Here is a 72089-nt window from a genome sequence, read left to right as displayed (position 1 = left end):
TTTACTGCCTTACATCGCTGGCCATACTACTAGGCAGAATGGAGCAACCGCTTCTGACGATGGAGGTAACAGCAACCCTTAGTTATTCCCCCTGAATTTCCTAAGCTAGTCTACTGCCATCAGGTAGATTGGGGGAATCTTGTCTCTTTGCCAGTGCTGAAGTAATCAAGGGCCAGTCCAGCTCCGGAGCCTGTACATGGATGGGAGAGGAAATCATCTTGTCTTTTCCCTCAGGCAGCAAAATGTCTTAGCCCAGTCCTGACTCCTTAGTGCAGGACTGGGCAAACGTTTTCAGCCCAAGGGCCATATTTCTTTCTGGAAAACCTTCCACAGAATACATGCCAGTGGCAGGCAGGGACAGAGGCAAAAGTGGGCAGAGCAACAAGTGTAAATTTTTCCTTTGAAGAGTAGGCTCACACTCACGTACCCAGTTAGAGTGTGGGACTGGGACCTGGGAGACCAGGATTCAAAGCCCCACTTGGCCATGAAGCTCACTGGGCGACGTTGGGCCAACCACTGTCTCTCAGCCTAACCTACCTCACAGGGTTGTTGTGGGAGGGGAAGGACTATATTTGTATGCCACCTTGAACCCTATGGGAAAACAACATTTCCCAAGTCTACTTGCATAGCAGTGCAGTAGGTCTCAGAGGGAGGGAATGGAGAAAGAATTCCTGCTGCTGTCTCCAGAGCCATATTCTCTCCAAGCACTACTGTCTCCATGTGAAGGTGGGGGGTGCATTTGTCTGCAGGAAATTCAACAGTGCCCACATGCATAAACCAGCCTGAAATCTCATTCAGTGTGGCCTCAGCATGCAACGCATGTAGTTCAGGAGTTATACAGCACTGATTTCAATAGGATAGAGCAGGGGTGGTGGAGGCATTTATCCTGTTATATTGTTGTAAGTGGTCTGCTCATCTGAATTTCTCACCAGCCTATAATCCCCTGACGAAGGCCTGAAAATCAACAGGCTGAAACGTGTTGGGTTTTTTACAAATAATAAATTCCTACTTTTCTAGCATCTTGGTTTCTGCCCTTTTTTCCTAGAGCAGGGGTGGGTCAGATCCTGGCAGTACTCTTCCAATTGCCAGTTGCTAGAAACCGCAGGAGGGAGGAGTGCTCTTGTAGTCAGGTAATTCTTACGGGCTTTCCACGGGCATCTGGTTGGGCACTGTGAGAACAGGATGCTGGACTAGATGGGCCACTGGTCTGATGCTAGGGTTGCCAGATTCAGGGCCTGAGACTGATCCTGTATCTTTAGGAGAAGAGAAAGTCAGCCAAGTGCAGGTGTTCTTGCAACACTGTAATGAGAAAAGCCACAAGTGGAATTCTCCATTCCCTCTGCACAACTTTTAAAGATACAGAAGACAGAGGCTGGGCCTGGCAACCAAGAGGTCTTCTGTATCTTTAAAAGTTTTGCAGAGGGAATGGAGAATTCCACCTTGTGGTTTTTCCCATCACAGTGTTGCAAGAACACCTGCACTTGGCTGACTTTCTCTTCTCCTAAAGTTACAGGATCAGGATCAGGCCCTGAACCTGGCAACCCTGTCTGATGCAGCAGAGCTCTTCTTATGATCTTATGGTGGCCCCATCACTTTCTGTGCAGCGCTCTCTATTCATGTATGTTCTTTGGATCCCACCCACTATCTTTCAAATAGTTGCTATCTGCCATAGCACTTTTTGAACAGAAAGACTCTCTCTCTCTCTCTCTCTCTCTCTCTCTCTCTCTCTCTCTCTCTCTCTCTCTCTCTCTCTCTCTCTCAGGGCTTAAAGCATAGAGCAGGCAGAGCAAACAAGTTCTAAACTGCAAGACCGTAGGCTTGCCTGATCAAGCTAGGTGTGTGACCCAGCTCCATGCCTAAAGTCCACGTGCTTGGATGCGCTCAAATTTGAAACTTTTCATTAGGAATTCTGATCACCATCAGTGAAGGGGAATTTTCAGCCTTCAGTCAATGATTACCCTGTGGAAGACTCTTCTCCTTCATGCTATTAGTTTCCTCCAGGTGGAATTATTTATATTTCGTTGACTGATCCGTTCTCTAGAGCTAAAAATTGCCTTCCATTTTGCTAAATTGAAATAAAAAAACAGTCTTCTCATAGCCCTTCCAGAAACTTTCCATGAACTTGAGGAGGTGAAGTGCACCAAGCTAAACGGACTTGTTGAGTGTACATATTTGAATGGCGGCATGTCCCAGGACTGGGTGTCTCTTGCAAACCGTTGCTGGTGACCAAGCTCAGCTGTGGCTCAAGAATGGGGCCTTTTGGGTCAATGGAATAATTGTATTATTTATCTATTAACTTTATACCCTGCATTTTCCTCCAAAGGAGCCCAGGGAGGCAAACATATCAGTACTAAAACAATACAAAACTTTTAAAAACAGACTTCTAAAAACAGTTAAAAAGTCCTAAAAGCAATCATCTACTCGCAAACTAATAATTTCAGGGTTGCCAGGAACAGGGCTTTCAGCCATCAGATGCCTAGATAAAAAGGAATGATTCAAAATTTCTCCTAAAAACTTAATAATAAAGGAGACTGATGCACCTCACTAGGTAGGGCATTCTACAAACAGGGGGCCACCACCAGGAAGAGCCTGTCATGGGTCACTGCCAACCAGGCAACCCTCAGTTGGTATACAGGATGGGAGCATAGTGCAAGAGCTTTGCAATATCCATGGAACATATCCAAGTCTAGATGGTGAATTTTAAGGTAGCTCTCTTAAGTACTGACATGCCAAATCCAGCATTTTCACTTCTGTCTTCTCCCTTCCCTCCTTCCTCACATTTTTAAAGCATATTTAAATTATATAGCATTGATAATAAGAATGTGAAGAAAAGTTAATCAGTAGGTTAGAAATGTCAAACTCTTCAATGAGAGAGAGGGGGGAGAGAGAGACAGAGACAGAGAGAGAGAGAGAGAGAGAGGTGAATTTGCTTGAACTGTTTCTTCAATCAAATTCTTTTTAGGATTAGATCAGAGTTGATTACATTCTGGAACAGCCTGTCATTCTGTTTAAATATGCTTTAATTATGGAAGCTTTTATGTAGTTATTTTACTATGCATTTTAATTAATTACAGATAGTTGTATTTTTGATAATTGGTTTCATTCTTGTTATTTTACTCTTGGCTTTTATGTGTTTGTGAACTGCCTTGGTATTTCTTCTTGAAATGAAAGGCGGTATATAAATTATTTTTAAAACTTTTTAAAAAGGGAAATATCCCTCCTTGTCTGAGCTGAGGGATGAATAAAGGAGACCACAGGCAGTCAAGACAGAGTTTGATGGACAGTTGATTGTCAGAACCACGATCCAGATGGAGAGGCAATGATCTCCAAGAAGGATGGAATCCTTTTTGCAACTGCTACAAACTAAGTCCAACATCTTTAATGCTATGGATGCACTTATGGTATCTTTGCAAAAAGAAATATATCACTAGAGAAGACTGCAATCTGGGGTACAACTGATGTCATTACTGGAGTGAATTTTGAAGTGTAGTTGGTGAGGGGGAGGTTTGAGGAAAGCTAAATGAGTTATTGAAACAGGAATTTCTTTGAGAGTGGGTCACTGTATTTCACTTAAAATGGCAAATTATAGATTCTTCATCAGAGAAAACATCAGATGAATATGGAAGGGGTCCATTTTTTAAAAAACCAGCAAAATTTCCTATAGGTTCTATACATCCTTAGCTTTTCCCATCAGCACAACCAGCTTGGCAAAGAGGAACCACCCCATCACAAAAAGGAACACCAGAAGACTGACAGCCCATGCTGAGAAATTTCGGTGACCTCTGTTTGCATGCACTGATCTCTAACTGGGCTTATTTTCATAATGCCATCACAGCACCTCTGAACACCACTTACCATGAAAACCCTATTCAGAGGGTCGCCATAAGTTGGAATTGACTTGAAGGCAGTCCATTTACATTTTATGGACCACACTGTGGGAATACCTGGTTTATGTGCTTCAGCCCTAAGAGCACATTGAGAGGTCCATATCAGCTAAGAATAAATTTCAATGCATTTTCAATAGGGCTGGGTGAAAGTGGTCTCCCAAAATTCTCCATCCTACTTGTGGGTGGCAAAATGTGTGCGTGTGTGCGTGTGTAATTTTGCCAAATGTTCTGGGGGTGGGGAGATTCCCTAACAGTTTAGGGGGGCATATAAAACTCTCAGAGAATCCTCTTCTGGAAAATTTCAGCTCAGTTAATGTTGAGAGAAATTGCATTGTTATGTCATACTGGTGGATGAAGGAATCAATGGGCCAAGAGAGAAGGACTGGAAAGACAAGGGACAAAAAGGCCATTAATTTTTTCAACAAACAAAAACCATGTTGAGTTGGATCCCCAGTAGCATCCAAAAGTAGTAGTGTAGTGCCAAATTCAGAGGTGCAGGGTCCCTTCATGATAGTCACAGCCATCCTCCCCTTTTTTTACTGCAAGGTTGAGAATGGGATCCTTGTTAATACCTTCTCCCATAACAACAGATGTCCCTAGGAGCCAATAAGTATGAAAGGGTAGAGTGTTAGCTCCTTTCCCTCTGATTGGCTCCAATAAGCCAGAAAGGACAAGGAAGCATGTTGGAAGACACTTCCCAGTGGCTAACACGGTCCCCTTTTATGCTAATTGGCCCTTCAGATGTTGAAGACATAGGGACCCTGCTCCCAAAAAAGTAAGGGGTCTAATTATTATTATTATTAATTATTAAATTTTATTTTTGAGTCGCCTATCTGTCCGAGCTAATGGACACTCTAGGCGACGTACAACAATATAAAATACATATACAAGTTAAAAACCACAATCATCCATTCATCTAAAACATCCTTCAATTAATAGATCATAAAAACTAATCCAACCCAGAAATCCTATAGGCCTGCCTGAATAGCCAGGTCTTTAAGGCTTGGTGAAAACCCATCAGGGAGGAGGCATGTCGAAGATCAAAAGGGAGCAAGTTCCAGAGGGTGGGGGCCACAATCGAAAATGCCCTCTCTCTGGTCCGCACCAGCCTAGCTGTTTTGACTGGTGGGACCGAGAGAAGGTCTTGTGAGGCTGATCTTGTCACGTGGCATAATTGGTGATACTGTAGGCGTTCCTTCAGATAAACTGGGCCGAAACCGTATAGGGTTTTAAAGGTCAACACCAACACCTTGAATTGGGCCCGGTAAACAACTGGTAACCAGTGTAGGTCTACCAACACTGGAGTAATATGATCCCGGCGGCGGCTATGCTTAATCAAGCGTGCCGCCGCATTCTGTACCAGCTGCAATTTCCGGACCGTTTTCAAGGGTAACCCCACGTAGAGCGCATTACAGTAGTCTAAGCGAGAGGAGACCAGGGGATGTATCACTCGTGGGAGCAGATGCACAGGAAGGTAGGGTCACAACCTCTGTATCAGATGTAATTGATACCAAGCTGCCCAGCTCACTGCCGAGACCTGAGCCTCCATGGACAGCTGGGAGTCAAGAATGACCCCTAGGCTACGGATCTGGTCCTTCAGGGGTAATCTCACCCCATTAAGCACCAAGTCTATATCTCCCAATCTTCTCTTGTCACCCACAAGCAACACCTCGGTCTTGTCGGGGTTTAGTCTCAGCCTGTTCTCTCCCATCCATCCACTTACGGACTCCAGGCACTTGGACAAGGTATTCACAGCCAACTCTGGTGAGGACTTAAATGAGAGATAGAGCTGAGTGTCATCCGCATATTGGTGACACTGCAGCCCAAAACTCCTGATGATGGCTCCCAGCGGTTTCACATAGATGTTGAATAGCATGGGGGAGAGGATAGAACCCTGTGGCACTCCGCAATTGAGAGGCCAAGGGTCTGAAACCTCATCCCCCAATGCCACCCGTTGATGCCTGTCTGAAAGATAGGAATGGAACCACCGTAAAACAGTGCCCCCTATTCCTAATCCCTCCAGGCGATTTAAGAGGATACCGTGGTCAACGGTATCGAAAGCCGCTGAGAGGTCCAGGAGGATGAGGAAGGTATATTCTCCCCTATCCAACACCCTCCTCATATCATCCACCAGAGCGACCAAGGCTGTTTCAGTTCCATGTCCAGTCCTGAAGCCCGATTGGAATGGATCTAAATAATCTGCTTCATCCAAGTGTGTCTGTAGCTGTTTGGCCACCACTCACTCCATCACCTTGCCCAAGAATGATAGATTAGAGACTGGGCGAAAGTTATTCAACTCTTGGGGATCCAAGGAGGACTTTTTCAAGATGGGCTTTATCACTGCCTCCTTGAGGGCTGATGGCATTGCACCCTTTTCCAAGGATGCATTTACCACTGCCTTGATCCCTTCGCCCAGCCTCTCTTTGCAGCTCATAATGAGCCACAACGGGCAAGGATCAAGCAGACAGGTGGTTGGCTTCACAGTAGAGAGCACCTTGTCCACTTCCTCAGAGGCAAGAGGCTAAAAACGATCCCACCGGACCGGAATGCAACTGGCCGACTCTGGCCCTAAGATCCCCCTAGGCCCCAGATGACTACACCACTGCCCAAAAGTCTCTAGTTTATCCACTAGCAGAGAAAGGAGGGGGCATTTCACTTTTTATTCTCAAGGGGTGACGTTCTCCAACAAAATTTTGCTTCTAAGAAGTTTCAGCCCATCTCTTTTACTGTATTTTGTGGCAGAGGTTTATGTCACACACACACACACACACAATATCTGGACAGCATCATTTAAGACTTACTTCAGTTTGTGCTGTTTCTATGAGAAGAGTCAATCAGAGTACAGGTTACTCCAAGCCAGGCAGTGTAGAAGTCCTTCCCCTGAGGTCAGCAGTAAGAGCTCTCGATGGAGACTGTGCTTATTCTAGTAGTGAAGCTGCTTGTGCTGAGCACATAATTTAGCCCCAGAGGGCTGAGGCTTGAGATCCAAGCAATCTGGGCAAGAGTCAGAAATAAATATCAGTGAGGAAATTAATTATTTTTGGCAGCAATCTTACCTGTATCCAGATTTTAAAACAAATCCCAGGAGGGAGCCACACATTTGGAGAGATGATTTGCTTGTTCCACATTTCACTTGCCTCTCCAGAGACAGAACTTTGCTCTCTTACAGATGTGATTCCCAGTCCGAAAGCTACTGAGATCCTCCCTCTCCAGTCCCTTCAAGGCATGACAAAAACAACCTCCAAAACAAAATGGACCAGACAGGTGATGTCTTCTCTAGTACTAATCTCTGGGGTGTAATCTTTCTGTGGCTTAATTAGCAGGTACAACAACTACCAGGCAAGCATGAAAAGTACAATTCATGTTATCCTCATCTTAATTGATACCTACAATAAATTATGAGTTTGCCTAATTGCAGCTGCATTCTACCAGGGAAAGCAGGTAAAATGACAACATGTTTCCAAAAATAGGCAAGTGCATGGATAAGAGGAGTGTTTGAAAGCTATTTATATACCTTGTCAATACCCTGAGATGGTGCAGAAGAGACCATGTGGCAGGAGAAGAACAGGATCAATGGGCACACATCTAAGAATTCCATACAGAACCAGTCTCAGATTTTGTGGTGCTATATTTTCTTTCAGGGCTGGAAAAAGCTTTCAGAAATCCCTCACCAACATGGCCTCTAGTGATCTTCCTTTATGTCAGTGAGGCCTTGCTGGGAGACAGGTGTCTCCGATGTCAGTGGGACAGTGAATCCACTGTGGATTTTAGTCTCAACTTTCAAGGAGCTGTCCAAGGTGTTTTCAGCTGTCCAAGGAGCTTTTAGTCTGAATTGTTCATAAGAACATAAGAAGGGCCTGCTGGATCAGGCCAGTGGCCCATCTAGTCCAGCATCCTGTTCTCACAGTGGCCAACCAGGTGCCTGGGGGAAGCCCACAAGCAGGACCCGAGTGCAAGAACACTCTCCCCTCCTGAGGCTTCCGGCAACTGGTTTTCAGAAGCATGCTGCCTCTGACTAAGGTGGTAGAGCACAGCCATCACAGCTAGTAGCCATTGATAGCCCTGTCCTCCATGAATTTGTCTAATCTTCTTTTAAAGCCATCCAAGCTGGTGGCCATTACTGCGTCTTGTGGGAGCAAATTCCATAGTTCAACTATGCGCTGAGTAAATAAGTACTTCCTTTTGTCTGTCCTGAATCTTCCAACATTCAGCTTCTTTGAATGTCCACGAGTTCTAGTATTATGAGAGAGGGAGAAGAACTTTTCTCTATCCACTTTCTCAATGCCATGCATAATTTTATACACTTCTATTATGTCTCCTCTGACCCGCCTTTTCTCTAAACTAAAAAGCCCCAAATGCTGCAACCTTTCCTCATAAGGGAGTCGCTCCATCCCCTTGATCATTCTGGTTGCCCTCTTCTGAACCTTTTCCAACTCTGTAATATCCTTTTTGAGATGAGGCGACCAGAACTGTACACAGTATTCCAAATGCGGCCGCACCATAGAGTTACACAACGGCATTATATCGGCTGTTTTATTTTCAATACCTCTCCTAATTATCCCTAGCATGGAATTTGCCTTTTTCACAGCTGCCGCACACTGGGTCGACATTTTCATCGTGCTGTCCACTACAACCCTGAGGTCTCTCTCCTGGTCGGTCACCGCCAGTTCAGACCCCATGAGCGTATATGTGAAATTCAGATTTTTTTGCTCCAATATGCATAATTTTACATTTGTTTATATTGAATTGCATTTGCCATTTTTCTGCCCATTCACTCAGTTTGGAGAGGTCTTTTTGGAGCTCTTCACAATCCCTTTTTGTTTTAACAACCCTGAATAATTTAGTATCATCAGCAAACTTGGCCACTTCACTGCTCACTCCTAATTCTAGGTCATTAATGAACAAGTTGAAAAGTACAGGTCCCAATACCGATCCTTGAGGGACTCCACTTTCTACAGCCCTCTATTGGGAGAACTGTCCGTTTATTCCTACTCTCTGCTTTCTGCTTCTTAACCAATTCCTTATCCACAAGAGGACGTCTCCTCTTATTCCATGACTGCTAAGCTTCCTCAGAAGCCTTTGGTGAGGTACCTTGTCAAACGCTTTTTGAAAGTCTAAGTACATTATGTCCACTGGATCACCTCTATCTATATGCTTGTTGCAAGAGCTGTCCAATGTGCTTTTAGTCTGAACTTTCCAGGATTTGTCCAAGGTGCTTAAAGCACTCCTTGAACACTTTGGACTAAAGTGGATTCACTGCCCCACTGACATTGGAGTCACCAGTCTCCACTGGGGCCTTAGCAGGCTAATCCGGCAACAGCAGTGACCAGCAGCAGTGCTCTAAGGAGTGTTGGGCAGATTAGCCTTTCCAGGCATCACTCTGGGGCATTGTGGGAAATTAAAATTGTAGCTTCCAATCCCAACACTGGAATGCAAGAACAACACATCTGAGAACATAGTTTAAAAGGACACCCAAGACAGACATCAGTACCAATGCAAACCTGCTTTCTAAGTTCTGCAACGGCTGTCCTGTGAAAACTGCCCCAGTGTAGTGCTATGCCAAACATTTTTTTTGCACCCCCCCAGCCATTCCCCATCAATTAATGAGAAAAGAAACTGGATTCACAAATTACCAAAGGAAGAGAGAAATGTGGTGAAATTCTCATAGATGGAGTGCAGGGCTTTCTACAACCTGGGAGATGTGGGTTCAAATCCCCACATAGTCATGAAGCTCACTGGGTGACCTTGGGCCAGTCACTGCCTCTCAACCTCATGAAAACCCTATTCATAGGGTTGCCATAAGTCAGAATCGACATGAAGGCAGTACATTTACATTTTTTAAAAAAATATTTATAATCCACACTTTCATAAAATATGTCAAGGCAGTATAAAACATACAAATAAAACCAACGAAAGTATCAATGTAGTAAAAACATAATTAAAAACATAAATAAACTATCAGTAGATACTGGCTGGTTAAAAAGAGAAAATCATATTGCAAGGGCTTGTCAAAACATTACAGTTTTTTTAAAAAGATGTCTAATAGAAGGCAGAGATGACTCCTGCCAAACCTCTACTGGCAGGGAGTTCCATAGGGCAGGGTCTGCCACACTGTAGGCTCACTCCCTGGTGGAGACCAACTGAACCTCAGTGGTGTGAGGAATAAGGTGCTATGGGCCCAAGTTGTCTAGGACTTTGTGAATTGATACAAGTACTTAGAGCAAGAACATGTTGTTGCCCCTTTCCTTTTAAGGTGGCCAAGGGGTGGTTGGGAATGCCCCTTCTGTCTTTCTATAAATCATCTCACTAGTGGTCTGCACTCTGAAGCCTTCCTGGATGCCTGCATTTCAATTAAAGTCAGGGGAGAGGAGAGAATGAGACTTCATGAGGCAACTCCTCCCATGGGGATTTTTCAGATCAGGAAGGTGGGCAACTAGAGTCTGCAGAGTCTTGGAGAAATGTTTTCTGGAAACAAGCACACATTTGGTCACCTCACCTCAGAATGATCAGGTAAACTCAAATCCCCACCAAAAGTTTAAAGAATTTCTTCAACACCCTGAGAATGAAGCAGAAAAGTGAAAGCCTCTTTCGCGAGATGAGAAAACGTTTGAGAAATTGGAGGTCAGACTTCAGCACAGTATTACCTTGATGCTACATACTGCCTCTGGTCTCAGTTCCGTTGGGACTTGCACTTCTAAGCTTTGTTCTGTGTTTTGAGTAGTGCTGATAGCTGCCCTGTAGGAGTGAAATCAGGTTGCCCGATCTGGTTGAATTGTCCATATAAGAAGAATAAGAGCCACTAATAAATGAGGAAGGATATGGAAAATGAAAACCTGTGCAATTAAACATTGTCTCTGTTTTATAATTGAAGGCTTTATAATAATCTTCATTGAACCATGGAAGGGCAAACTATTAAAATCTGAGCATACCAACTTAGCAAGCATGTATGACTGGCATCCTAGTGTTCTGTGGGAAATTAGCTAAGAAACACACATACAGAGCTATTGAAAATGTAACACACACACAATATACAAAAAGGTCAGGGAAAACAGCAGAGGCACCAGAGACTACTCAGCTTCTATAGTGGAATATGGCGATATATGGCGGCGGCGAGCCTGGATGCATACGAAACGGCTCTTGAATGCTGAGCTTCTTTCCCTAATAACTACAAGGCTGCTATAAGACCAAGGCAAGCTAAGATACCACCCCAAATAGCTGTGTTGTGCTGGGACTAGTCCATTGAGAACAACTAGGCTGGGAAAGGAACCGAGAGGTGTGTGATGGAGCAGGAGAAAGCAGGAGAAAGTAGCCGTGGTTTCAGCCTGCAAGGAGGCGCTTGACCACGGGTGAGCTTACCTTTTGGCAGCATCTGGGGAGGCGAGTTTCCCGCCCACCTGGACCGGAGTGCGAGGGGGGGCCACCCGTTTCGACAGACCGTGCTAAGCCGCGTCACTTCCCGGTCTCGCTCGCCGCGGCTGCCAGTCTTGTGCCCGGGCACGTGCCTCCCGCTGTGGCGGCTGTGCTTCACTTGCTACGGCGTCCTCGCCGTCCTTGCCGTCACCGCCTCTGGCCACCGTCGTCATCTTGGCCCATTCGCAGGCGGTGGCTGCCACCGTTCTTGCGGCTGGACAGTCTGGCTGGCTCCGGTGCTGCTTCTGAAGTCGGGGTCCAAATTGGCCTCCACTCTTTTTGAAGACCTGGAGATAGACTGCTGGGCCAGGCCGGCGGGCGAGGGCCGGGGGACGCGTTGCTCTCTGGCCTGCGACAGCGAAGAGCAACCGACAACCGCTGGTGGACACCGTAGAAGTAAGCCGGCAGTCAAGACACGAGCCCAACAGGGATGGGGCGAAGGACGTCGCCTCCAGCGAACAATGTTTGAAGTCCCCAGACTGAAGCCCCCACTGAGCAATTAGGAGGAGCAGAGACGTTGAAAAATCTGGACTGGAGTAGCCGGTGTGCGGGCTCCACCTCTAACTTAAGATTTAAGACATTCTGGTGCAGTTTTAGGGGTGGGGGCCTGCCTGATCAGTGGACAGGGATTGGGGCACGTGCAGACCGGAGGGGGATACCATGGGATGGGTGGGGAGCCATGATATTAAAAGGCTAGGCGGCAGATCCTGGAGAGGTGCTGGTGGCAGGCCATACCAGCTTAGGGGAACGAGGGATAGATGTATAATATCCATCCCCTGTTCCGGGCCTGCCCATAACCAGAAGATACCTGGGGGATGCATGACTCCATCCGACCTTCGACTGCTGTTGTGTAACGCCAGGTCTGTGGCACAAAAGACAACGCTCATCCATGATATGATCTTGGATGAGAGCACAGACCTGGTGTGTATTATGGAGACCTGGCTGGATGAGGCCTCAGCTCCTACACTCGAGGCCATGTGTCCAGCCGGTTTCCAATACGCACAGCAGCTGAGGGTTGGTAGGCGGGGAGGGGGATTGGCAGTCATCTATCGGGGGTCCTTGGTTTTTGCCAGACCCCCTCTCCATGAGACCAAGTTTGTTGACTGCATGTACTGGAGGTTGGGCAGTTTAGGGATTCTGCTTGTGCACCGCCCACCTCGCTGCACAGCAGACTCCCTGACCAAGGTGCTCAAGGTGGTCTCGGGTGTGCGGTTGCTTTCCCCCAACCTACTGGTTTTGGGGGACTTCAACGTACAGGCCGAGGCAGCCCTCATTGGAGCCCCTCAGGATTTCATGGAAACCATGACTTCCTGGGAACTGCACCTTAGTAATATAGGGCCCACCCATGCTCTTGACCTTGTGTTTGTCTCAGGAGGGGAGGGAAGTGTTCTGAAAACGGGGGTTGTTTTTTCCAAACCCGTGTCATGGTCAGATCACTATCTGGTGAATATAGACCTCTCAATGCCACACACCCTCCGCAGCGGACAAGGACCTATTAGGATGGTCCGCCCCAGACGACTGATGGATCCTAAAGGATTCCTGAAGGCGCTGGGAGATCTGGAGCCGGCTGAAGGCCGCCCGGTCGAAACCTTGGTGATGGAATGGAACAGGGAGATCACTAGGGCAGTAGACCGGGTGGCTCCGAAATGCCCTCTCCCCCTGAATAGAGCTCAGATAGCACCCTGGTATACACCACGGTTGCGGGGTCTGAGACAGGAGGTGAGACGACTAGAGCGCCGATGGCGGAAATTGTGCTCTGAAGACGATCAGACACTGGTTAGAGCAGCAATAGCTGCCTACCAGGTGGCAACAAAGGCAACAAAGAGGGAATTCTTTGCTGCCTCTATTGCGTCCGCAGAGTGCTGTCCCAGGAGGTTGTTCCAAGTGGTCCAAAGCCTGGTCGGTCCAGTTGCTCAGGAACCCATGGAGCATTCTAAAGCCTCCTGTGACATGTTTGCTACACACTTTGCTGATAAAATCGAACGCCTGAAGAACATGATTCCGTACGTCGTGGATACAGGAAGTGAGCCAGAGTCGGCCAATTGCATTCCGGTCCGGTGGGATCGGTTTCAGCCTCTTCCCTCTGAGGAAGTGGACAAGGTGCTCTCTACTGTGAAGCCAACCACCTGTCTATTGGACCCTTGCCCCTCGTGGCTCATTATGAGCTGCAAAGAGAAACTGAGCGAAGGGATCAAGGCAATGGTAAATGCATCCTTGGAAGAGGGTGCAATGTCACTAGCCCTCAAGGAGGCAGTAATAAAACCTATCTTGAAAAAGTCCTCCTTGGATCCCCAAGAGTTGAATAACTTTTGCCCATTCTTGGGCAAGGTGATTGAGCGAGTGGTGGCCAAACAGCTACAGACACACTTGGATGAAGCAGATTATCTAGATCCATTCCAATCGGGCTTCAGGACTGGACATGGAACTGAAACAGCCTTGGTCGCCCTGGTGGATGATATGAGGAGGGTGTTGGATAGGGGAGAATATACCCTCCTCGTCCTCCTGGACCTCTCAGCGGCTTTCGATACCGTCGACCACGGTATCCTTTTAGGTCGCCTGGAGGGATTAGGAATAGGGGGCACTGTTTTACGGTGGTTCCATTCCTATCAGACAGGCGCCAGCGGGTGGCATTGGGGGATGAGGTTTCAGACCCTTGGCTTCTCACTTGTGGAATGCCACAGGGATCTATCCTCTCCCCCATGCTATTCAACATCTATGTAAAGCTGCTGGGGGCCATCATCAGGAGATTTGGGCTGCAATGCCACCAATATGCGGATGACACTCAGCTCTATCTCTCGTTTAAATCCTCACCAGAGTTGGCTGTGGATACCATGTCCAAGTGCCTGGACTCCGTAAGTGAATGGATGGGAAGGAATAGGCTGAAACTAAACCCCGACAAGACCGAAGTGTTGCTAGTGGGCGACAAGAGAAGATTGGGAGATATAGACTTAGTGTTCAATGGGGTAAGTTTGCCCCTGAAGGACCAGGTCCGTAGCCTAGGGATCATTCTTGACTCCCAGCTGTCCATGGAGGCTCAGGTCTCGGCAGTGAGTTGGGCAGCTTGGTATCAATTACATCTGATACAGAGGCTGCGACCCTACCTTCCTGTGCATCTGCTCCCACGAGTGATACATCCCCTGGTCTCCTCTCGCTTAGACTACTGTAATGCGGTCTACGTGGGGTTACCCTTGAAAACGGTCCGGAAATTGCAGCTGGTACAGAATGCGGCGGCACGCTTGATTAAGCATAGCCGCCGCCAGGATCATATTACTCCAGTGTTGGTAGACCTACACTGGTTACCAGTTGTTTACCGGGCCCAATTCAAGGTGTTGGTGTTGACCTTTAAAACCCTATACGGTTTCGGCCCAGTTTATCTGAAGGAACGCCTCCAATATCACCAATTATGCCGCCAGACAAGATCAGCCTCACAAGACCTTTTCTCGGTCCCACCAGTCAAAACAGCTAGGCTGGTGCGGACCAGAGAGAGGGCATTTTCAATTGTGGCCCCCACCCTCTGGAACTTGCTTCCTTTCGATATTTGCCATGCCTCCTCCCTAATAGGTTTCCGCCGGGCCTTGAAAACCTGGCTATTCAGGCAGGCCTATGGGATCTCTGGGGCGGGTTAGTTATTAATGTTGTTATTAATTGGTAGAGTGGTGCTTAGACGATTGATGGTCTAATTGATTGTATATTGTATTTTATTGTTTTAATGTACGTCGCCTAGAGCGGCCGTTAATTCGGCCAGATAGGCGACTCACAAATAAAATTTTATTATTATTATTAATGGTGACAATCAGGTTTTGATTTGGCTACGTTCTGTTGCTTGTGACATAGAACAAAAGGTGTGTTTTATTTCCCTGCAAGAATAGTATCCAGGTGTTCTTTTCTTCAAGGAACAGGAGAGAGAGCAGGGATGATCTAGCCAACTTTGCCCCCATGCCACCAGAATTGCCACTCTCCATGCTTTGGAAGGCAAATGTCTGAAGCAGAGAACCTGATGTCTTTGTGGGGGCTCCCCATGCAATGTAGAACTCTGTATAATCAGTATGATGGCCCTAGTCCCTGAGGGCACCCCCGGCCCCGGTATGTGATGCATACATTACAAACTAACCTGAACCTTAAGATCACCTCTGAATGCCCCTGTTAAATAAAGTGAGGTGGGCAACCACCAGGGAGGGGGCCTTTTTAGTTGCAATAGCCTAGCCTTCTTTGTGGACTTTCTGTCTGCCTGGGCCTTTTAAACAACTTAACCCTGTATTTTTAATGTGGGTATATGTATGCAGTGAGTTCAAGTTTTGTTGCATTTCTGTAGCCCCCTTCTCCTTAATGGTTTTCCGTTTTACTTTGTGTTTCCTTTTCTTTTTCCTTTTCTTTTTTGCTTATTATTGTAAGCTGCCCAAAGGATTTTATGTTATGGGGTTGCAAACAAATGCCATAAATAACGGCATAGTTGCCCTACCTTTTAAAGAAAGCTGGTGGGTTTTTCCCCCTTTAGAACAAGATGAAGAAATAGATAAAAAATGTTTGGGCTACCATATGACCAGCAGTGGCTGCTAACTCTGGTGTCAGTGAATTGGCTCCAGGTTTTCCTCCAAACTTCCACGGTTTCAGCATCTTTGATTTGATTTGGATTCCTGCATTGAGCAGGGGGTTGCACTTGATGGCCTTATAGGCCCCTTCTACTATTCTATGATTCTTGGACAGCTCTGTGAAAGTTCAGACTAAAACCTGGAGTACATTCTACTGCTCCCTTGACATGCAGGCACCAGCTGTCACTGGTGAGAAGGGATTCACAAGCTGAATAAAAACTCAAATTATAACCAGGCACACGTATAAAGGCTTCCAAGTCCAGCCTTTTCTGAGGAGACTGCTGGGGAGGGACTGCATAGTTCAAGTGGTTAGAGCATCTACTTTGCATGCAGAAGGTCCAAGCATCAGTGGCATCTCCAGGTCAGGCTGGGAGAGACACTTGCCTCCAATCCCAGAGAGCAGCTGCCAGTCAGTGTAGACAATACTGAGCTAGATGGACTAATTGTCTGATTCTGTGTAAGGCAAGTTCCAAGGTTCTCATGTATGCTAGACACACATTTACCCAGGAGCTGGTTAGTTCTCTCCCCCCCTTGAGCTGTTTAAGGAGAGGCTGGACATCCAAGTGTCATGGATACCATAGCTGCAAGATTGCTCCAATGAGCAGGTAGCTGGACTAGATTGTCTCCAAGATCCCTTTCAACTCGATCGTCCTATGGTTGCCTTTGCTTTGCACAGCCATTGCCTATGACTTTCCTCATCTTACCAGTGACCAGGTCTGGCATCTATCTACGTAACACAAGGTGCCCCTTAGCAGAATTCCAACATATTAGGTTTCCCAAACACAGCTCAATGATTCTCCTACAAAACATTAACCCTCAAATAGCCAGAGACAGTTTTGCATGCTACGTTACCATATTTCAAAACATTCAGAGAAATAGTGCCTTTCATGTAAAGAGTGACAGGAACCTAAACAAACCTCTGCTGTCCTTTGGAAAAATGTAGACAATTTTATTCCATTCCTCATATAGGTGATTTTATGCTTTTTTAAAGAACAATTTTATCGACTTATTGTTATGTGTTTTCAAGTTGATTATGACTTATGGTGACCCTATGAATCAGCGACCTCCAAGAGCATCTGTCGTGAGCCACCCTGCTCAGATCTTGTAAGTTCAGGTCTGTGGCTTCCTTTATGGAATCAACCCATCTCTTGTTTTGCCTTCCTCTTTTTCTACTTCCTTCTGTTTTTCCAAGCATTATTATCTTTTCTAGTGAATCATGTCTTCTCATGATGTGTCCAAAGTATGATAACCTCAGTTTCATCATTTTAGCTTCTAATGATAGCTCTGGTTTAATTTGTTCTAACACCCAATTATTTGTCTTTTTTTTTTCTTTTTTTTCAATTAATTTTTATTCAAATTTTCAAAACCAAAACAATACAAAAAAAACACAAATCAATAACTAATACAATAAAAAAAGAAAAGAAGAGAAAAAAATATAAAAATATTGACTTCCGATTTGTCATAGTTCAGCTATAAATCTATAATATATAACAAACCTATCTCTTAATAGATTATAAAATCACCTTCCTCCAGCGGTTATCTTAATTGGTTTCAAATCTCATTAACATCATATCATTTTAATCTTCCACAAAAAGTCAGGAGTTTCCAATCCTTGAGATATATATCAATCAATTTTTCCCCTAAATAAACATGTCAATTAATCCAACTCATCAAGTCTACTAAGTCCAGTAATTTCAAATCACTCTTCTGTCTTTATCCGTATTAGGTCCATCTTCCATCTTCCATCTCCACGCATCCAAAAATCTTGCTGTCATAGTCATATAATAAAAGTCTGATAGGAATTTCCTCCATCACAGATATTTTCTTGCCATGAATTCCAAACATATCACTGAAGTATTGCTGCAAAGCCGCATCTCTGTTCCTCTTTTCCATATGATACACTAGTACATCTCTTGAAGATTTTTCCATTGACACAAAACAGGGATTAATTCTGTTAACTTTCTCCATTTCAAATTCCATCAAATCCTTCCAGTCCAGGAATTTTTTTGAACCGATAATATCTTTATCTCCAATCTCTTCAATTCCTTCAGGGACAGCGCTGAATTCCAAACTATAATATTTGTCTCCAGGATCCGTCAGAGCCAGGAAATCCAAATCTTTTTTCATGTCCATATTTAATCCAATCTCCAAAGTTTGAACCTTGCCTTTAATTTCTCTTTCATCTTTTTTTGGTTTTCCAGATCTATCTTTATTCTCCTTTCTCATAGAATCCTGAATTTCTTTCAGCTCCTGTCTCATTTCGTGAAATTCAATTTTCCACGCTTGTCTATTATTTCTCAGTTCTTGTTTTATTGACTTAATCTCATTCATTATTTTCTGAAACATGTCTAAAGATAAAGTCCCTTCTTGTACATCCATAATCTTCTTAATTGTCATACTTAAAGCCAAAGGAACAAAACTCCTTCAATTTTCAATGTCCCAAGCAAAGATCAGTTTATTTCTTTATCCAGTTACAAAGGAGTTAATCTTTCCAACCAACTGACGTCACACGCTAGACAGTCCTTATCTCTTATATGCCCAGAAGTGCAAAAACAGCTTTAGTTCACAGCATCCAAATAACTAGTAGCAGAGAGAATGAACAGGTTCGTCAAAAAAAAAGTAGATCAGGAAAAATAGTCCCATGCATATATTACACAAAAGTCTTATAAATCAAAAAGATTTTTCTTATCTCTTCCAATCAGAAATCCCTCATCCGTTGTAATCTTTAAAATGCTATTTTCCATATCAGCTTTTTGCAATAAAAGAAAGATAGGCTATTTTTGTTTTCTTCCCCCTTAGTTCCGTGAGTAAAGAAGGAAAGTCGTAACTCACCTAGGTTATCTTAATTGCTGTTACTTTGACAAATCTCTTTAGCTGTATAGATAACAAAATGATAAGCATAGACAGGAGGATGTTTGCCTGCTAGTCCGTTATTCTTTAAAGAAAAAAAACGGGTCACTTATTCAGCTGAGCTAGCATAGAAATCCTCGCTCCGTCTGAGCAGCTGGAAGCCTTTCTTTCGCAGACAATTCTGACAAATTCCAGACTCCCACAGTCACGACAAAGCTATGTGGGAAATCTCACGTTTCTTCCTTATCCAGAATAAATTATCCCCAGTCAGAAAAGACCCTTCTGACTGAATTTATAGCTGAAAAAGTTTCATCTAAGACGGGAGCCCGTCTCAGAGCTACACAGGCGGAGGGATCCTCCTGGGAAAGTCCCAATTATTTGTCTTTTCCACGGTCCATGGTATCTGCAATGCTCTCCTCCAACACCACATTTCAAATAAGCTGATTTTTCTCTTATCTCCTTTTTTCACTGTCCAACTTTCACATCCATACATAGAGATCGGGGACACCATGGTCTGAATGATCCTGACTTTAGTGTTCAGTGATACATCTTTGCATTTGAGAACCTTTTGCTAGTTCTCTCATAGCTGCCCTCGCCAGTCCTAGCCTCCTTCTGATTTATTTATTTATTTATTCATTCATTCATTCATTCCATTTGTATACTGCCCCATAGCTGAAGCTCTCTGGGTTGTTTACAACAATTATAAACATTAAAAACAAATATACAAATTTAAAAACACATTTTTAAAAAAAGCAGTTTAAAAACACCATTGTCTCCATTTTGGTCAATGACTGTGCCAAGGCATTGATAATCCTTGACAAGTTCAATGTCCTCGTTGTCAACTTTAAAGTTACATATATCTTCTGTTGTCATTATTTTAGTCTTCTTGATGTTCAGCTGTAGTCCTTCTTTGGTGCTTTCCTCTTTAACTTTCATCAGCATTCGTTTCAAATCATTACTGGTTTCTGCTAAGAGTATGTTATCGTCGGCATATCTTAAATTATTGATATTTCTCCCTCCAATTTTCACACCTCCTTCAACTTGGTCCAATCCTGCTTTCCATATAATATGTTCTGCATATAGATTAAACAAATAGGGTGATAAAATACACCCCTGTCTCACACCCTTTTCTGTTGGGAACCAATCGGTTTCTCCATATTCTGTCCTTACAGTAGCCTCTCGTCCAGAGTATCAGATGCTATGTTTGAAGAGCAAACAGTCTCTTGTGCATTATGGATTTTTGAAAGGATACTTGCTGTGAGACTTTCCATGGGTGCTATAGGAGGTACAGGTGGGAACTTGTGACCCCTGTTGCATTGATTTGTTGTAACCTGCCTTGGAAGTAAGTGTGTGTGCATACGTGCTAAGAGAGAGGGTAGAAATCAATTAAATATTACATAAATGTAATTGGATGCAGCAGGAATACATTAAAACAAATAATATTTACCCACGAACAATTCCGAGGGCCCAGCACTGCAGCAGTGCAAGCAGTATCTCTATTAGCAATAAATTAATAGAACAGTATTTGTAAAATGGGTAATTTGGAGCTTATTAATGTTTATAAATGTGTTTTCATGCAAACGGGATACTAACCCGTAGCTTCAAAAGCTTTAATGAGCCTCAGACTGTTGTTGCCTAGTCACACAATGAGCGACAACAAAATACACACACTAGTTAATTCACAAAGGAAAATGCAGAGGAAAACGGCCAACACTGGTGAGGTCAATTAACTACACAATTTACATAAATGTGAGTGGCTATTTTTCAGAGTATTTTTGACATTTTTGCCCTCCACAGTTCCTGTGCAGCTGGGAAATATTCCCTGTCACCTTGTTTATGCAAGGCATCTGTCTTCCAAAAGGTTCAGAGGAAACCCTCGTATGCAACAGCAGCGATGTTTCTGCATGTTGAAGCATGCAACGCCTGGCTTCGCGTTTCCAGCTGGATTTGCTAATTATCACCAGATGCTTTAAAGTCTGAGATGGCACCATTTCTTTTTCGTGCCTCCAGATACGGAATGGAATAAGGAAATCAAAGCCCAATTCCAGTACACTTCCTAGCAGACGATAACGAATGCCCTTGCTCCCAACCCCCACCTCTAGTGGGGCCTCAGCTTTTTGTATTGTGCATTCATGATGCTTTGTGCTCATGATGGTATCAGGGAACTTGTGTGGAATCTTCCAGTATTGTCTGCACCTGCAAAGGTCTTTGGGCACACCTAATTCTTCATTTACAATCCATGCATGTCCCATAATTTCCTGCTGAGATCCGGTAACTTTTCATGCCACGAATGGTTGTGTTTTGTTCTGCTTTTGTTGCACCATAGTGCAAGAATTGCCCCTGCGGGTGCCAGTCATACAGTAGTACTGAGGAAGCATCACAGAACAACAAATAAGGAGGAATGACATGTGGGTGGCCATGGAGGCTGGCCCATTAAGGCAACTGGGGCACTGCCCCACCAGCCTCAACAATTCCTCCACCACCTGCCTGTCTTCTTATTTACAATGAATTCAAGGAGTGACCTAACTGCCAGGTTCCTCCTCAGTGTAGCCATTATACAACTCAGTAAGGAGCAGGACAGGGCAAAGCTAGAATGAATTGGCTCATCATGTCCTTTACTCTGTCTCCACCTACTGTTGGTCTCTTTGCCCTCTGCTCTACCAGCATCAATAGCCACCGGTGAACAGTTGAGTATCAATCTACCACTAATACACTATTATGGCATCATAGGGTTGCCAGGTTCAATCCCTGATCCTGATCCTGTATCTTTAGGAGAAGAGAAAGTCAGCCAAGTGCAGGTGTTCTTGCAACCCTGTAATGGGAAAAACCACAAGGTGGAATTCTCCCTCCCCCCTGCACAACCTTTAAAGATACAGAAGACCTCTTGGAGGCTGGGCCTGGCAACCAAGAGGTCTTCTGTATCTTTAAAAGTTGTGCAGGGGGAAGGGAGAATTCCACTTTGTGGTTTTGCCTATTACAGGGTTGCAAGAACACCTGCACTTGGCTGACTTTCTTTTCTCCTAAAGATACAGAATCAGGATCAGGGATTGAACCTGGCAACCCTAGGCATCAATGACAAGTTGCAGAATCCACCCATTTTATTTTATTTTTAAAAACCCACCAGTCTGGAGGTGCCCAGTGAGCAAGCTGCTTTGGTTCCTGCCACTTGGCTCTCTGGAATCAATTCTGCTTAACTTCAAATGCGATGAAAGCCAACTCACACACTGGTCTGGATTCCAGATTGCTCAGAGTCAATAGGTAACGTGAGAGCTTCAAGGATCTGGATTACGGCTGGAACATTCATCTTTGATATCAAGAGAGGGAAATCATTTTCAGCCCATGGGTTGCATCCCCTTCTGGGCAATCTTCTGAGTGCCACGAGCCAGAGGTGGGCAGCGCTAGGGATGGGTGAGAATTTTGAATGGGTACCGAAACACTTCTGTCCTTTGACATTCGCATTTATTAGAATTTTGGGATGCAGTTCGTTAACTAAACAACATTTGCAAAAATGCATATATTGGAGGAAAGTGTGCACAAAAATAATACATGAGTGAAAATAACATGCAAACAGGCATGAAATGATAAGAAATGGCTTGCAAAAATGTGTACTTTTGTCAAAACTGCCTACAAAAATGTGTTTATTTGGAGAAATTCGCAATAAAATGGTGAACAATTTTCATGAGGTCACTGTAGAAATGCAGAAAACAGAATTTAACATTGGAAATCTGAGAAACTGGGAGAACTGAAACAGAGGAGGAAAAAGTGGGTAGGACAATGGTTGTGCATATTATTTCAATTTCTTACTTGTCCATCTTAGGTTCACAGGCCAGGTTACAGCCATTTAAAAATGCAATATTAAAATTAGTGTAAAACAAAGTATAGCCAGAGAACAGAGTGGATCTAATCAGGTACTTTGTACAGTAGGCCAGTTTCTACACACACTTGCAGTCCCCTTTCTATCCCCCATCCAGGCAAGCAAGAGGTATTATCAGAGTTCAGACATGTACCACCCAAGGAAAAACACTTGGGGTGTGAAGCAGGATCAGTGAGGGGTATGGCCTGGGGAGAGTTCTGAGGGCTACATAAAGAGGCATGGGGGGCCTCATTCAGCCCCTGGACATGAGGCTCCACATCCACATTTTATATGATATGTGGAGCTCCATGCAACTCACTGCATCACTCCAGCTGGGAGGGAGGATACCTATTTATCGTTGTACATGGGTCTTTGTGCTGTCTTCATAACACCACTGTGAGCTAGGTTAGGCTGAGAGAGTGACTGGCCCACGGTCTCCCAGTGAGCTTCATAGCTGAGCAAAGATTTGAATCTGGGTCTCCCAAGTCCTAGCCAAACACTGTAACCCAGGAGTGGGGAACCTTTGGTCCTCCAGATGTTGCTGAACTGCAACTCCCAGCATCGCTGGTCATGCTTGCTAAGGTTGGTGGGAGTTGTAGTTCAGCACCATCTGGAAAGCCACAGGTTTGCCACACCTGCAACACATTGGCTCTCTCTCATTTAGAAAAATCCAGGAGACACTGAACTGCTATCTTGGAGCACTAGGGTTATATCATTATATATAAATATTATCTGAAGAGATGTCTAAAGGCTGTGGCTACTAGATCTGAGGGGAGCAGATTGAAGCAGCCACCTCTCTCTCTTTGAAACCAATTCCCTTGGCCATTCTAGGGCACTTTTGGGGGTGGGGGGTCATGGTAACCTGCAAACCTCATACCAGCTATTTCTTCTTCAACCTTAAAAAAATGATGCAAAAATAATTCCTGTTAACCAGGGCCAGTGCTTAGTAGCAAGACCAGCAGGCACTCCCAAAATGTCAGCATAGTTCTTTGGTGCAATACTGCAATAAATGGGAAGTTTTGGCAATATCTCTGAATAGGGATGCCACCTTTTAACCCTTCAGGTAGTGGATCATTCATCTATCTGCTGTGTCAAGGAAGCCTGCAAATTTCTGGACCTCATGGTGGCTATATGGTGGCATATGGCAATCCCTGATGGAATCAAAGTAGATGGGGAAGGGGGGAGGTGGCAACATATCTATTGATCACAAAGGACTTTGTTTCCTGAAATTAAAATGTCCTGATCTCTCCAACTAGCAGATGCAGACTAAATTACACTCCCTGTCCTCCCATTCCCCAAGTGATAAGATCAATGGGTATCTGATTCATAGGTTTCTTTTCCTTAGAAACTATGGGACGCACTCTCTCTCTCACACACACACACTTTATACTTTTTATTGACTATTTTTCCCCATTTTTTTTACATACACAAAATAAAACAAAACTTGGTCATATTAGGGGAACAGCGTGATGGCAAAATGGTGTCCACCACCAATATATAGTGGCAGAGAAGATTAGGATCAAATTCTGCAAATTGGCCTCCTTTCTCTAGGGAGCTGAGGGGAGGAAAAGGTTTCAGAAATTATCTCAATATATTTTTTTCCTGAGAAATTGTGTCTTAGTTCTTGTTACTTTCTGAAATCCTTTGCCATTTCTCTTCCGCATTCTTTCTTGAGTAATGGGCTAGGACCCACCAGTGACCTTGGGCAACTTTCAGGTGGGCCTCTGTGCAACTGCTTGCTCAGAGGCTCTTCAGTTGCCTCCCCCAACTTCCAGCTCAGCCATGGTCTTTTGGCTGGACCAGTGCCAGCGACGGCAACCCCTTGCATGCCAAATGAAGGTGGCTGGAGACAGAGAGGTTCAGTGAGGGAGGAGGAAAGGAAGGTCTCCCTCTTCTGAGGAGAAAGAGTCATAAAAGACATTGAAGGAAATTAGAAGTGGAACAAATGGTTACATACATAAACTGGGCATGGAAAGGACAAGGAAGGATAGATAAACGAACCTGGCAGTTGGGTATGAGAGAATAGGAGAATAAATTAAAGGAGGTGGGTAAAAATACTTTGAGAGTCATGTGGGGTGGAATGAGAAAATATTAAAGGGAAAGCCTTCTCCACAGAGCCTCTGGACCAGCAAATTCTGCCTACAATGGGGAGACTGAGTCACGATACGTTCAGCACAAATGTCTGTACTTAGCTTGAGGAAAGATGAGGTATGGAACTCCATCCCACAAGGAAGATATTGTGGTAAAGACTTTAGCAATTTCCAAAGATGGGTTAGATATCAGCAGAAAGAGAAGACAGTAATTGTTTGCTGGTTGGGGCAAACTCTGCCTCCGTCCACCACCATTTTATGATTGGCTCTGCTCCTGTACCATCATTTGGTGACCGGTGGGCCTCAGTAATTTTCAGCTGTTTCAAGTGGGCCCTGGAGGTAGAAGGTTGAAAACCTCTGCCCTATGCTATACATTATTTACAGCTTTTCTGGCAATGCTTAAGAAGATTCTAGAAAGCCACAAGGGGGCCGGAAGTAGAAAGGAGGTGTGGGGGACTTGCTCAGTCCCAACAGAAAGGAATAGGGAGAGGTGAAGAATGGTGAATGACACACTCTGGGTGTTTGTTTTTAAACACACACACAGTTCCATTCTTTGGTTACAATTCAACAATAATCAGAGATAAGGTAACGCCTTCTTATGAAGGATAGATTCATAGCCATTGCAAAGCAGAGGGGAATATCATTTGCTACATTCCTCTCCTGTTATGCATCTCTGCAAAGCCCTAGATAGCAATAATAACAAGCAGAAAACCTAGGAGGCAAGATCCAGCCGGCGGGTGATGAATTGCCAGGACATGGTGACTTCGCACTGCTGCTAAGCACCTTAATATCTGTAGAAGGATAATTAGCAGCTCTTTTTCCTGCAGATATATTATCCCACTCACTAAAAGATACGAGGGGAGGAGGAAGCAATTCCCAGGGCTTTTGTGTATCTTTTGCTGGCTTCCCTGAAGATGCTTCTTATGTCTCCACTGATATGCCCATCTGTTCCAAGTTCAGAAGCAGAACATTAGAGATAGGAGCGCTCTCAAGTAGTCTAAAAGACAAATAAATCCATGTTTTGCCCATGTGCACACACACACAGTCTTATGGAGAGACTCCTATTTTGGAGCCCAGATGAAATTGTCGGGGTGGGATAATCATATTTTGCATTTCCTTGGAAATTTCAATCTTTCATACTCCGGTATGATTGTAGCTTAACATGTCTAATTATGGATGTTGCCAGATCTCTTGTTGGAAAGGGAAAGAGGGAAGCCTAGGTGTCAAAGTGCAGAATTCCTCTTCAGCAGGAGGCAAGGTTTTAAGTGTGCTTGAAAATCACATTTCAAAAGTGACCTTTGAGAAATGTTGACGTTCAAAAATTTGAGTTGGAATTGAGAAATGCAAATGTTTGAATTTCAACTAGGGCTCTGGACAGAGCCTCCAATCTACCCCACTGCTACAATGGGGGGGGATCAGGCCTACCACTCTGTATTGACCTGGGAACCACCCACCCCAGCTTGAAGCCTCTCCTGAATAAGTTCAGATGATGATCAGAAGTAGCAATCTTGGGGACAGCTGCTCAGGCAGTAAGGAGAGCCACATCACATCTTTTTCCTGCTTGATGCCTCACTCCCTGACAGTCCTGGGTCACTCTGGGTCATCCAGTCTGACCCATAGTGCTGCATGACTGTCTGAACCTGACTTGGTGATGGCCCAAAAATGTCTGGTTGGGCCTGATTTGCTTCAGGCCTCGGCCAAATCTGGTGAACACCCTTAATTTAAACTCTGCAATTTTTCTAAGCTTTTAAATGCATGCAAGATATTATCTCTGCTCTTGCCCCATTGGAATATAATTTTCCTGTATTAGGAATAATCTGCCCCATGTAAAAATTGTATTTTTTTTCTGTACAAGTCCCTGTGAGTGGTAGAATATAATCAAGTCATTGCTTCTATTGTATTGTATTCAAGGAGTGTGTTTGCAAGGAGCCCCATACGCTAGTTGCTCCAGGCTGCGGGTAGCCAAATGACTACTCTGAAGTTTTTTTTAAGGGGAAAAAAGGTATAGGGATGGGAGTTCAATTCACATTTGACAGCAAATCTTCCTAACTCACACAGCCTCAAAAAATAAGTAAACCAATATCCATTCATCCTTCAAAATTTGTGCTTCTCTGAATTTGCATTGCAGTCCTCCAGCCAAGTAGTAGGTGCAAAGGGACAAAATTCATGAACATACAAAAAATGCATTACATTGGGGAAAGTGTCTTGCAGAAAAAGTGTACATTAAGCAAAAATGTATGCTGAGGCCCTTCTTGTGGACTTTCCATGGTCATCTGGTTGGGCACTGTGAGAACAGGATACTGCACCCGATGACCCTCTGGCCTGATCCAGCAGGCTCTTCTTATGGGCAGTATTCACCTAAATAATTGCATGAGCACAAGGACTGCCACTGACACAATGGGACTCCCCTACTCTCCCCCCCATGTGCCCCCTGCCCTGTCCCCAAATCTGTTCCAGAAGGTTGGGGAAAACCTCAGAACAGATTTAGGGGTTGCAAGGAAAAATTCTTACAGAACATTTGCCTTAGTGCTGCACTGAATACAATCCTACGTTTGGAGAGAAATTCACAGTAAAATGCTGATGAATTTTCATGAAGACTGAAAACAAAAAGGCAAACTGAGGGAGAAAGGTGAAGAGCTAAACTTTGTACGACTGGAAAGATGAGAAACAGAAAAATCACAACGGATAGATTTGCCCATCCCTGAAAGGGACAGAGGCTGTGGCTGCAGCCCTTGGACCACATGGTAAGTACTTATGCTATTTTTAACTTAGTATTTCTCTGCGGATTTTAAAGGATTTCCCCTTTTAAATCTGCATTGAAATGGGACAGGATGGATGTTGTCTTGTCCCCATGTAGAACTTCAATGTGCCCATCCATGACCAGCAGCCACAGGGTGAACTCAAGTCCCAGATTTATCTGTTCACTGGAAAATGCAAGAAGTCTACTCAACAGCAGCTGCTGTTTAAGGATGGGTGAGAAATTTGATTGTATTTCAAGCAGAAAATTTGCACTTTCCGAAACAATGAGAACCAAAACACAACCATCCTTTGAAATTTGCATTTATTAGTATTTTGGGATGCAGTTCGCCAACTAAACAACATTTACAAAAATGCATATATTAGTGGAAAGTGTGCATAAAAATGAATACATGAGTGAAAATAACATGCAAAAAGGCATGAAATGATGATAAATGGCTTGCAAAAATGTGTACCCTTGTCAAAACTGCCTACAAAAATGTGTTTATTTGGAGAAATTCACACTAAAATGGTGGAGAATTTTCATGAGGAGTTTTTGAATCCCCACACAGCCATGAGGCTCACTGGGTGACCTTGGGCCAGTCACTGCCTCTCAGCCTCAGAGGAAGGCAATGGTAAACCCCCTCTGAATACCACTTGTCACAAAAGCCCTATTCATAGGGTCACCATAAGTCGGGATCGACTTGAAGGCAGTACATTTATTTTTAATCCAAGGAGCTCCATGTGGCGTACATGGTTCTCCCACTCCCCATTTTATCTGCACAACAACCCTGTGAAGTAGGTTAGGCTAAGAGACAGTGACTGTCCCAACGTCACCCAGTGAGTTTCATGGCTGAATGGGGATTTGAACTCTGGTATCCCAGATACTATTGCAGCACTCTAACCAGGGGTTCCCAAACTGGTCCACAAGCTTCATTCAGGTGATCTGTAGTAGGTCCATATTAAATATTCATATTTGATTTTAATTGCATTTTGTTGCTTCTTTTATTTATTAATTAAATTTATATCCTGCCCTTCCTCTCAGAAGGAGGCCAGGGTGGCTCCTTCTGTGGGCAGGCACATTGAATTCTATGGAATGTAAATTATAATACAATAAAATTCAAGAAATAAAAGAAGGAATAGAAATATATTTAAAAACCATACAGCATCTAGCACAGCACATTACAATTGCTGCAACAGACAGAAAAACCATTAAATGGTCTGCCAAGAATATCAGCAATTTTCAAGTGGTCCATGAGGGGAAAGGTTTGGGAACCCCTGCTCTACACCACACTGAGTTTATTTATTTATTTTATTTATTATTTCAATTTATATACCGCCCTTAGCAGAATAGCTCTCAGGGCGGTGAACAAACAAGGTAAAATACAATATATCATGGTAAAAAATCACAAAAACATGTACAAACAAACAACAGAAAGCACAACAAAAACAAGTACAACACAAATTCTTTTTATGTTCTTTATAGTATCAATTAAAACAATTTGTCGTGTCAGCATGAAATCTGACATATAGAAACTAACAGAGGCAGGGTATAATTTGGCCAAATTTCACTCATGCTGTGCCTTGGTCTTTCAATTCAGCACTGAGCTTGGTGTGCGCGTTGAGGGGGATTTGTCTAGACTGAAATTAATCAGATGTATTTGCAGTGTGTTTGGGGATGATGCACCTGTATAATTTCTGCCTGGATATTCACTACATGTTGCTGTAGTGAGGGAACTACTATGTTATGTATACATCAGGCAAAAATTCTTAGCTGTTTACATACATCTGTTTACATACATGTTCTGCATCTGTAGAATTATGTTTCATGTTAAACACAGACATTAGCTGTAGAGAACTTCTGACTCTATTCCCCATTTTAGACAGAATTATCTGATCTAAATAGAGAGGACTTTTTATCTTATCTTTTCACTTCTTCAGCCCGATGCCTCTCAAACTGTTCTTACTCATCTGCTGTAATTTCCCCTGCTCGTCTCCTTTCATACTTAACTTGTATCTTATCCCCTTCCCACAAACTGCCACTGCCTCTCATCCCTCCTGTTGCATGCACTTCACTTGCTGATGCTGGCACCAGGTCCAACCAAAAAGCTTCACCAGGGGGTTCCATTCAACCCCTTCCACAGCTAACTTCATCCTCACAACAAGTTGATACTGACCATGTGTGTGGGACACCCTTATAAATTCCCAATGACTAGTATTGGCCACAAAATGTCTTTTTAATTATTAAAAAAACCTACAGATGTATTGCACTCCTATCAGACACAAATGCATACTAAAAGTTTCCCTCAACCTGTTTCCCAAAAGATACAGTACAAACGGAGAACTATTTCCAGAAAAACCATCTCTGTAAAGTCTATGGAAGAAAAACACACATAATTGTTCAACTTCACAAAGTCATTCGGCAAATGGAGGAGACCCTGGCTGGGAGACCAGAGTCTGTGAGTCCAAATCTCTGCTCGTGTCTCCTGGGTGTCAAGCGCCAGCTAAATATCACCCTGCAATGAATGACTCAGGGGTTACGTGCCCTGCCACCTGTGCAGCCATGGGCAAGCTGCATAGTCCCAAGGAGACCTGTTGGCTGGCTTGTGCAGCTGTGGCAAGCTGAGCAGGTCCTGGCCAGCTGGGGAGAACTAGCCGCAGAGGGAGGCAATGGTAAATGCCCTCTGAATACTGCTTGCCATGAAAACCCTATTCATAGGGTTGCCATAAGTCGAGATCGACTTGAAGGCAGTCCATTTCCATTTCATTTTTCAATTCTTTCTATCCCAAATTTGGGCTGTAAACACACTGATTGTCAGATCAAAGTGTTTCCATTAGCCACACCTGGAGGAGGAATAGGTTGTTCTGCTGATCAGTTGTGAAATCTTTAAAGCTGAATTTTTTAAAAAACTGCACTCAAGCTGATCCCACCAGGTTTTACAATAAAAGGGAGTTGGGCTAGTGTTGTGTGCCCCCATTTTCAGAAGAGAGAGGTGGAGATGCACCTGAACCAGCAGAATAGTGAGTGTTTTTCTACCCTTGGTGTGGACCATCCTTAAACTTACCTCTCCTCTGCTGCCTAGTTTCAAAGTAGTATGTTGAATCACTTTGTAACTGTAACGGTAGAACCTACTCCCAATTTGGGGAAGGGCTATAGCTCAATGGCAGAGCATCTGCTGTGCCTGCAGAAGGTCCCAGGTTCAGTCCCCGGCTCCTCCAAGTATTTATTTATTTTCATACATTTGCATTCTGCCTTTCTTTCATCATAGAAACCCAAGGTGGCATACGTGTGGGTCTCTGGTAGTCTCCCATCCAGGCACTGACCAGGCCAAGACCTGCTTAGCTTCAGCAAGGTGGTGGCCTCATGTGTCTTCAAACCATACCCTGGACAGAGAAAGCCCTCTGTCTGAAATCCTGGAGAGCCCCTGCCAGTCAGTGTAGACCATACCAAGCTAGATGGACCATTGGTCTGACTCAGTATATAAGGCAGCTTTCTGTGTTCCTCCAGTTTCTTGAAATAGTGGCAGAATGTGATCCAGGTGAATTGACTGTGGTCCATATGTTTACACACACATATACTAGAGACAAGTGTAGTGTAATCGTGCAAATCCTTGCTAAGGCTAAGACCTGGGTGCAAACCCTGACTCAACCATGAACCTCACTGGGTGACCTTGGGTCAGTCCCTTTCTCCTACCCTAACCCTACCGCAGGGTATCATCTACAATCACAGGATAAAATGGGGGGGGCATGTATGTCCCCTTGCTCGCCTTGGAGGAAAGACTGGCTATAAAGGAGCACATAAAAGCTAAAAAAATATGGAAGTGTGCTCTTGTGCTTTCAGAGCTTCTCCTTTGACTCAGCTCCTTTGCTGTTGTGCCTGGCAGTGGCTGGTAAGATTTTTTTCATTGATATCTCAGCATTCCATAACAAATATTTTAAGTGCAATAATATGTCCATGCGACTTCTTGTTTTCTCTGAAATGTTGCTGATGTTACAGCTTGGCTTCTAAATGCATCTGGCTTTGTTAACTGTCAGATCAGCCCTCTTGCCAGACAATCAGGCGTTCCATTTGCTAAGCTGAGCTTGAAGCTGATGCCCTTCCAGGTGATGGGTAGTGATCAATTCAAACTGTCTATAGAAGTTATTCTAGCAGGGGAAGGGCCAGGGCTCAGTGGTAGAGAATCTGTGTTGCATGCAGAAGGTCTCGCCTTCAATCCCTGGCATCTCCAGGGATGGCTGGGGAAAATTCAAGCTTGAAACCCTGTAGAGCTGCTGCCAGTCAGTGTAGACAATGCTGAGCTAGATGGTCTGACTTGGTATAAGGCAGCTTTCTATCCTCCTGTGCTCTACTTTAAGGGATCATCAGCTGCAGATCACAAGATCCCAAGGGTTTCCTTGATAAAAGAGTTTTGGAAGACACCAGAGAAGGTTTCTAATTATGTCAATGAGAAGTCGTGAAGTCAGTGTTGTGGCCCAACTCTGTAGGACATCCCTTCCACTAGAAGCCATACGGGCAGGGCAAGTGCCAGAGGGTGGCCAGGTTGGGCCCTGGCCGAGGGCTCCTGCAGCCCAGAGGGGCCCCTGAAGAGCCCCTCCTTAGGGTGGGAGGGTAGCGCTCCCATTCCGCAATCCATGGCAGCATCGGTTCCTGATCCTGCCACGGATCACAGAGGGGGACCTCCCAGGTACACATACCCTTCCAGTCATCATGGGCTGCAATAAGCCTGCCCGCACACCCCACCTACCTCTCCTGTTCCTGTGAGTGATGTGTGCTCTATGCACACATGCCTGCCATCAGCCAAGATGGTGGTGGAGGCTTTCCTAAGGGGTTGACACACCCCATCATCTTGGTTCATGGCAGGCATGTGTGTACAGTACACACGTCATTCACAGGGATGGGAGAGGTAGGTGGGGCATGCAGGCGGGATTATTAGCCCCACACCACCTGTATGGGGGGTTTGGACTACAGCACCACGGGGCAGGCTGGGGCCCAAGGGCTCAGTCATGCTTGGCACTGACCCTGCATACAGGCATCGTCCCTGCTGAATTCGAGACATCTGATTAAAACAATTTTATTTCAGGAAGCCTGGATTCTTCTCTAATACTTTTTAAAAAATGTTCTTTCTTGTAAATTTCAGATATTTTAAATTTTTGCAGTTTGATTTGTTTTAGATTTTGTATATTTTTTACTTCTGTAAGCTGCTTTGCAATTTATATGGTGAAAAGTGGGATATAAGTTTTCAAATAAATAAATAAAAGTGATTATTTATTCAATTTATATCTTGCTCTTTGTCCTGAAAGATCCCAGGACAGCAAACACATCAGTGATAAAACAATTCTTTCTTTAAAAAAATCTAAAACCTGTTAAAAACATTTAAAAAGAAGTGATCTCAAAGTTGACAGAAACAGTATCCTTCAGCCATCAAATGCATGGGTAAAGAAGAATGTTTTTAAATTCCTTCTGAAAGTCAATAATGAGGGAGACAGCCACACCTCACTGGGGAGGGCATTCCACAAACTGAGGCCACCACTGAAAAGGCTCTGTCACAGGGTCAACGCCAACTGGACTGCCCATGCTAGTGATACCACCAAAAAGGCCTAATCAGCATTCCACAGATGAGGAACTGCCCGTGAAGAGGGTTCAAAACATTCCTCAAAACCTAGAGTATCTGTTAAGGTTGAAGTAGATATCCCTGGACTTCCCCATTGTATGCCTGCCATGAATCAAGGCTCCTAGATAGGGTTGCCAGGTTTAGGGCCTGAGACTGATCCTGTATCTTTAGGAGAAGAGAAAGTCAGCCAAGTGCAGGTGTTCTTGCAACACTGTAATGGGAAAAACCACAAGGTGGAATCCTCCCTTCCCCCTGCACAACTTTTAAAGATACAGAAGACCTCTTAGAGGCCGGGCCTGGCAACCAATCGAGGATCAGCAATACAAATACAATACAATCAGCTGGATATCGGAATAGCAATAAAATGCAAATTAACAGCAAGGGCTGATTAAAAAGTACTCCAGGAATGTCATAAAAGAATCAGGGTGGAAGGGAGTCGGGCTGGTTCGCAGCGCATAGTTCCTTTCTGCGAACCATAGTGGCTACACAGAATGAGGCAACCTTTGCAGTAATCTGAGGATCCCGATCCGCCAATAAACATCACAGAAACTCAGCTCAGAACTAGGATACAGATTAGCTAAAATTGGGAAAATAAACTTGTGGCGAAGGTTAGAATAGAAAGGGCAGCAGAGCAATACATGACACACCGACTCCACCTCCTCAGCACCACAGGGGCAGGTTCGTTCAGAATGTGGGACACCCTTATATCTGCCCTCCAATAGTGCTGAAGGAAGAACATTGAATCGTGCCAGGGTAAATGCTCTCCTAAATTTCAGTGTAGATAGATTAGAAATATAAGAGGCGGGGACAAAGGGTTTCATATTAATGTGGCTTAAGGAATAGACAGCAGCCAAGCACTGGTTGTTCTGGAGTTCGATGTCTCTAAGGCGTTGATTGATTGTTGTTTTGGCCCTCATATACCCTAGGGCCCCTATCGCTGGCAGCGAGAAGCCAAGAGATTCTAATTTGTTGGACAGCATCCGCTTCCATTGAGACTGGAAGGGATCTTCCAGAGTTAAAGGGGCCAATCCTGTGGGTATGAATAGTAACTTCAGCCAATAGCTGAATCTGAGCATCCAAACTCAGGTCTCGATTTAAAGGGCACCCAGTTCCAAATGTAGTGCCAGATTAGGGACACAGCATGGGACACCCATTACCGATCTCAGAAAGTTGGACTGAACCACCTCCAGCAATGTATAATTACATCCGCTACAAATTTGGGTCCCGTAAAGTAGTTGCGCAAGAGCCTTGGCATTAAACTCCTGGACAGCTGCAGGAACATATGAGCCGCCCCTTGTATAGAAAAAGTCAAACAAAGCCTTTACCGTTTTCTAGGCGGTCTCAACCGACCTTACAAGATGTGCCTTCCAGGATCTCGAGGACTGGAATACTATACCAAGGTAGCTAAAGGCATTAACTTGGACAATAGAATGATTGTCAATTTGCCATCTGTACTTATGCCTCTTCCTGGAGAAAACTAAGACTTTGCATTTTGCATAGTTGATTTTTAAAAGTTCATCAGTACAGAAGGCTGCAAGTTCTCTTAATGAGCAGCGCAATCCAATCGGCATTTGAGAAAGTAAAACAATATCATCAGCGTACAATAAGCATGAGATATGTCTCCTCATAAGTGCAGGGGGATGATAATTTACTGTCTCTAGGCGTTTAACCAATGAATTAATATAAAAATTAAATAAAGAGGGAGCCAAGACACATCCTTGTTTTACACCCTTAAAAGATGCAATCGGTGCAGACAGATGTCCAGCCCGATTGCATCTTACCCTTATCTGGGTCCTTTCGTGCAAACATTGAATTAAGCAAAGTAAACGTCTATCGATGTTTGTGTCCCTTAGTTTCACCCACAGCCTCTCGCGAGATATTACATCAAAAGCTGATTTGAGATCTATAAAAGCAGTAAAAAGAGCCCCTCCCTTGCATAAAGAGCATTTTTCGGCCAAATGCTGAAGGACAAGGCCCTGGTCCATGGTCTGAATCCAGCCTGTTCGTCGGCCAAGATGTTTTCACCATCCATCCAAGATGTTAGCTTCTCTAGAAGATGGCTTGTGTAAAGTTTACTAATGATGCTAAGAAGGCTTATGGGTCTATAATTTGAAGGATCCATTCTCTTGCCCTTCTTATAGATGGGTATCACAATGGCCATTCTCCAATCTTCTGGGATGTAAAGATACAGGATCACTCTCAGGCCCTGAACCTGGCTCAGGGCCGGATTAAGCTGAGGGCCCCTAGGCTGATTCTGAGCCGCCCACCATCCCACCCCATCCCATCCCCCCGCTTCACCTACCTTTCTGCTTTTGTGGCTGCGCGCACTGCGCACGCAGGTTTACCATCAATCAAGATGGCAGTCAAAGTTTCCCTAAGAGGCTGAACCCTCTGCCTTCATCTTGGTTGACGGCAGCAATGCGCGCGTGTAGCACGCATGCGTGCCATCAACCAAGATGGTGGCAGAGCCTTCAGCCCCTTAGGGAAACCTTGGCTGCCATCTTGATTGATGGCAAATGGCAAAAAACAGCAGAGGAAAAGGTAAGTGAAGTGGGGGATGGCGAGCGGTTCGGAAGCTCTTGGCCCGCGATCCGCGGCTTCTGTCCTGCTTCCACGGATCGCAGGACCCCAAGAGCTCCGGGCCCCTAGGCTTCAGCCTACTAAGCCTAATGGATAATTCAGCCCTGACCTGGCAACCCTTCTAAGTTACATACATGCACTGAATCAGATCACCTTATCTAGTGGAGGAGTGGGGAACGTTCCATCTTCCTCCTAGGCAAGCAAAGGACATTATCACAGTTCAAGGACACATTTCCAGCCTGACAAAAGCAGTCAAGGATGGTGTGGACTTTGGCAGGGTGTGTGGCCTGTCGGAGAGTCCCAGTGCTAGGCCAAGACATTTTTCTGACTGAGGCAAAGGACAGTTTGCATTTAAAGGTGAAACTACTCAGTACACAGTGTCCAGAAGAATATGAGGACCAAAACACAGCCATCGTTCAAAATTCGCACTTATCTGAATTTTGTGATGCTGTTCAAACTCAACAATCTTTTTAAAAAAATGCATAGATTTTGGGGAAATATGCATAAAAATTAATATAATGATGTAATATACAAACATGTATTAGGGGGGAAATGCTTGCAAAACATGTACAATAGTCAAAATTGCATATAAATTCACACTAAAATGCTGATGGATTTTTATGGTTTTTTTTAAAAAAAACAAACCCACAAGTTGTTCTGGTATTTTCCTGGCCATGCCTAGTTCTGATGGTAGGTCTGTGTATGTTTGTTTGAATAACCAAATGTACCCCTATGGAATGGGCAGGCAAACCCTGATGTCTATGTTATGTCATCGCTAACTTCACCATACATATCCATACTTAGAAAATGTATGAAAAACTGGATCATAAGATAGAAAAAGGAAAAACTGGAATCCTAGGAGGTTTAAGTTATTAGATTAAAAACTTTTTTTCTGCACTTTGGCTGTGTGATATTTCAGAATAAATTGATTTCACCTCTATGATATAGTTCCTCACTCAAAATAGTCTGAACCAAATCATGTAGACTCCATCCAAATTCACAATATCCGAATCTGAGTTGTAGCAAGCAATTGACTCATCAGTTATGGAAAGTTGTCCCTCTCATCTAAGGAAAAAAATCAGAAGTGTTAATGATGCAGTATAGAAAGTCAATGTGGGTATTTAGGTGCCATCAATTATGTTATTTCATGTCCTTGAGTAATTTTTTACAGTTTGCCATTGCCTCCAGTATGATGTGTAGGAGTAAGTAAAAAATGTACAAAAGCTTTTAATTGTCACTCAATTTTCCCTTCAAAACACGATCCCAATCTATATTCTCCCCCAGCATGCACAGTGATAGTCTGGGTTTATGTCTTGAATCTAGGCACTTAACTGCACAATTTATCTGGCTTACTTAACTCGTACAGCCAGTCTCACAGAATCACATTAGAGAACTATATCTACACCAGGGGTAGAGAACATTTTTGGCTTCAAGGCCCAGATCCTTATCAGGATTGGCCTCACAGGCCCTCCTTTGTGGTTTGCAAATCTCTCCCCTTCCCCTGGGGAGACTTGCAAAAGGCTTTCCAAGTCTCTCCATGTTCTTCCTTTAAACCCCCAGTGTTGGATGCTGAAAAGGGGAGTGCAGAGAGACTTGCGATGGATTTGAGACAACCCTGGTTTGAGCCTTTACTGCATTCAGGCACCAGTTCAGTTTGTCCACAGCCTCCCCTGACTCCGATGTAGTGGAGATATAGATCTTGGTGTCATCAGCATCCAGATGACATTGTGCTGCACATCTGATAATGGCTCCCAATGGCTTCATATAGATGTTAAACTGCACTGGAGAGGAAATAGTACCTTGTGTCACCCCGCAAATGAGTTCAGTGGCGTCACTAGGGTTGGTGTCACCTGGTGCGGTAACTCATGGTGTCACCCCCATGGACCTCCTCCCGTACTAGACCATACAGAATCCTTAGTAATGTTTTTTGTACTAATGTTACCCTCGTAAATCATAATTCCCATATATCACTGAATGTAATGGCAATAGCAGTGACATAAGCAACTAGCAAAATTAAAATTACACCTTTAAATTACAATATCATACGCACAGCCCAAATTCTTGCTCTTATCACTAATGGGAGTTAATTATCTTACATATGCCCATAGTAAATTTTCAGATACTTTCAGAGCCTCAGCAATTTTCAAGTGGTCTATGTAGAAGAAAGGTTTGGGAACCCCTGGTATAAGACATCTGCTTATGTCCCTATGCTGCTCTCACCCCACATTTAGGTGCCTGGGATGCTTGTGTGTGGACATACCTCCTTACAGTTATGGAAAGTGATTCTTAATAATAAGTCTCCAGACACAAAGTTACATAGGTATTTATCAGTTGTTTAGTAGAAAATTCAGAAGTGCAGAGTCCCTTCATGACAGTTGCAGCCACATACACCCTTTTTTACTCCTGGATTAAGAATGAGATCTTTGTTAATGCATTCTCTCACAACAACAAACATCTCTAGGAGCCAATCAGCATGTAAGTGTAGAGCGTTAGCAATTGAGAAGAGTCTTCTCAGTGGCTGACTCACCTCCTTTCACTCTGATTGGCTCCAATCAGCAGGAAAGGAAAGGAAGCCTATTAGAAGACTCTTCTCAGTGACTAACACACTCCCTTTTCATGCTGACTGTAGAATGCTTGGAGACATAGGGACCCTGCTCCCCAAAAAGCAGAGGGACTAAGATCCCCTGGGCAACTACCCTCCTGGTGCTTATGGACATGACCGTAATATATTTTGTGACATGCAAGTTCGATATTATTTATTAAGTGTGTTTAGGATTACACTGATGGCATTCCCAAATATGTACTTTCACACAGACTTTGGTTTTCCATAACGCAACGTTTGTCCAAGCCTCCACACTTGGGGGGGCACTACTTGCACACCCCTTCCATAAACACATCAAAGTTGGATACACACCTGAACCAAGACCCAGACAAAAGGGCACTCAAAACAAAAAGTGGCTGAGTAGATCTTGTACAGTGGTTATACTGACTGGGCAGCCACTGTCCTTCACATTTTACAAAATACTTAGAATCATAGAATCATAGAGTTGGAAGGGGCCTTGTAGGCCATCGAGTCCAACCCCCTGCTCACAGCAGGAAATCCACAGCTAGAGCATCTCCTGCAGATAGCTGTCCAGCCTCTGCTTGAAGACATCCAGCGAAGGGGATCCCACCACCTCCCTAGGCAGTCAGTTCCATTGCTGAACTGCCCTTACTGTCAAGAAGTTCCTTCTAATGTCCAATCTGAATTTACGCTCCTGCAACTTAAAACCATTAGACCTAGTCCTACCCTCTGGGGCAGCAGAGAACTAATCTGTACCCTCCTCTATGTGACAGCCCTTCAGGTACTTAAAGAGTGCAATCATGTCACCCCTCAGCCTTCTCTTCACCAGACTGAACATGCCAAGTTCCTTCAACCTTTCCTCATAAGACTTGTTCTCCATACCGGCTATCATCCTCGTCGCCCTCTTCTGAACCCGCTCCAACTTGTCTATATCTTTCTTAAAATGAGGCGCCCAGAACTGAACGCAGTATTCCAGATGAGGCCTGACTAATGCAGAATATAGTGGGACTATTACTTCCCTCGACCTGGAAACTATAGCTCTGTTTATGCATCCCCAAACAGTGTTTGCCTTCTTTGCCGCAGCATCACACCGCTGGGTCATGTTCAACTTGCGATCCACTACAATTCCAAGGTCCTTCTCACACGCACTACTGCTAAGCCGGGTATTTCCCATCCTGTACCCGTGCATTTTGTTTTTGTGGCCTAAATGCAGAATCTTGCATTTGTCTTTATTGAATTTCATTTTATTAATTTCAGCCCAATTTCCTAGTCTATCCAGGTCCCTTTGGATTTTATTCCTGTCTTCCATTGTGTTAGCTATCCCTCCCAGTTTCATATCATCCGCAAACTTCATAAGGCTTCCCTCCACCCCATCATCTAAGCCATTGATAAAAATGTTGAAAAGTATCGGCCCCAGGACAGAGCCCTGTGGCACTCCACTCGAAACCTCCTTCCAGTCCGAAGCAGAGCCACCGACGACCACTCTTTGAGTACGGTTTTCCAACCAGTTGTGAATCCACCTGACAGTATTTCCATCTAGTCCGCATTTGACCAGTTTGCTAATCAAAAGGTCATGGGGGACTTTGTCAAACGCTTTGCTGAAATCTAGATAGATGACATCTACAGCATTTCCACCATCTACTAAGCTAGTGACCCGATCAAAAAAAGAGATGAGATTAGTTTGACAGGATTTTTTCTTGACAAACCCATGCTGGCTCCTACTAATCACAGCATTGTCATCTAGATAGTTGCCAATGAACTCTTTTATTATCTGTTCTAATATCTTTCCCGGTATTGAAGTCAGACTGACCGGCCTGTAATTCCCTGGAACTTCTTTTTTACCCTTTTTAAAGAGCGGGACGACGTTTGCCCGTCTCCAATCCTCCGGCATGTCTCCCGTTCTCCAGGATTTCTCAAAGATGAAGGCAAGAGGTTCCGAGAGTACATCAGCAAGTTCCTTCAATACTCTGGGATGCAGTTCATCAGGCCCTGGAGATTTGAACTCATTTAGGTTAACTAGGTATTTCCTGACTATCTCCTTATCAATCTTGAACTGCAATCCCGACCCCTTACTGAGATTGCTACCGATGCAAGGTTGCACACTGTTCCCTTTTTGGGAGAAAACGGAGAAGATTAAATTTCTGTGTATGAAAAAGTAATATATGAAGTGGTCTCAATAGTGAGAAAAGTAAACAAGTGAATGATGATCCAAATGTTTTTCATTCTCACGTTATGAAGCTAGCTGCCAGATGATGTATCACCTTCCCTACGCATGCAGCGTAGACTGAAAAAACAGCACCCAAGCCACCATTCAATACATTCACGTGTTCTTTCCAACATGAATCTACAGGTCTCAAAAAGTAATGTGTGACAAAGGCCTCAAACACCTTATAACATGCCTCAAACATGGTCTCTTGTTCTACCAGCATGCCTTCACACCATCACTTTGCCAAAACATAAGGATAGGTAAATTGCTAGGGAGGTTCACAATTATGATTTCCTATTTATTTAATCTAAAAATATTTAAAATACATACAAACAGCCAGGGAAGATATTGGAGAAATATAAAATAAATACAAATAAAAAAGGGGGGGAGGTGAAGAGACCTTAAATGTGCTACTCGCCATCTCTCAGCCTATCCTCCCCTCAGAATGAAAACAACGGAGAACCATGACCACCCCCAGGAAGAAGGGCACACTTAAAATGTAGAGGAAAAAATCATCTACAACCATAGTGTGAAATGAAATACTTATTGGGACACAGTATGAAGAAATATTTATAGAAACATGACTCTCAAATATGTTTATGAATTACACAATCTGTAAATATATTTATAGTGCAATCCAATGTTTGTTTACTCAGAAACAAGTCCCAATGTATTCAATGGGGCTTACTTAAACTGGGAAGTGTGCAGAGAACTACATCCTCAAGTGATAAGGAACTTGTTCTTTTAAGTTGAGACCTTATCCCAGTCTGAGTCTGTGTTGGAATTGCTTTTTAATATGTTTTTAAGCCTTTTCTTTTTTTTAAAAAAAATGTTTTTTTAAAGCTTTTAAAAAATATTTTCAAAGATGTTTTAATATATTTTAAAGTCTGTTTTTATGATGTTTTAAAGTGCTTTTAGTGCTTTTGTTTGCCGCCCTGGGCTCCTACTGGAAGGAAGGGTGGGATATAAATCAAATAATAAATAAATAAACTTCATTCACCCAACCCAAAATTCAGAATCATGCCTCTTTAGACTGTTTTCCAACTGTTTATTCTTGCTTTATGGTTATTGGATTTTAAATGGCTTTGTTTCTTGTTGTGAGCTGTCTTGGTTTCCAACCCTACCTCACAGGGTTGTTGGAAAGACTACACACACACACACTGCAGATGTATAAATAATACAGCCCATATAATAGTTTATTGTCAAACCAGTTGGTCATCGCAGAAAAATCAGTATTAGTTTTTGAAAAATCAGTATTAGTTTCCTACAGAATAAAAACTGTAATACCTAAGTAAGCCCTGCCTACTTGCTTTAAAATAGGACTGGAGGGGGATGACAGAAAGAGAACACAAATACAATTCTTTTTTACATTCACTCCAAAGTCCCATTGATTTTCAGCACATCATAACCATGTCTACTCAAAAGTAAATCCTATTGAATTCAGTGGGATTTACTCTGGAGATATGGGATTAGCAATGCTTTTACCCCCACAAAAGCAAGTACTGGGAAGGTTTTGAAAACACTGCCCAGGATCTGACTCCTACACACAAGAGGGGAAAAATCCGAAATGTATATACTTACCCAATTTATGAGATGTTCAGATAAACAGGGGAAACCACCATTTTCTGGCCTTGCAATGAGGTTTACTAGACACTGCCACAGGTCAACCAAACACTTCACTGATTGGCTGCAATCCTGAACGGGCGGGGTTAAAGCTACAAAGTGCTATAGTAGTTTAAAAAAAGATTTAACGGGGGCAGCTGACGTTTTTATGTATATCTCGAGAACCGGACCACCTAGAAACTTAATTTTTTAAAAAAATTAAAGCTGAGAATCACCTCCCTCTGATGGTGTCACTTGGTGCAGTCCGCACCCCCTGCAACCCTCTCGTGATGCCCCAGACTGAGTTGCTAGGGTGTAGACCAAGGTGTGTGTGGCTCTGGTCCATGTACCAATCTTGGCCCAACAGGGAGTCCAAATTGGCCCATGAGGCCATTTTCCCCAAGCCCCATGCCTATCCACTGATTGGCTGAGATCATCAGGGAGGATAGGGGTTAATCTTGCATTGGCTGTGTGCCTAGCTGGGAACAGAATAACACAGCCAAAGTAGCAGGATTTGATCCCTGCTCGTCAGCTGATGAATGGGGAGTAAAGCCCTTTGTGCTTCTTCTTTAGGTGGCTGGGCATGTGGTGGTGGCAGCGGGGGCCACCACTGCTGCCACGGCCTCCTGCCCTGCTCACTCAAAGGAGAAGGAGAACTGCTTCAAAGAATGATTTTGCAAAGGGCAACCTTTTAAAGCCCTTTTAAAAAGTGTTCTGGTTCTTTTAAGTGGGCAGGCAGCGGCAGGGAGGTAGGGGAGTTCTCTACACACAAACACACACCACCCCTGACTCCTTACTCCAACATTAAAAGAGAAGGGGGTGGCTGTTTCAAAGGGTGCTTGGGACCATCTTTGTCCACAGAGGCTTCAGAGGGCTTCCATGGCAAATAGCTCCCAACACCTGCTTCAGCTGGTGCATCAAGGACACCTGGACCAGGATAGCTTGGTCACTGTGACAAATGAGTTGGGGAAGGGCCATAGCTCAGTGGTAGAGCATCTGCCTTACATGCAGAATGCCCTGAGTTCAATCTGAGGCATCTGCAGGTAGGATTGGGAGAGCTTCCTGATTGTAACTCTGGAGAGCCACTGCCAATCAGTGTAGACAAGACTGAGCTATATGGACCAATGGTATAAGTCTGCTCCCTATAATCACATTTAGACTACTATAATGTGCTCTATGTGAGGCTTCCTTTACACCTGGTCCAGATGTTGGCATTAGGCCGTACTGCCAAAGGATGTTTTCATCAGGTCTGGAAAGTTACAAGCATGTGTTTTGAGAAGCAGTCTTATCTGCCATGCCTGGCCTGAGAGACCAGACTTGAAGGTCAGACAGGTTGTCATGGTAACGGGAGATAACAGCTGGGAAAGTTGTAACAGCCAGTTGTTGGTTCTTCTGTTCTTCTGCTTTATGCCTCTGATCTGTGAGGCTGCCCTTCTGCACCATGCCTCTGAGCTGAGAGGCTGTCTTAACTTTTGCTTTTGAAGAGAAACGTGCTGTAGAGCTAGAGGGGGGGGGAAACTGCTGAAAAGCCTTAATGTCTTAATAAAGACTCTTAACATGCTCTAATGCTCTGAAGAAGTTTCTTGCTCAACTTAACTCCATCGTAATGTATGCTGTTTCACGCAACAACGCACACACGCCAACACCAGAGGCCGCAAGTGGTGCAGAATGCCTCAGGCCACGTGGTATGTGGTGCCCCTTACCAGACACATATACCTGTGCTAAAGGATCAACACTGATGGCCTATTGGCCACCAAGACAGTTTTAAGGTCTTCTTGAAATGAAATGGACTGCCTTCAAGTCGATTCCGACTTATGGTAACCCTATAAATAGGGTAAGCAGTATTCAGAGGGGGTTTACCATTGCCGTCCTCAAGGTCTTCTTACATATAAAGCCCTAAACAACTTTGGACCAGGTTCCTCAAAAGACTGACTTCCCCTCCATTGCCTGGTAAAGGTCAATAAATGGAACCTAGTTAGTCTTTTCACAGTCTAATGATTATGGGCTTGTGATGACATGGAGGCAGGGCTTTTTATTGGTGGCCCCCGTGCTGTGGATTGCACTCCCTGATGAAATACTAGAGGCCCCAACTTTTGAAAATGGACCTGCTTACGCAGGCATTCCATTGATCTCGTGACCTGACTCTCCTATTTTAATTACTGTATTGTTTTAATAGGATTGTTTTATTGCATATTTTAATTGTGCATTTTAGTTATGCAGGATTGTGTTTTAATATTTGGGTAATAGGTTTTTATGCTTGTAAACTGCTTAGAAGCCTACTTTGACATTCGTGGTAAATCATTAAGCAGTAAATAAAGCGGACATATCCTTCATTGCAGCCTTCCCTGACCTGGTACTCTCCAGATGTTTTGGACTACAACTCCCATCAGCCCCATCTGCCACAGACAATGGTCAGGGACGTTGGGAGTTGTAGTCCAAAACATTTGGAGGGCACGAGGTTGGAGAAGGCTGCTTTGTTGTATACATTTATTTTATGATGTATAAACTCACCTGTAGCCAGGCTGGAGCTTCAGGGCCCCAGTTCACTGAAATGTCCCCATCACAGATCAAATGGGAGGAAGTGATCCTTTTTAAGGGCAATGCTATTGTAGGGCTGTGTGCCCAGTCCAGACAAATCTGGGATCACAAAAAAAATTGGGCTGATCTGGGATTTGTCTGGACTGGGTTGAGGTAGCCACAAATCACCCCAGGCTGGATCTACCTGGAGTGATCTGGGGCTATCAAAATGGGTGGCGGTCAAGTGGCAAGGGGGGGAGAGAGACAATGCAAATAGAGTCTCTGCCTGCATGTTTCCCTCCCCCACCTCCTTGCTGCCAACCACCTGTTTCATCATCCAAGAGCACCTGGAGCTGATTGGCAACCACCCGCTCCAGAACCTTGCCCAAAAAGGGGATATTTGCCACCGGTCTATAATTGTTCAAGTTAACTGGGTCTAAGGAAGGTTTCTTCAAAAGAGGTCTCACTACTGCTTCCTTGAGGCTACTAGGGACTACTCCCTCACTCAAGGGAGTATTTTAATCTCTTTTTAGGTTACTGCTGTTTTAGTGGTCTTTTAATTACTTGTTAACTGTTTTTATTGATAATTTTAATGTTTCTTGTAAACTGCTTAAAGGTTACCATCTTACCATCAAGCAGTATATAAATTTTGTTAAATAAATAAAATAAAATTAAGAAGAACGTCCTGATATGAGCTATTCAGCAGTGGAAAATACTGTCTCAGAGGGTGGTAGACTATGGCTGCATACACATCATACATTTAAAGCACATGACTTCCCCCAAAGGATCCTGGGAACTTCAGTTTGCCGCCCACAAAATTACAATTCCCAGCACTAAGTTACAATTCCCAGTAGTTAACAAACTATAGTCCTGAGGATTCTCTGTGCTTTAAGTTTATGGGGTGTGTATACACTTATCTTTCATTAGAAGTTTTTATGCAGCGACTGAATGACCACCTATCAGGTGTGTTGTAGTAGTTTCCATGGTTTCCATCCTTCCAAGGGGTGAGTGGACATGATCTTCACTGCATGACAGCTTCAAGAAAAATGCCAGGAGCAGAATCGACCTTTATATATGGCGTTTATTGATCTGACTAGGGCCTTTGATACTGTGAATCAAACCACTCTCTTCTGAACACTGGATGCCCTGATAAATTTGTGAATATCTTGTGACTCCTTCATGACTACATGACAGCGACAATTTTGGATAACAATGGCTTTCAGAGCAATCCATTCAGAGTCGGATCAGACGTAAAACAGGGATGTGTCATTGCTCCTACCTTATTTGCTATTTTCATTGCTATGATTCTACACCTTACTGAGGCGAAACTTCCTACTGGTGTGGAAATCATGTCTCGAACAGATGGAAAGCTTTTTAATCTCAGTAGGCTGAAAGCAAAAAGTAAGGTAATGTCAACCTCTGTCGTAGAACTTCAATATGCCGCACACTCAGAGAAAGATTTTCAAACTATCCTAAATGTCTTTGCAGAAGCATACGGAAAGCTTGGGCACTCACTTAATATTAAAAAAAAACCCCAAAGTGTTTCATCAACAGATGCAAACTAGTCCCTCTGTGGCACCATCAATCCATCTTAATGATGTGATGCTGGAGAAGGTTGATCACTTTCCCTGTCTTGGAAGCCATCTCTCTGTAAAAGCTGACATCGATGCTGAAATTCAACATCGTCTGAGCTCTGCTAGTGCCACATTCTCCCGAATGAAGCGTAGAGTGTTCAAGGATTGCGATATTCGCAGGGAGACCAAAATGCTTATTTACAAAGCCATTGTACTACCGACTTTACACCTGTGAAACATGGCCCATTTATAAATGCCACTTCCAACTTCTTGAAAGATTCCACCAGTGCTGCCTCTGGAAAATTCTGCAAATTACTTGGGAAGACAGATGGACTAATGTTAGCATTTTGGAAGAAGCAAAGACTACCAGTGTTGAAACAATGATCCTTCAACATCAACTTCGCTGGACTGGCCATGTTGTTCGAATGCCTGATCACCGTCTTCAGCTACTTTACTCCCAACTGAAGGATGGAAAATGGAACATCGGTGGACAGCAAAAGAGGTTTAAAGATGTTCTTATTTATTATTTATTTATTTATTATACTTGTATACTGCCCCATAGCCGAAGCTCTCTGGGCGGTTTACAGTAACTAAAAACATTAAAACAAATACAATTCAAACACATATTTTAAAAACAATTTAAAATACAATTTAAAATTTAAAACAATATAAATCATACTAAAATCCCTGGGAGAAGAGGAAAGTCTTGACCTGGCACCAGAAAGATAAGTGTTGGCGCCAGGCGCACCTCGTTAGTGACATCCTTCCATAATTTGGGGGCCACCACTGAGAAGGCCCTCTCCCTTGTTGCCACCCTCCAAGCTTCCCTTGGAATAGGCACCCGGAGGAGGGCCTTTGATCTTGAACGTAGTGTACGGGTGGGTTCATATCAGGAGAGGCGTTCCATCAGGTATTGCGGTCCCAAGCCGTGTAAGGCTTTATAGGTCAAAACCAGCACCTTGAATCGAGCTCGAAAACATACAGGCAGCCAGTGCAAGCGGGCCAGAATTGGTTTTATATGTTCGGACCATCTGGTCCCTGTTACCAGTCTGGCCGCTGCATTTTGCACAAGCTGCAGTTTCTGAACCGTCTTCAAAGGCAGCCCCACATAGAGTGCATTGCAGTAGTCTAATTTGGAGGTTACCAGAGCATGGACAACTGAAGCCAGGTTATCCCTGTCCAGATAGGGATGTAGTTGGGCCACCAACCAAAGTTGGTAGAAGGCACTCCGTGCCACCGAGCCTACCTGAGCCTCAAGTGACAGAGATGATTCTAGGAGAACCCCCAAGCTATGAATCTGCTCCTTCAGGGGGAGTGCAACCCCATCCAGGACAGGTTGGACATCCACCATCTGCGCAGAAGAACCACCCACTAGCAGCATCTCAGTCTTGTCTGGATTGAGCCTCAGTTTATTAGCCCTCATCCAGTCCATTGTCACAGCCAGTTCAGCACATTGATAGCCTCACCTGAAGAAGATGAAAAGGAGAAATAGAGCTGTGTGTCATCAGCATACTGATGGCAACACACTCCAAAGCTCCGGATGACCGCACCCAGTGGTTTCATGTAGATGTTAAACAGCATGGGGGACAGAAGTGACCCCTGCGGAACCCCATACTGGAGAGTCCAGGGTGCCAAGCAATGTTCCCCAAGCACCACCTTCTGGAGGTGACCTGCCAAGTACGAGCAGAACCACTGCAATGCAGTACCTCCTACTCCCAACTCAGCCAGTCTCCCCAGAAGGATACCATGGTCGATGGTATCGAAAGCCGCTGAGAGATCAAGGAGAATCAACAGGGTCACACTCCCCCTGTCTCTCTCCCGACAAAGGTCATCATACAGGGCGACCAAGGCTGTTTCCGTGCCAAAACCAGGCCTGAAACGCAACTGAAATGGATCCAGTTAATCGGTCTCATCCAAGAGTGTCTGGAGCTGGCCTGCAACCACTCGTTCAAGGACCTTAAAGCGAATCTAAAAAAATGTAACATGAGCATCAAGAACTGGGAAGTCTTGGCCAATGAACATCCCAAATGGAGGTCGGCTATTATCAAAGGTGCTATGGACTTCGAAGAAGCATGAGTACAGGGCGAACGGAATATCGGTGGACAGCAAAAGAGGTTTAAAGATGTTCTCAAAGCTAATCTTAAAAAATGTAACATGAGCATCGAGAACTGGGAAGCCTTGGCCCAGGCGCGTCCCAATTGGAGGCCGGCCATTATCAAAGGTGCTATGGACTTTGAAGAAGCATGAGTACAGGGCGAAAGGGAGAAACGAGCTAAGCGGAAGGCACATCAAGCAAATCCTCATCATGACCATCTTCCATCTGGAAACCTATGTCCTTACTGTGGGAGGCTATGTGGAACCAGAATTGGCCTCCACAGTCACTTACAGACCTACTGTTAAAGACCTTACCCTGAAAGACAACCTTACTCGGCCACAAGCAATCGCCAATGAAAATGAGTAGTGAATTTCCTTCACCGACAGGGGATTGGACTGAATGACTTTTGTTCCCTTCCAGTTCTATGATCTGATGAATCCAGTGGAAGCTGGTGGCTTCAATGTCAGTGGGGCAGTTCAGACTAAAATCCAGATTGGATTCACTGTCCCACTGACAGTGGAATCACCAGCCTCCACTGAATACCTTGTGGTGGGGAAAGTGCATGCAATTCTCTAGGGATGCGGATAATTCTTGCCATGGAGATGGAAGTGTGAAACGTTGCTAGTATGGTAGCATCTGTTGGTCCCCAATCTGAAGTAGCAAAATTTTGAAGATATGGTTTCATATAGAGGGAATCTATGCAGCTACTTAACACACCACAATTTCAAAGCTACTTCAAACGCCAGGAGAAGCATTTCAGACTGATTTTCCCTCCTCTTAGTACTCAGATCATGGTTTTGCTTGTTCAGAATTATATATATACCAATATATATTTTTGACAATTCGATAATCTACCTGTGCTGTAGAGAGTCCATAACCTAAACACCCTTGCCAGTCATCCGTACACTTGGGGAAAGCTTTCATCCTTGTGTTCCAGGCAGGTACGGATAGTAACACTTGATTGCACGCAAAGAATACTCCAGAGTCAGGTGCAAAGACTGAGAATTTTCACATCAGCAGCAGCAGAATACACCTGCAATGTGCCAGCTTGTTCAATGCACGCAAAGAATGAAGAAAAGTCATTAAAAAAACAAAATAAAGGAATGAATATGAATTCTCTCATGTTGCATAAAATGACAGATGAGGTGGAAAGAGGGTCCTCCTCTGAAGAATCTGGCACTGATCAGCTGCTGTCCAAGTTAATCCAGAGTAAAATCCTGTTACGTGGGAGAGCTCTCAAAAATCAGGAATGGGATATTCAGTTATTTTAAGATGCTACCTTTGTGTTATTTCTGTTAAATGGTAAGACTGTTCATAGGCACTGTCTTGGTGGGAGTCTTTTAACATATTTGTACAGTAGGGCCCCGCTTCCCGGCTCTTCGCTTCCCAGTGTTCCGCTAATGTGGTGTTCCGCTAATGCGGCGGCTTTCATTCCCTGTTTTAAAGCCGATTTTGCACTTTTGCGGCATTTTTGCGTCATTTTCATGTTACGCGCCCCATTATACTCAATGGGGGTTCTGCTTTACGACGATTTCCGCTTTACGGCGGGGGTCCGGAACGCAACCTGCCGTATAAGTGGGGCCCGCCTGTATGATGATGATGTTTGCAACTCTTCTGCTATTCCCCCAAACCCACACTGTTCCTTTGTTACATTATATGCAACTCTTCTTCCAAGAACCCAGAACACTATTGTGGTCTCACAACAACCCTTTGAGGTAGATAGCATTGACATATAGTTACTCATGCAAGGCCTCCCAATGACTTTCACAGTTTAAATTCTTCTCTAACACCACCACCAGCAGCAGCAGCAAATGGACTCCATTACTTGCAAGTCTCACACATCAAGGTGGCTAACTTGTGGCCCTCCAAATGTCACTTGGATGCACTTCCTATCATTACTGATCACTGGCCATGCTGGCTGCTGGGGCTAATGGGAGCTGGAGTCCAACAACATGCGGAGGACCACAGGTTATGCCCTTTGGCTTTACAACAGGGGCATCTATGTATATATTCTGTAGCTTACGAGCATGTGACCTGGCTCTCTAAACTGGCTTAGACTGAGGCAGACCAGCAGTCCAGTTCAGGCATCCCAGTACTGTCCACTCACGGTTTGTTGCATATCTAACCTTTTCATCTTTCCTTTTCAAACTGTATTAAACGGGATTCTGCTGTAATGCAGGCAAAGTGTGGGTAGTGTTATAACATTATAGTTAGTGGAGGCTGGCGGCTCTAGTGTCAGTGGTCAGTAAATCCACTCCAGGTTCTAGTCTGAACTTACCAGGAGCTGCCCAAGCTGCTGAAAGCCCCTCAGACTAGAACTCAGAGCAGATTCATTGCTCCACTGACATCAGAGCCATCAGCCTCCACTGACTATAGTTCTTCATTATGATGATAGTGGGGACCTATGAAAATTGAACAGGTGAAGTGAGGGAAATAAGCAGTCTCTCTTGAAGCTTTAAGATCATTTATGGGGGGATGCACACCTTAACATGGTGAGGGGGTTTGAGAGTGCTGAAGAAGCTGAGGGCAATGCCGTCGGGAGTCTGTTCCCATTAGCTGCAACCACCCATTAGTTTTTCTAGAAATCTCTAGTTTCATTGACCTCTTGAGTCCAGTGAAGTAGCTGGACATACATGTTCTTATTGTGCAGCCTTGAATGGACTCATGATGCAACCAACCACCCACAGCAAACATTAGTTAATACTGGGAACAACAGGCAACAACAAGTCTCACACTCCAGCCCTTCAAGAAAGTATTTTGTTCTTTAAGATATTTGATATTATTCCCCATAATAATTTTAAGCCTGATTCTCAAATCCAAACGATCACGTAGATAAGACCAGCTGGACTTATGAAGTACAAAATCCAGCTCTATATTCCAATCATTCCATAGATTCCAACAGTCACCCAAACACAGAACTTGGCCTATAACTTTAATATTGTCCTATCTCAATAGCCACAGCAGTTGGCCACCTACCACGGCCATTGGACAAGACATAAACTCTAAACAGATGGATTTCCCCCCAATTTACTCCCCCCTTTCAATTGTTGTGACTGACCACAATGGCGACCTCCCCCCATTTGATCTTTACTCTTTCCAGGCGGACTTGGTAACTTAACCATGACCACTGCACCTTTATCCTGATTCCATTGTTCAACCCTTTGCTTACCCAAGCCTCTAACTGTCGAGACAGGAGTAGGGGGCATCAAACCGTCCTGCTTAACCCCTCCTGCCCCCTTGTCTTTCCTTGTTCTTCCATCGTATGGTGCAATTTCTTCACCTTTTCGATTATTCCCTCAAGGAACTCTTGACCAAACATAGTACTCCATCCTACAGCCAGAAATAGCCTACCAATTGTTTCCTGTCGCCTTTCCAACTCCTGGAGTCTGCTATACAACTCCCAGAGGAGGGAAGGACAGAGGAGGAAGAGGATTCAAATGTTAAGGCTGGAATTGAAAAGTGCCACATTTCTCCATCTGGGGAGGATGACCTTGAACCCCAGGATGATTTTTTGAACCCAATGAGAAGATGGTTATATAATGAGGGAAATCCATCTTATCAATTTGTGAATCTGGTTGTTGACAATTTTGAAAAATTTCCCCCTCTGATCAGTTTCTTTCCTGGGACAAACACCCAACATTGCAGCCAGGCATAATTTTCTGCTTAAATATTAGTTCAGCATTGATGCTTTCCAGATCTTTGGCAATTTTCCAGAGTCCTCCCAGATATTTAAACATATTTTTAGCTGTTGCAGGGTATAAAACCCTTGACCATTTATATAGGCAAACCATGTTGGTAAAAACTAAACAGTTGCTGTTACATATTTTCTGTACATACAAAACACTGGGGTACCCCCTTCTGGTGTTTCTGTGATGTTAGAATTTTGATTTCCCATAACTCTCTTTCTGACTCAGGGAAACTGCAGTTTCCTCTGTTGACCGGCCATATATCAATTTTGTTTCTTAATGGTGTTCAAAACCACTTAAAATGTTGACTTGCCATGGCTTAGTTTTTGTTATTAATCCAATCTAATGTAATTTGGTGTAATTTTAATATTGCATGCAGCATTACAAGGATCCTATTCAATTTCAAATTTCCCAAACCATAAATTTCCCACAACGAAATAAATTTTTATTTTGTGCCCTGCAGACTTCACAGAACTCAGGGACAACAAGGTAAAACTGAATTCTATGGAGTGAGGAGCAATCCAAATCAGGCAAGTGCAATCCAATAGAATACTTAATTGGTTAACCTTACACTTAAAATCAACATTTGCTAGACAAGACATTACAAAAGGCAGGGGAATGGGAAAATACAAGATTTTCACACTCATTCATTTGTATCAATGCCAAAAGAACTTTTAAGATATTTTAAGATATTTTTCCAGGTAATTCCTATTCCAAGTAATGCCACCAGGCAAACAAGTCAATGTCCTAATCCGGACCGCTGCACAGTCATGTCTCACTGCCACAAGCAGATAGTCCAGCCACCTACCCCAGGTCTGCTATCCCCAAACGTAGGACACTACCCCCACAAAACTTGCCTATGACACCCCTGTCATTTGTTTCTCTGTTGGTGGATTGGGCTCTGTATACAGAGGTCCCCAATCACTGCCTGTTGATCTCCAATCAGACAGTTGCCTGAAGGTCTCCCAGATGACAGTTCTAGACTTCCATCCCCCTATTCAAAATGAGCCAAATACTTATCTATAGCAAAATCATGCTCAGAATCCCTTCATACTGTCATAACTTCATGCAAGGGACTTACCCAAGCCAACCTTTCCAGCCATCAGGTCTGTTGATGTCCCAAGCCAGTGAGCAACATTTGCTGAGGCTGCAACAAGCCCCATTCCAACCAGTGCCACACCCAAACCCAAAACACCAGCCCACCTTCAATTTATGAAGATACGGACTTCAACCTCCCTGTTACTTGGAACGGGTGTCCCCACTCCTTCTTCACTTAAAGTTTCCTCTTAATTTTCAGTTTTCCCTCCCTTTGTCCAAGCAAGGCCCTCAATAAAGTTTCACAATGAAGTCAACTGAAGTGCCCCACTGCACCGCTTCCAGCCCCTTTTCTCAAGCTCCAATGGAGAAAATCTTCCTTTGGGCCTTGGAGGTTGAGGGGTAGCAGGGAGCAACCCAGAGGAGTCACTCAGCATATTTCCATCCCACTTCTTACACCAAAACTGTGGAAGGAAAAAAATAGCATCAGTCAAATTTAGGAGTAGCAGTCACTTGAACAATAAAGAAAAATCAATGATGTACATCAGGAGACAAAGTCACAGAGTCTCCCTCACGAACTATGGACTCGCAGGCTTATATAGTTGTACATGCATCACACAGAACCTTCCAGATTTATTCAACATCTAATGCCCTCCTCCGGGTGCCTACTCCGAGGGAAGCTCGGAGGGTGGCAACAAGGGAGAGGGCCTTCTCAGTGGTGGCCCCCAAATTATGGAATGATTTCCCTGATGAGGTGCGCCTGGTGCGATCACTGTTATCTTTTCGGCGCCAGGTCAAGACTTTCCCAGGCATGTTAGCATGTGTTTTTAAATTGTTTTAAACTTTTAAAATTGTATTTTAAATTGTTTTTAAAAGATGTGTTTTAAATTTGTATATTAGTTTTTAATGTTTTTAGTTACGGTAAACCGCCCAGAGAGCTTTGGCTATGGGGCGGTATACAAAGACAATAAATAAATAAATAAATAAATAAATTCCATATATAGATAACATGAGAGAGCCAGCATGGTATAGTGGTTAAGGTGTTGGACTATGACCTGGGAGACCAGGGTTCGAATCCCCACATAGCCATGAAGCTCACTGGGTGACCTTGGGCCAGTCACTGCCTCTCAGCCTCATGAAAACCTTATTCATAGGGTCGCCATAAGTCGGAATCGACATGAAGGCAGTACATACACATAGTTAACATATCACACTATGGGGTGGTCCTTTACATGTGTCAGATGTACCTTCCCACTGTCACATACCCTCCTTTGTACCCAGCTGGAACCAGATCATTTTAAAATGTTCAGAAACATTACAAATATTTCTGCTGACCACCATTTCCCTTTTTCCCTCAGCTGGCTGGCAGAGCTTGCCACTTCCCCATTTTCCTCTGCAGCTGCAAAATGTACCTTAAGATGTTATCAGAAACCAGGCATATTGATTATTGAATCCCTGTTATAGGTAAAGGTGAAAGTTCAGTGTCCTTTCTCAGGAACATAGAATGTGATAAGTATGAACCACGGAAAGTTAGAAATTGTCAAGCAAGAAATGGAATGCATTAACATTACAATACTTGGTGTGAGTGAATGAAAATGGACGGAAGTGGGACACTTTCAATCTGGCAACTATAAAATATTTTATGCAGGAAATGAGAAAATAAGAAGAAATGGGGTTGCTTTAATAGTGAGAAATGATGTAGCAAAAGCAATTGGGAGCTATAACGCAAGATCTGAGTGAGTGATATCAATGAGATTTAACAGGAAACCTATTAGCATAACCATCATCCAAGTCTATGCTCCAATGGCAAACGCAGAAGAAGAGGAATTGGAGAGATTTTACACAGAAGTACAGGAAGCAATTGATCACACACCAAAACAAGACATGATGATAATCATGGGGGACTGGAATGCAAAAGCAGGGAACAGGGAAGAACCAGAAATTGTGGGGAAGTGGGGCTTAGGAAATAGAAATTAAGCAGAAGAAAGACTTACTGAATTCTGTGAAGCCAATAATTTCTTTCTTGCAAACACATTTTTGAGCAACCAAAAAGACAACTGTACATGTGAACATCACCAAATGGTCAACATAGGAATCAAATTTATTATATGATTGGTAGCAGAAGATGGAGGAGTTGCATACTTTCTGTGAAAACAATAAACAATAAAATTTAAATAACATTCCAGAAGAATATAAATATCAAATAAGGAACAGATTTGAGGCTTTAAACGTAGTTGATAGAGAACCAGAAGAACTATGGATTGAAGTCAGAGGCATTATCAGGGAAGAATGCAAAAAGACCATACCTCTAGTTAAAATCAAGAGAGAAAGACAATGGATGACTGATTAAACTCTTAAAATGGTTAAAGTGAGAAAAACAGCAAAAGCAATAGAAACATAGTTAGAACCCTAAATGCAATAATACAGTGACTAGTACATAGGGACAAAGAGAACTATTACAATAGTTATTGTATAGAAATAGAGGACAATAAAAAAGGTAGAACAAGAGCCCTATTCCAAAAGATTAGAGAAATTAAAGGGAAATTCAAACCAAGAGTAGGGATGTTGAATAATCAACAGGGGAACACACTGACTGACTGAGATAAAATAAAAGGAAGATGGAAGCAAAACACTGAAGAACTCTATAAAAGAGATGCAAGGATGACAGATTCATTCACAGAGGAACCGTATGATGAAGAACTAGAAATCTTAGAATGAGAGGTGGAAGGTGCTCTTAAAATACTTGGAAGAAACAAATCACCAGGAACAGATGGCATACCAACAGAGTTGTACAAGTTACTGAGACTGAATCTGTCCATATCTTGACAAAAATTTGTCAACAAACATGGAAAACAAATGGTCCACAGACTGGAAGCGTTCAGTATACATCCCAATTCCAAAGAAAGGGGATCTCAGGGAATGCAGTAATTATCAAACTATTGCCTTAATATCCCATGCAAATAAAGTAATGTTCAAGATTCTATGACAAAGGCTTTTACCATATATGGAGCGAGAAATGCCAGATGTCCAAGCTAGATTAAGAAAGGGAGGAGGTAGCAGAGATCACATTGCAAACATACATTAGATAATGGAACGGACTAAGGAATTTCAGAAGAAAATCACCCTGTGCTTTATAGATTACGGCAAAGCCTTTGATTGTGTAGATCATGAAAAACTATGGAATGCTTTAAAAGAAATGGGGGTGCCACAGCATCTGATTGTCCTGATACGCAACTTATACTCTGGACAGGATGCTACTGTAAGGACAGAATATGGAGAAACTGATTGGTTCCCAATCAGAAAGGGTGTGAGACAGGGGTGTATTTTACCACCCTATTTGTTTAATTTATATGCAGAACATATCATATGGAAAGCAGGATTGGACCAAGATGAATTAGGTGTGAAAACTGGAGGGAGAAATATCAATAATTTAAGATATGCAGACAATACCATACTACTAGCAGAAACCAGTAATGATTTGAAATGAATGCTGATGAAAATTAAAGGGGAAAACACAAAAGCAGGACTACAGCTGAGCATCAAGAAGACTAAAGTAATGACAACAGAAGATATATGTAACTTTAAAGTTGACAACGAGGACATTGAATTTGTCAAGGATTATCAATACCTTGACACAGTCATTAACCAAAATGGAGAGAATAGTCAAGAAATTAGAAGAAGGTTAGGACTGGAGAGAGCAGCTATGAGAGAACTAGAAAAGGTCCTCAAATGCAAAGTTGTATCACTGAACACTAAAGTCAGGATCATTCAGACCATAGTATTCCCGATCTCTACATATGGATGTGAAAGTTGGACGGTGAAAAAAACAGATAAGAGAAAGATCAACTCATTTGAAATGTGGTGTTGGATGAGAGCTTTGCACATACCATGGACCGTGAAGAAGACAAATAATTGGGTGTTAGAACAAATTAAACCAGAACTGTCACTAGAAGCTAAAATGATGAAACTGAGGTTATCTTACTTTGGACACATAATGAGAAGACCTGATTCACTAGAAAAGACAATAATGCTGGGAAAAACAGAAGGGAGTAGAAAAAGAGGAAGGCCAAACAAGAGATGGATTGGTTCCATAAAGGAAGCCACAGACCTGAACTTACAAGATCTGAACAGGGTGGTTTATAACCGATACTCTTGGAGGTCACTCATTCATAGGGTGACTATAAGTTGAAATCAACCTGAAGGCACATAACAACATCAAATGGGGGGTGGGGTTGTAGGTCTCAGAGCATGTGTATCTCGAATGCACATTTTCCAAGGTAAATTCTCTCCTTCCCACCAGAGCAGCCCCCTCTTCACAGCTGAACAGATCCTGTCAGGACAAACTGGATCATAAACAGAGGTGTTCTTGGTGAAACAGCTGATTCATGCTTACAGGCCCAGCACTAGCACATGAACAGTTTGGGCACTGCCCGAGGGCCCAGGGTCTCATGCAAGGCCCTAGGAGGCCCTCCCGGGATAAGTGCAGGCCAGCAGTCTTGCTTAGCTGTGCTACTCCTGTGCAAAGACAAGTGACAGGCTGGTTGCTAAGGACCTGCCCTGGTCCGTCCTGAGTTTCAGGCACGGGAGGAGGGGTGGAGCTTACTGGCCTGTAGCAGCAGAAGCGAGGCAATGCTGAGGGGAGGAAGCTGCTGAAAAATTATCTCTGCTAATGTCTGCTCAGAAGTAATCCCTGTTGAATCCAGAAGGGCTTATTCCCAGGTAAATGTAGTAAGGCTGCAATCCAATACATGTCTACTCATTGGGTTTAATGGGGCTTACTTCCACGTAAGTGTGTATTAGATTGTAGTCTAAGAGTGAGATGCGGACCTTGGAAGTAAGTAACAAGGCTTTCCTGGTTTTCTTAGGCTGCAGTCCAATAATATCTACTCAGACATAAGATCCATTGGATTCAGTGGGACTTACTCCCAGGTAAGTGTGCATTGGATTGCAGCCTTAATTACATAATAATTATTGCCTCTCTACCCCCTCATTCCCATCGCCCCACTGATCTGATAGTTGCTCTGTGTGTGTGTGTGTGTGTGTTAGGGTTGCCAGGTGCAGGGCCTGAGACTTATCCTGTATGGTTAGGAGATGAGAAAGTCAGCCAAGTGCTGGTATTCTGGCAACACTGTAATGGGAAAAAACCACAAGGTGGGATTCTCCCTTCCCCCTGCAGGACTTTTAAAGATACAGAACACCTCTTGGAGGCTGGGCCTGGCAACCATGAGGTCTTTTGTATCTTTAAAAGTTGTGCAGGGAGAAGGGAGAATTCCACCTTGTGGTTTTTCCCATTACAGTGTTGCAAGCACACCTGCACTTGGCTGACTTTCTCTTCTCCTAAAGATACAGGATCAGTCTCAGGCCATGAACCTGGCAACCCTATATGTTCCCCATGTCTGCTCTAGAATGTAGAGGGCTAGAGTAATGGAAACTGGTAGATTCACTGCTCCACTGACATTGAGGCTACCAGCCTCCACTGGTTAGAGTATTAACCAGGGTCTATCAAGTGGAGCATATGACCCCTAGGCTGCATTCAAACTGCAGTTTATTCACTTTTCCCGACATTTCCTTCCTTAATAATGTCCACATTTTTAAAAAAATATTTCACACAATGTAAAAGCCACTTTTGGAAATCTAGTGGAAGGTTAGCACTCATTTCCATGTTAATTTTTCTCCAGAAAAAAAAATCTGTTTGCAACCCCATTAACCCAGAAAATTGTGGGAGTAAATTGCCATTCTGAGCTCCTTCTGGGAGGAAAGGTGGGCTATAAATTTCATAATCAAATAAATAAATAATAAAGTGATGAAATTTGGGGTGCTATGGTGGTATGCAGTTCTTTCCTGCTGTTTTCCTCGGGGAATAATAAGAGAACAGAGGCATGTGGAGATAGGGTGGGGGAGTAGCGACATGTCCAATGAAGTTCCTTTTGGGGGGCACCATGTCCGCTGGTGTGAATGAAATTTAGCATGATATGGTGGTATATTGGTCAAGAAGCAACAAGTACGGCAATGTGAAGGGATTAGAAATTGGGATGGAAACACTACCGTTATAAAAACGAACACAGTAACCCCCCTGTCTGAATGCAGCCTAACATTGCCTCTGCAAAAGGCAGAATGCAACACCAGCTTTGCTAATAGACGGAATGATATTCCAGCTTTGACTTGATAGGTATTATGTGGATCATAATCAGCCATGACCTGCATTAAACAGCTAGTACATCCTCAACCTTATTTGCACCCACTGCTGAGGCTACAGCTGACATTCTAGCAATTACCCTGCACCTGTGTGTGGAGACCCATTAACGCTGCTGGGACACTGCACTGCTGGATCCCATTGTGGGGCAGCAGAATTGAATACTGAGTGAGAGAATGTCTCCGTTTCTTGCTCATCTTCCCAACTGCACCCCATTTAAATGTCATCCCATTAAAACGGATGTGCCTGGAATGAAATGAGACTCCCCTCCCTTTTTCCCCCCCTTTGCAAGCCCCGGAGCACACAGCTAAAAAGGCAGGGGGAGGGGGAGAGAAAGGGAGAAAACAGTCAAATTACTCTTGGAATGAGTCAGCTGAAAGTTCTAAATGACTCACCGTCACACAATCCATAAAGTTTATAATTAAAAGTATGCAGGTGCATGAATATGGGCCCAGCTTTCTTGCCTGTGCTTTTAGAGATCTATAAAAGCCTCAGACGCTGCTAGAGTTGCACTGAATTAGCCATAAATAATTCAGATACCCAGAGAATCCCGACATCTGCTGTTTTTGTAGAGATCGCAAACGCATCGCTGTTAGTGCCGCTTCCCTTCGGCTCACAGTTATTCTGCAACTGACATTTGCTGGGAGGGGACTCTTTACACAGGCACAGAGTCCTCAGTATGTTAATTCTGAATTGCTCCAAGCCACTATGAGACATAATTTTGGGGTCATGGAACTGATGTTCTACAAGCTGAAGAGTCAAAACCCTTGACAAGAGAAAATAAATTGCTTCTCAGTTCTGGACACCTGTTGCCTTTTCCACTTCTCTGTAATATCCCATTTCAATTTTTGATTGATTTTTAGAAGTGCGTGCCCTTAATGCATATATATGCACACACATTCCTGGAGCATCATTCAACTTGGCTGATTTTTTGAAATATTTTTAATATTCTCTCTCTTGTTTGTCTTCTCCTGCTGATTTGCTTTGGAGAACAAGTATGAAGATGAGCCAAAGCTTGGTGGTGGAGAAGGTCCCAGGTTTGATGCCTGGAATCTCTAGCTAGAAGGATCAGCTGTACTCCAACAACATCTGGACAGTGTTTGGCATGAACTCGTTGAGCTGAAGGAAGCTGGGGAATTTCATTCATTCATTGGCGATCACTCGTGGCCAAGTAAGATTGTCTTCCAGGGTAAGGTCTTTAACAGTAGGTCCATAAGTGACTGTGGAGGCCAATCCTGGATCCACACAGCCTCCCGCAGTGAGGACATAGGTTTCCAGATGGAAGATGGTCATGATGAGGATTTGCTTGATGTGCCTTCCGCTTAGCTCGTTTCTCCCTTTCGCCCTGTACTCATGCTTCTTCAAAGTCCATAGCACCTTTGATAATGGCCGGCCTCCAATTGGGACGCGCCTGGGCCAAGGCTTCCCAGTTCTCGATGCTCATGTTACATTTTTTAAGATTAGCTTTGAGAACATCTTTAAACCTCTTTTGCTGTCCACCGATATTCCGTTTTCCAGCTGCTTTGGAAGACGGTGATCAGGTATTCAAACAACATGGCCAGTCCAGCGAAGTTGATGTTGGAGGATTATTGTTTCAACACTGGTGGTCTTTGCTTCTTCCAATACGCTAACATTAGTCCACCTATCTTCCCAAGTAATTTGCAGAATTTTCTGGAGGCAGCGTTGGTGGAATCTTTCAAGAAGTTGGGAGTGGCATTTATAGATGGTCCACGTTTCACAGGCATACAGTAAGGTTGGTAGTACAATGGCTTTGTAAATAAGCATTTTGGTCTCCCTGCAAATATCGCAATCCTTGAACACTCTACGCTTCATTCGGGAGAATGCAGCACTCGCAGAGCTCAGACGATGCTGAATTTCAGCATCAATGTCAGCTTTTACAGAGAGATGGCTGCAAAGATAAGAAAAGTGATCGACATTCTCCAGCGTCACACTATTAAGCTGGATTGATGGTGCTACAGAGGGATTGGTTTGCACTTGCTGATGAAGCACTTTGGTTTTTTTGATGTTAAGCGAGAGGCCAAGCTTTTCATATGCTTCTGCAAAGACATTTAGGATAGTTTGAAGATCTTCCTCTGAATGTGCGGAGACTACATTATCATCAGCATACTGAAGTTCTGTGACAGAGGTTGTAATTACCTTACTTTTTGCTTTCAGCCTACTGAGGTTAAAAAGCTTTCCATCTATTTGGTATGTGATGTCCACGCCAGTGGGAAGTTTTCCCTCAACAAGGTGTAGAATCCTGGCAATGAAAATAACAAATAAGGTCAGAGCAATGACACATCCCTGTTTGACACCTGATCCCACTTTGAATGGATCACTTTGAGAGCCATTGTTATCCAAAATGGTTGCCGTCATGTTGTCATGGAGGAGTAGCAAAATATTCACAAATTTATCAGGGTATCCAATTTTCAGAAGGATGGTCCAGAGAGCAGTTTGACTGACAGTATCAAAGGCCTAATCAGATAAATAAACACCATATACAGAGGTCGGTTTTGCTCCCTGAATTTTTCTTGAAGCTGTCGTGCAGTGAAGATCATGTCCACTGTCCCCCTGGAAGGGTGGAAACCATTTTGGGATTCAGGGAGGATGTCTTCTGAGATAGGTAGGAGGCGATTTGCGATTATTCTTGTCAGGATTTTACCTGCAGTAGCTAGAAGAGAGATGCCTTGGTAGTTCCCACAATCTATTCTATCACCCTTCTTGAAAAGAGTGATAATTATGGCATCCCTTAAGTCTTCCGGGATCTCCTCCCTCATCCAGATTTTTTTGATGAGCTTATGAAGTTGTTGTGTAAATTCAGGCCCACCTTCTTTAAAGACTTCAGCAGGAATCCCATCAGGTCCACTAGCTTTGTTATTCTTCATTTGATTAATGGCTTTACTGACTTCATCCAAGTTAGGGGATACTGCAAGCTCATCTCTAATTTGTTGTTGTGGGATTTGTGAGAAGACCTCACCAGCCACATAAGAGTCACGATTAAGGAGGTCATGGTAATGCTCTTTCCAACATAGTGCAATAGACTCTTTGTCCTTTCAAAGTTTGGTACCATCTATTGAACGTAAGGGATTTGTACCATAATTTGTTGGTCCATAGATGGCCTTTGTGGCATTAAAAAAGCCCCATGCATCATGAGCATCTGCAAAATGCTGGATTTCTTGAGCTTTCTTTATCCACCAGGCGTTCTTAAGTTCTCTAGTTCTTCTTTGGACCTCAGCCTTTGCACTGGCATAGATTTTTTTTCTTAGCAGCACAGTTAATGTCTTTTTGCCATATCTGGAAAGCTTTCCTTTTCTTGTCAATGATATGTTCAATCTCACTATCATTCTCACCAAACCAGTCCTGATGTTTCTTAGTTTGGTATCCAATAGTTTGTTCACATGCTGCAATAATGGAAGTCTTCAGTTTACTCCAGTGTTCCTCGATGTTTTCAGGGAGTTCCATAGGTAGATGTTTCTTGAGAGTTGTTTGAAAGCAAGCTTGCTTAATAGGATCTTGAAGGGTGTGGATGTTCATTTTAAGCCTTGGTTTTCTTCCTTGGAGCCTACGTTGAGAAACAATATTAATGGCCATAGTGGATCAAATTAATCGGTGATCTGTCCAGCAGTCATCGGCGCTCATCATGGCCCTGGTGAGGAGTACATCACGATGATCTCTGGCATGGACAATTATGTAATCCAGGAGATGCCAGTGCTTCGACCAAGGGTGCTTCCATGATGTTTTAAATTTATCTTTCTGGCAAAAGAGTGTGTTTGTAAGAACAAGATTATGCTCTGCACATTTAGTCAGAAGTAGAATGCCATTCAGGTTGCTATTGCCAACTCCTTCTTTCCCAATGGTTTCCGGCCATAAATCAAAATCACGCCCAACTCTTGCATTGAAATCGCCCAGGAGGATAATTTTATTCTCCTTAGGTATCTCTGATAAGATGGTGTCCAGCTGGGTATAAATTTTTTCCTTGATGTCTTCATCAGCATCTAATGTTGGTGCATAAGCACTTAGAATAGTTGCCTGCTGGTATTTGGCGAGTTTTAATCGAGAGTTGAAAGTCGTTCATTAATGCCAGTAGGAACTTCTGACAAGAGCTTCACAAGATCATTTTTAATAGCAAAGCCTACTCCATGTATTTGTCTTTCTTGTTCAGGCAGTGCTTTCCAGAAGGTGTAACCTCCTTTTTCTTCCTTCAGTTGTCCCTCTCCTGCTCTTCGAGTTTCTTGGAGTGCTGCTATGTCAATACTAAAACGTCTCAACTGCCTTGCGATGATGGCAGTCCTGCCTTCTGGACTTTCACTATCTGTATTGTCCAGCAATGTCCGTATATTCCATGTTCCAAAGTTAATTTCTCTTTTGTGACCACTAAGTGGTGACCCCACTAGACACGGTGATCCAGTCAGGAAGAGAGATGAGGCAGACTATGTTTAGGGCACCTTTTCTAGCCCCCTCCCCATACAAGGTGAGCAGAGTGGATCCTGAATAGGCTGCTCAGTCGTGGATATAGTTGCTGAACTACTCAATTGCCTCGGTCCTTGAGCCAGGACGACTGAGTCTGTATCCACCGCCCATATGCTGGTCCATGACTAGGGGCTTCCGGATTTCACAGTCCTGCCCCCGTTGCCATTTGCCAATCGCCATGGGGCATTTGTTTTGTTTTGTTTGGAAGACGCCTGTACATGAATTTGTTTTATGTGGGGAGATCGGTGCATGATGATCAACACGCAATCTTGACAGAAAAAGGCTTGATCCAATGGCATGGATACCATGACGATTGGAAGTCTTTTATCTGCTGCAGCCTTCATCCGCCTTCACAGCCGTTGTAACATACACATTGTTATCCTCCACCTATTCTGCCATTGAGGACATTCTTGGATTGTTCTTTGTCTGGTTCCTGTCCCTTGGCCTTACCGCCATGGGGAGTACATGACTCCTGACGGCATCACTCATAGGGTTCATTGGAATACACAAGCCCACTCACCACTACAAATCTCAAATCTGCTATTCCTGGGCAAGGCGGTTGAGCAGGTGGTTGCGAAGCAGTTGCAAGTGCATTTGGAGGAAGTGGATTATCTGGATCCATTTCAATCAGGCTTCAGGCCTGGACATGGGACTGAAACGGCCTTGGTGGATGATATGAGCAGGGCGTTGGATAGGGGCGAATGCACCTTCCTTGTCCTCCTGGATCTCTCAGCGGCTTTTGATACCGTTGACCACGGTATCCTCGTGGACCACCTGAAGAGGTTAGGCATAGGGGGCACTGTATTGCAGTGGTTCCGTTCCTTCCTCTCTGGTAGGTACCAGAGAGTGGCATTGGGGGATGAGGTTTCAGATCCTTGGCCTCTCACTTGTGGGGTGCCACAGGGCTCCATCCTCTCCCCGATGCTGTTCAACATCTGTATAAAGCCGCTGGGGGCTATAATCAGAAGATTTGGGCTGCAGTGTCACCAGTATGCTGATGACATGCAGCTCTATCTCTCATTCAAATCTTCACCAAGGTTGGCTGTAGAAACCCTATCCAAGTGCCTGGAGTCGGTGAGTGGCTGGATGGGAAGGAATAAGCTGAAGCTGAACCCTGACAAAACCGAAGTACTGTTTGTGGGAGACAAGGGAAGGTTGAGGGATGTTGACCTGGTGCTCAATGGGGTACAATTGCCCCTGAAAGACCAGGTCCGCAGCCTGGGGGTCATTCTTGACTCTGAGCTGTCCATGGAGGCTCAGGTCTCGGCTGTGAGCCGGGCGGCGCTGTATCAACTCCATCTGATACGGAGGTTGTGCCCCTATCTTCCCAACCATCTGCTCCCATCTGTGGTACATGCCCTGGTCTCCTCTCGCCTAGACTACTTTAATGCGCTCTACGTGGGGTTACCCTTGAAAACGGTCCGGAAGCTGCAACTGGTACAGAATGCGGCGGCTCACCTGATTAAAGGCAGCCGCAGGTGAGATCACATCACTCCAGTGCTGAAGGAGTTGCACTGCTTACCAGTTGTTTTCCAGGCCCAATTCAAGGTGTTGATTCTGACCTTTAAAACCCTATACGGTTTCAGCCCAGTCTATCTGAAGGAGCGCCTCCAACATCATCAGGGAAGCCGCTCAGCAAGATCAGCCTCAAAAGGCTTTCTCTCTATCTCACCAGTTAAAACAGCCAGACTGGTGAGAACTAGGGAGAGGGCTTTTTTTAATTGTGGCCCCCACTTTGTGAAATTCCCTCCCAAATGATCTCCGCCATGCCCCCTCTATGATGAGCTTCTGCTGGGCCTTGAAGACCTGGCTCTTCAGGCAGGCTTTTGGGGTTGGTTAGGTTTTATTATTATTGTTGAGATTTTTAATGTTTTAATGTATTTGTATGTTTTTATTTTGTATGTCGCCCAGAGTGGCTGGACAGCCAGCCAGATGGGCGACTAATAATTTTAATAAATAAATAAAATAAATAAATAAATACAAGGTGACGATCCAGCGAGGGGAGCTGAGGAATAATCCCCACACAGCTGACATAGTGGCCCTTCCCTCTTTTTGCTTTGTTATTGTTGTTTTTGCGAAGGATGAACCTTTAATGAACTTTTTGTTCATTGATTTGGGTGAATTTCAACTGAATTGTTCATTTTGTAAATAAGCAAACTGAAACTCATTCATTTTTGGACAGGATGAACTTGAACTAGAATTAATTCATTTTTTAAATGAGCTTTCCAGGCACTGTATCTGTGCACTCAAGTCTGAAGAAGACTAATCTACCCTGACTGGCAGTGGCTCTCTAGGTTTTCAGACAGGAGTATTTCCCTGCCTTACCCAGAGATGTCAGGGATTGAACCTGGGACCTTCTGCATGCAAAGCAGGTGCTCCACCCCTGAGCTATGGACCTTGCCCATGTTTGTGTCTGATCTGGTAGAGTTGTGTACTGATTAAAGTATGTTCTGAATGCCAGATGTTGGACATCTTTGTAAAACCTCTGTGCAAGGAAACCTGTTATTTTACATTGCAAAATGAAGATGGAAGCCTACTAGGGAACTAAGATGACAAGGACAAAATGTCCATATCTCATTTGGATGCTTCATTTACACCATCCATGACTATTAAAACAATTTGTTCAGACCTACAACAACTGGGGCATCCAATTCAATATCTAACTGTTGTTGTTTGCCAATCAAGTGAAATGTCTCATCCGTCCTTTCCTAATCACCTCTGAAAACAGACTTTGCTTTTAATAATTGGGGGGGGGATCTTTTGCAAGCCTCTTCCTCTCCAAATGTGTTTTCCTTCCCTCTTTCTATCAGCCAGAAGGTGTGAGGTTCAGAAAAGGAAGAACACCATGTTTGCTCTTACCATTATCCAAGATCTCAGGCAGCAGTCAGTGAAATCAAGCACAAAGTTCCAAGCAGCCTGCACAGAGTTGTACATTTCATCCAGTTTGATCCATCATGCTCTACAGTGTGCTTGAAGTTTGCTGTAGCTGATGGTTCATTCTGCAGGCATATCAGGGTCCAGATTAAGAGGGCTTGGAGTCAGACTTCCTTTTCTGCAAATGGAAGGGTCTTCCATGTAATGCAAGCTCATGCTTGTGGAAATGGGGAGAGTATTTATAATTCCTCCTTTCCCCTGAAGCCCCTTGCCAACACCTTTGAGGTTCCCCAATGCTCCAGAGCAGACTTTGAATAGCTGCAGGTAGAGATGTACAAACCTGTCAATTATAATTTCAAATTCTATGTTTCTCATTTTCCAATCTTAGGTTCAGTCCACCACATTTTTGCATGAGTTTGCTAATTTGTTTTTAAAGTCCTTATGAAAATTTCTCATAATAATAATATAGAATTTATGTCCACCCTTCCTCCCAAAGGACCTCAGATGGGCAGTGCACATTTCTCTTAATATACACTTTTTGTATGCAGTTTTGCCTAATAGAATGCATTTTTGTATCTTATTTCATTAACATATGGATTTGTATGTACATTTCCCCCTGATATATCATTTTCCTACACTTTTTGTGGTTGGAGAACTAGTTCACAAAAACTGAAGAAGAGCATATTGTCAAGGATGGCTGCATTTCTGTTTGCAAATTGTTTTAGGGTAAGTGCAAAATAGGTAGGTTTTAATAAAATGGGAACTGAACCAAATTTCTACCCCATGCTAGCTGTAGCGGGAAGAGGAAACTGGTGGAAATGGTCTCCCCATTTCTACCACTCTTCATTTTCTGTTCATGAGATCTCTGGGTCCAGGGTAGGGTCTTTTCAGGGGTGCCACCCACCAGGTATTAGATTTTGCTGTCTATAGCAGTTTCAATTATAGATCTCGAGGTGTCAGCATGGGCATTATTTTTTCAACATATAGGAAAGTAGGAGAGCATCTCTTTTACATGCAGAAGGTCCTAGGTTCAGAGCTTGGAAAAGTTACTTTTTTGAACTACAACTCCCATCAGCCCAATCCAGTGGCCATGCTGGTTGGGGCTGATGGGAGTTGTAGTTCAAAAAAGTAACTTTTCCAAGCTCTGGTTCAATCCCTGGCATCCCTCTGGTAGTATTGGGAAAGACTTGCTGTCTGAAACCCTGGAGAGCTGCTTCCAGGAAAACACGAGATGTTGGTGCATGAGAACAGGCCTTTTTAAATTGCTTTTATATTGTTTTGAATTTTAAAATTGTGTTTTAAATTGTTTTTAAAATATGTTCTTTAAATTGTGTATTTGTTTTAATGTTTTTGATTGCTGTAAACCGCCCAGAGAGCTTCAGCTATGGGGCGGTATACAAGTGCAATAAATAAAATAAATAAATAAATTTTCAGTGGTGTCTCCCTGTTTGTGGAATGCTCTCCCCAGGGAAGCATGCCTGGCACCATCACTGTTTGTTTTTAGGTCCCAGGCATTATGGTTTTTAATTGGGAAAGTACTTTGATATGTCTGTGGCCATAGCGCTGTGCTCATCCTTTAAAGAGCATGGGTAGGACTTATTCCTCTTAAACGTATTATCGGATGGGTATTTTAGTTTGTATCTGATTTTAATGTCTTTGCTATTTTATTTTTTACTCTGCAAGTCAATTTGATGCACTCAAGTGCAAAAAAAAAATGTGATGACAACATTAGACAATACTGAGCTAGATGGATTAATCGTCTGGCTCGACAGGAAGTTTCCTGTGGCTGTAGCTGGATGCTCCTGGCTTCTTCCTTTATATGTTCTGTGCTCGTTATTCCTGCTCATGCTTTATTTGGGTCTCTTTTGTATTTCTGATTTGAAGCTGTTACTGTTTTAATTGATACCGTGGCTGTTGATGATTTAAAAGAAAAACAATCCTCAATTTATTATCATTGTAAGCCACCTTGAGGGGTCCCTTTGTGGTCAGAAAGGCAACATAAAAATATTGAAATGCTCAAATAAATGAATAAATAAAAATATATATGTTGCGGTATAAACACAGCTTGAACTAGTTTTGAGGCTTCTGTGCTCTTCATAGCTAAAAATAGCAGAAACAAACTCAGTTTTGCAACAATAATGAGCAATAATAATGTGTATATGTATATACATACACATACGCCAGTGGCACATTTCTATTTTCTCATCTTGATCTGTGGTCAATTCTTGATTTGTAGGTGTTTTGCGGGTGGTAGTTTTCCTAGTCCTTTTGATAATCTCCCTATTAACTTCCTTCCATTATGCATCAGACAGGGCCCTCTCTGTTGTCATTTCAGCACCTGTTCCAGACTTTCCTCTTTCAACAAGCCATCTAAGTAGAGATTTTTATCCCAGTCAATATCTTCATTGTTTTTAAATATTGTTTTTAAATATCCATTTGTGTTAACAGCTTTTATGAGAGCCAATGTGGTATAGTGGTTAGGGTGTTGGACTATGACCTGGGAGACCAGGGTTTGAATCCCCACACGGCCATGAAGCTCACTGGGTGACCTTGGGCCAGTCACTGCCTCTCAGTCTCATGAATACCCTATTCATAGGGTCGTCATAAGTCGAAATCGACTTGAAGGCAGTACATTTACATTTTAACAGCTTTTATATATCCAATTGTTTTAACTGTTTTATATATCCAATTGTTTTAACTGTTTTATATATCCAATTGTTTTATATATGTTTCTGTTGCATTGTGGAATTGCTTCATATGAATTGATTCATAAATAAAACAATGATGATGATGATGTATTCAACTTTTTCACTCATTTCTCCTAAAATGATTTCCCTGAAATAATCTGACACCCAATCTCTGCCAAACTATTTTGTCCTTTGTCTGGCGTTGCTGATATTGATGGATTAGTTTGTTTACAAAGGCAGTTGCTCAGCAGATTTCAAAAACTGCCGCAATCTGGCAGTTAGCAGTGACTTGCCAAAGTGCAGAGGAGGGTTGGATAAATCAGGTCATCCCACTCCACTCTTCCGCCTTCCGTGCTCATCCCCAAAAGGCGTGTGTCTGGGTGTGTCTGTTGTTTGGATTAGTCACAAAAACTGTGGCTTTTCAGCCACAGGCATACCTTACAGTTTGCAAAGCACAAATAGACAAATATTAGCTAACAAGAGAAGCAACAGTTTTCATTGCACATCTTTTCAATAGTCAGGAAAAGGGGGAAATAAACATCTTGGATTGACATTGATATGTAGGTATACGAGTTGCTTATGGAGCACAGTGTTTTGGAAGCCATTTTTGATAAATGATATTTTCTTTCAACAACTGGTCTGCCAAAGCAGGCAGTGTCATTTCTAAGTGCATCCAAATTGCCCAACACTATTAAGAAGTCATTTCAGTTCCCTGTAACATTTTGTCTGATTCTAAAATTGAGCACTTAAAATGTATGCCTTGTCCAAAGACATAACAAAAACATTATTCCCCCCCTCACTTTCTTCTTTCAGCAATAAAAAGCTATAAATAAAGCTTCAAACTTTCTTGTGCTGGAAAAGGAATAAAGCAGGGAATGATGTTGACAGAGTATCATACCTGAAGTTGAGGCAAAGCTGGATCAGCACATGAGATGTCTCTGTGAAATCTTAAAATGTGCAGGTGCCCAGCATTGAAGGAAATCAAGGAAAAGGGGGGGTGAATTACATATGAAGGCCCCAAGTTGGAGATCCCCGGTATCTCCAGTTATGATTTCTGGCAGACAGGGCTGGTCCTACTGTTAGGCGAGGGGTGGGGAACCTTTGGCCCTTCAGATGTTTGTTTATTTATTTATTTATTACATTTTTATACCGCCCCATAGCCGAAGCTCTCTGGGCAGTTCACAATATCAAAATATCAACATACAATTTAAAAAACACACATTAAGCAATTTAAAACATAACTCATTGAATTTCCAAAAAACCTATACTAAAACTAAAATACTAAACAAAACTGGCCTAAAACAAGTATGGCCAATGGCCAGGGATGATGGAAGTTGTAGTTCAGCAACATCTGGAGGGCCAAAGGTTCCCCACACCTGGATTAGGCAGAACAGGTGAGCCACCGCAGGTCTTATTTAAGACTGCATTCCTATGCATGGGAAGTCAGCTCCTGAGCAAGCATACATGGGCTTGCTGCAGATACAGCCTTACACAGAGGGCTTTTTATGTTGTTTTGGTACCCAGTAATGAACCAGTAAGCAATGTCATTCCACTTAAAATAGCCCATGTCTAACCCCAAATAAGTATGCATCTTTAGCTCGGTTCCACCTACAAATTTCAGAGCATGATCCATTATCTATAAGGGACCTTCAGTGCTTGGTCATTCCTCCCCCCCACAAAAAAGGAATTCTTCATTTAATCTTAGTGGTGGGGGAGAAGGTGTCACTGGAGCTCAGATGAATAACCTCCCTGGGTGGTTTAAATAGCACCCTTTTCTTTTCAATATTAATTGTAGTGGAGGCCAGGAATAGTAAATACCATCCTCCCTTCTATAAATCAGCTTGACACATTATGGCTTAGCTGAAATCTAACCATCAGTGGTCATCAAGAATTTAATTAATGCAAGAGAAAGGGAAGGGAAAGGGAAGGAATCTGGAAAGATTTTGCACAGATGTCGGAAGAGCCTTGTTAACTGTTAAAATTGAAGCATATTTCCTCTGTCAAAATACTTTTCTGAGCCATCTTTCTGACAAGCTTATTGCTTATTCTTCTTTCCAAATTACAAAGTCAAGAGGAAGCTGTGGGGAAAGCGTTGCTGGGATTCTGTGTTAACAGGCCTAAGCTAGATAGACCAATGGTCCAATTCAGTATAAGGCAGCCTCCTATGTTCCTATATGAGGAACAGATTTATTTATTTGTTATATTTCTATACCGCCCAATAGCCGAAGCTCTCTGGGCAGTTTACAGCATAAAAACATCCAGTATACAATTAAAAACATATATCAAACACATTGAAACAAAATAACTAAACATAGTTAAACACATGGACACGACAGACACAATCCTAAAATGTTAAGTATAAAAACGTATTAAATCAGTTAAAATATGAAGCTGGGATTGAATCTAGCCCTCCCCCCCCCATTCCCTCTCTCACACAATTGATTGTTAAGGTCTGGATCCAGACTAGGGATGTGCTAGAATTCCGCCCAGTTCAGATTTGGTACTGAATTCTCCATGAATTTGCTTATTCTCTATCGTTGCAGATCAGATTTAATGCAGAAATTTTCCATGGCTATTTTTTCGGGGAAATCCACCTCTAAATATGGATATTAAGAATGATAATTTTGTTGATATTTCCTGTAATTTATATTTTATTTCAAAATATCAATATTTCCTTTAAAATCACCCATTTTTTCTTTACAAATACCAATCTTAATATCAATATTTTTTGTGATGGAAAAAAATGGATTCATAAAGGCAGCAGCTACCAGAAAAGAAAAAACTCAAATAAACACTGTTAGGTCAACGGAATGCTTTCGACCCAGCACCGGCCAACGGATCCCATCTCTAATCCAGACTAATTGAGTTGCAAATTAGTTGCAGCTCCAGTCCTCTGGAATCAATTATTAGCTGAAATTAGACAGTAGAGCTGTGTACCAGATCTGGTTGCATCCCAGATCCCAAACCGAATTGCGTCAAT

Source organism: Rhineura floridana, chromosome 1, assembly GCF_030035675.1.
Source record: "Rhineura floridana isolate rRhiFlo1 chromosome 1, rRhiFlo1.hap2, whole genome shotgun sequence".
Lineage (NCBI taxonomy): Eukaryota > Metazoa > Chordata > Lepidosauria > Squamata > Rhineuridae > Rhineura > Rhineura floridana.
The sequence above is the reverse complement of the archived record's forward strand: the minus strand, read 5'-3'. Positions refer to the sequence as shown.